The sequence below is a fragment of the Symsagittifera roscoffensis genome, unplaced genomic scaffold (assembly GCF_963678635.1).
Source record: "Symsagittifera roscoffensis unplaced genomic scaffold, txSymRosc1.1 SCAFFOLD_139, whole genome shotgun sequence".
NCBI classification, from domain to species: domain Eukaryota; kingdom Metazoa; phylum Xenacoelomorpha; order Acoela; family Convolutidae; genus Symsagittifera; species Symsagittifera roscoffensis.
In genome coordinates this window covers 8,232-80,320 of record NW_026971327.1, presented here as the reverse complement: position 1 = coordinate 80,320, position 72,089 = coordinate 8,232, and the positions used below count along the sequence as shown (strand labels likewise).

At 32.6% G+C, this 72,089-nt stretch overlaps 2 protein-coding genes across 2 annotated transcripts; both read right to left on the bottom strand.

Moving 5' to 3' along the window:
- Positions 1-25,734: 25,734 nt before the first annotated feature.
- LOC134856315 (uncharacterized) lies at positions 25,735-42,198 on the bottom strand. The gene is made up of 9 exons (XM_063872676.1): positions 41,613-42,198; positions 39,771-40,549; positions 38,640-38,780; positions 36,967-37,116; positions 33,655-33,818; positions 33,267-33,402; positions 31,043-31,129; positions 28,949-29,125; positions 25,735-26,957 (listed from the first exon to the last, which is right to left on the bottom strand). The coding sequence occupies exons 1-9, from the start codon at positions 41,728-41,730 to the stop codon at positions 25,890-25,892; spliced, it is 2,820 nt and encodes a 939-aa protein (XP_063728746.1). The 5' UTR covers positions 41,731-42,198; the 3' UTR covers positions 25,735-25,889.
- Positions 42,199-51,739: 9,541 nt separating this feature from the next.
- On the bottom strand, positions 51,740-57,317 carry LOC134856316 (uncharacterized). The gene is made up of 3 exons (XM_063872677.1): positions 57,197-57,317; positions 56,594-56,800; positions 51,740-52,040 (listed from the first exon to the last, which is right to left on the bottom strand). The coding sequence occupies exons 1-3, from the start codon at positions 57,232-57,234 to the stop codon at positions 51,761-51,763; spliced, it is 525 nt and encodes a 174-aa protein (XP_063728747.1). The 5' UTR covers positions 57,235-57,317; the 3' UTR covers positions 51,740-51,760.
- Between the last annotated feature and the right edge of the window lie 14,772 nt (positions 57,318-72,089).

Sequence of the window (72,089 nt, the reverse complement as noted above, 5' to 3'; positions counted from 1 at the left end):
AATGTAGGGTGGCTTGCTCACGTTGTACTTCTTGATTGTGACACACACCCTCCTCATGTTGTACGTTGCTATTTCATATACTCTATTACAGATGTCGAGCTCCTGATCCATAGTTGATTCTCTGCCAGATTTGGCTTCATATTTGGTACGAGTCCAAGATTTTCAGCATCGTGAATAACAGTATTCCGTATTGCGGATATTGCTTCGCCTTCTTTTTCACTAAGATAGACTTGTTGAGACTTTTCAAATTGTCCCAAATCATTTATTTTTAATAGTTGAAAGCACGGTTCCAAACATATTTTTCCCTTGTTGGATTTTTGGAACCAAACAAATCTCCCAATTCTCTTTTGATTTTTTGAAAATTCAATATAGTTGGAACTATCAACTTTTTTTGAGTACATTTTGAAGAACAAACTGATCAGATGAGGAGAAATGAGAGAAATGACTTTGAGATTAAATGAAAATGGAAGTAAGCAGTATGAGTCATCGCCATTTCCATATATGGAAGTAGTACCAAATATGGAAGGATTTCCCTTTATGGAGGCTGCGTAGGCGTTACTACTACTATATAACTCCACCATTTTCTGCAAAAATCATTTTTCCCAATTGCAGCTGCTATGTGTCAAGCTCTTCCCAGCTTTTATTCAGATTATAATAGTAAATCATTGTTTATTTCTGTTTCCAACGATTTTTACGAAAAATACATAGTAACCCAAGGTTATTGCGTCTCTACTCATGATTCTTTCTGTTCTTTGGTAAATTGCAAATTTCATATAATTTTAATTGGAACTTCCCTTAGCCAAATTCTTCAGAGATTAGACAAATATCAATATATATATCAAGAAGTTGATTGTCTTTACACTTTGTACCAGCACAGATTCTTTTCGAGTATTTTCACATCAAGTGGGGAAGTCTTCAAACACCTTAATTGTGGAGTGCAGCATAATTTACGATGGAAAGGGGCTGAAAAAACACCAATCATATCAAGGAAACGACTTGTTCGCAAAAAGTTCAAAAAACATTCTCTTAGTTCTAATCAAAAACTTGCATCTACGCAAACTCTTGGCTCAGCATTTTTAGACAGAATTCGTAAAGAACAAAACTCAAAATATGAACATGATTTGTTAAAATTAATTGACTGTTTTATTGATGGTTATGGATTTGTAAATAGTGATCATGTCAATTTTTCATTAAAAAACTTCTGATATTCCATCTATTTTCTCTCATATGTTTACAAAGTTACCATTAATTACCGAAAAACAAATCACCGTTGTCAAAAACATTTGCAAAAAAATTTTCAAACATGTAAGAAAGATGTAATATTTGTTTTGATTTTCAAAAAGTTGCGAAAACATTTCAATTTTTTTAACAAGTTGTAAAAAGTGTTTTACTTTTTTTAACAAGATGCAAAAAGTGTTTCACTTTTTCACTACAAATGCGAAAAATGTTTTATTTTTTTCGATAAAAAGCGAAAAGTGTTTCAATTTTTTCGACAAAATGCGAAAAGTGTTTTACTTTTTTCGATAAAATGCGAAAAGTGTTTCAATTTTTTCAACAAAATGCGAAAAGTGTTGTACTTTTTTGACAAAAGGCGAAAAGTGTTTTACTTTTTTCGACAAAATGCGAAAAGTGTTTCAATTTTTTCTACAAAAGGCTAAAAGTGTGTACAAGGGGCAATATCGATTAGTTAACTTTTTACTTGTGTACAGTTTTTCTAGTGTTTTTCCGAATTTTTGTGTAAAGTTAATCAGATTTTTTAACATGTGTGCGAGTTCGGATTTTTAAACTAAGTTCTAATTGTTTTTCAATGGTTTACCTTGAACCTCTCATCTATTCTCATAATTAAAATGAAATTGAAGAAATTATTAACAGAAAACGAAGTCAAAACCAAACAACCTTTAATTACAAAAACATTTAATCAAAAAGCTGTCGAGCAGCAGAAGAGTTCTAGAGGTTCTCTATAGAACGCAGAGCTGGACGAGGTTCCATTGCTGGTGGTTGTTGTGGAGCTGGAGGCGTCATTGTTTCTGAGAATCCCTCATCTTCATCTATTGTGATGGGGTTTTCGACTGATCCTTCCTCCTCCCAAGGAAAGAGGAAGTCGTCGACTGGTTGAGCCACAAATCTTGAGTCCGGAATCTCGGGATAGTTCATTCCCACATGATCAGAAACTTCCCCCATCATTTGCATTGTTCCAAGTTGGTTCTCTGTGATGGGAACTTGCATCATATGATGTTCGTTGAAATCCCTTCGCATCACTTCCACCATGTGCCAGACTTGGATTGGGATGTCCATTTGTGCCAGAAAAACTCCAGAGACTGTTTCTCGCACTTGAATTTGTACTAGATTAGGCGAAAATTCTACAGAGTACATGAGGTTGCTGTTTTGCACTGAGAAGGTCATTTTGAGCAATAAGATGACTAAAAGAGCAAAAACAAGAAAGAACTGAGAGGAGCGGGAACCTTACAAAAAATAAGTTGAAATTAGGATGTTTAGAGCTGAGAGAGGAGGTAGTGGACGGCGGTTTAGTTGAAAATAAAATGATTTTTAGATAGGAGTTAGGGTTACCTTCAACTCGACTGTGTGGGTTTGACCAATTAGAATTGATTTTTTTTATTTGGATTGTAGTCGTGTCCAATCAGATTTCAGCTTCCTTTTATTGCGTTCTTGGATAAAAGTCGTGTCCAATCGGAAACAAAGCTCCATTTTGAGTATTGTCCTTTTCAATCACAAAAATGTTCACTTCTGTTCTAGTTATCGTATCCAATCAGAGAAATTTTTAAGGACTTAAATCTTCCAAATAAGTAAAAATATATATACAAAAGCAATCGCAAAAATATGTAACCAAAAGTTGTTTGCTGTAAAAATAAGAAATATTGCCGATATAAGTAACAAAAGAAGGAAAATTAATAAAAGTAGCATCTTTGCAATTTTTTCATTTCTGATCAGGAACTTGCGTCCACTCAGACTCTTGAATCAGCTTTTTTGGAAAGGATTCGAAAAGTTCAAAACTCAAAGTATGAGACTGATTTGTTGCAAATTGTTGATTGTTTCATTGATGGTTATGGTACTGTAAATAGTAGCGTATCAATTTTTCTATTAATAGTTGAACATTTGTTTATAAAAATCTTGTCAAAATTGTTTTTATTTAAATCAAAAGTTTTTTCAACAAACAAGTTTGCAATTTTCAAAACGTGTGCAAAAATTAACTCAGAGTTTTTTCGCAAGATGCAAATTTTGGTTTGATTTTTTCAACATGTTTGCAAAAATTTAATTAAACTTTTTTACAGGATGCAAAAACTGTTTTGGTTTTTTCAACAAGTGTGCAAAAATTTTCAACAAATTTTTGTGTTAGATGCAAGTTTTTTTGTGGTTTTTTTGAAAACAAATGCAAAAATCTAACTTATTTTTTCTTATTCATTTGCAAAAATGGCAAATTTTTATTGTAAAAATTTGTTAAATTAATGCTAAAAATTTTTCATAATTGCTGACTTTGAGTACTTTTCCCTATCTTAATACATTGTTTTTCCAATATTTTTGATCAAAATACATGCAAAAAAGAGATTTTTTTTTTATGATCAAAATTAAAACAAAAATTTTCATTTTATTTAATTATCAACAGTGCAAGAAAATACTTTTTCAGTTTTCTTTAAAATGCGAAAATATTTAATGAAATTTTTCTTAATTTGCGAGATTTTCTTTAATTTTTTTAACAAGTAGGCAAAAATTTATGAAAAATTTTGCATGGTGCAAAAATTAATGTAAAGTTTTTAACATGCTTGCAAAAATTGGTTTAATATTTTTTGCCATCTTTCTAACAAAATTTTATAGAACAGTTTACCAGATGCTCAATTAGTTTCATTCTTAACAAAATTTTACCTTTGAAATTTCCCAATAAACTTTTCTATGATCTCTTTGCTCCTATCTCTTGAAAATAAAATTTCTAGATACAAAGAATTTAAATTACAAGGCACAAGATAGTAACCAATTTATTTACAAATCAAAGAGCTGTCGAGCAGCTGAGTTCTCAAAACTTTGCAAGTTCTCAATGGAGCGCAAAGCTGGTCTTGCCTCCATCACTGGTGGTTCGCTGACTGGAGTTCTTGGCTCAGAGAACCCCTCATCCTCTTCGATTGTAATTGGGTTGTCCACAGATCCCTCTTCCCAAGGAAAGAGGAAATCGTCGAATGGTTGAGCCACATATCTAGAGTCAGGAATTTCGGGGTAGTTCATTCCCACATGCTCGGACACTTCCTCCATCATTTGCATTTCTCCAAGTTGATTCTCTGTAGGGGGTACTTGTGTGATATGATGTTCGTTGAAATCCCTTCGCATCACTTCCACCATATGCCAGACTTGGATTGGGATGTCCATTCGTGCCAGAAAAACTCCACAGACTATTTCTCGCACTTGGATTTGTACTAAATCAGCCGAAAATTCCACCGAGAACATAAGGTTGTTGTTTTGTACTGAGAAGATCATTTTGAGCAATAAGTTGAGTTAATGAGTAAAAACAAGATTTACAGTTGAGGGTGAAAGTTCACTGTGGTTAAGTTGAAATTATTGTATTTAGAGCTGAGAGAGGAGGTAGTTGACGGTAGTTAAGTTGAAAATAAAATGATTTTTAGTTAGGAGTTAGGGGTACCTTCAACTGGAATGTGTGGTTTTAACCAATCAGAATGGATTTTCCTTATTTGGATTGTAGTCGTGCCCAATCAGATTTCGGCTTCCTTTTATGGGATTCTTGGATAAAAGTCGTGTCCAATCGGAAACAAAGCTCCATTTTGGGTATTGTCGTTTCCAATCACAAAAAATTCATTTTTGTTCTAGTTGTCGTATCCAATCAGAAAACCCTTTTAAGGACGTAAATCTTCCAAATAAGTAAAAATATACACAAAAGCAATTGCAAAAATAAATGAACAAAAGTTCTTTGAAGGAAAAATATAAAATTTTGCTGACATAAGTAACAAAAGAAAGAAAATTAAAAAAAGTAACATCTCTGCAACTTTTTTCATCAAGTTAATTGAATTTTTTGTATGTAATCAATGAGAAATTGCTGATTTTTGAGTAGATAGTCAAGTTCTTCGATTTTGATGTAAATTTGGGAAGATAACTCAAATTTGACGAATTTTTCAAAGCAGACTTCTGGAAATCTGATTCCAAACCGAATCAAGCAGGATTTTGAACTTTGAAAATCTTTAAAGAAATGAAGGAATAAAGAACTTTGCTGAGGTGTTTTTACAATTTTGGGATTTGGATAGGGGATAAAAAGAGTTTTTGATATATTATCGTACAATTTTTTGATCAATTTCAAATTCTCGAGAATAAACAAAATTTCTTTCCTTGTGAGGTGTAATTCAGCCGTAATTTTAAAACTTTGATACGCAATATGTGAATCAAAAGTAAACTCTTTGATTGAGTAAGTTTCTCTGAAGAGACCTTTACTTAGTCGGATAACTCTATTTTGTACAATAAAGACGTCCAAAAAATTATCAAAAAAGTACACGGAATATTTTCTTTTCTTCCTGTAGAGTAATTCAAGGAAGTTCAAATGCTTTTTAATTGACATTCTTCAAAAATGAATATTTTGGATCCAAAGTTATGTCTAGAAACTGCTTAGTTCTGATTGGTTGAAATTTTTTCTGAAAAATTCTAGAAATTTTGAAGGAATGACGTCATTACCACGAAAAAATTTTGATCGAAATTTCAAAGTTTGAATTGAATATCGAAAAAACAATATAAACTGGACAAGAAATCTCATTTATCCCACTAGGGTATCAAATTTCAAATCTTAGTTATGTTGGAAAAATTCAATAAAATTTATTGATTAAGAAGTTTCATAAACATAGTCTGGTTCTGATCTACAAAGTTTTTTAAAATCTGTGATTACTTCATTCTGATTGGTTATTAACACAAATAATGTCTGTGAAAGTATCCTCAAAATCTACAAATTTTAAAAAAATTGTTGAAAATTCATGAGAAGAAGAGATCAACTCTGATTGGTTGACATTAAACTTCTTGAAATTTTCATGACTTTTGAAGCTCAATTCTGATAGGTTGACGTTGAATTTGTTGAAAATTACATGACTATTGAAGCTCAATTCTGATTGGTTGATATCAGAAAAGATAAAAGTTTCCTTGTAATTAATGCTCGATTCTGATTGGTTGATACTTTTAAAAATTCCATGGTTAGATTGGATCATTTTTATTTCAGCTAGGCTAAATAGCATATCCAACTCTGATTTTCTTTTCGTTGAAAACAATTGGTTAATAAGTTTGCTGTTTTTATTTACTTTTATTCATTTTTTGAGGCTATTCAACTCACCTTGTCTAAAAATTTGGTACATTTTAAATCTCCCATTTAATTTTTCATTACTATTGAGATGTCTTCACTCAATAGAAACGAAAGAGTTGCATGTCTTGAATGTGGCAGGGAATACACTCACAAAGATGCATCAAGACATCGTAGAACATGTGGTGTTTTGAAGTGTTCTAACTGTAACTTTTATACTTATAGCAGCGAGAAACTCGCTAATCATTTCATGAAGAACCATTCTCAGCATAATATTGAATTATGTGCTCAGCAGACTGCAAACACACTTCAGGAGAAGGTAAAATTTTTAAGTTTTTTTTTTTGAAAAACTTAGAAATTACTATGATTATTAGTTTTTACCGAATCTGAAAAGTCTCAGCAATTGTAACAAATCTAGTCAGTAATTATACAGTGTTTTCATTACATTACCTGAACTGTCATTTATTTTTTTATTCAAAGGTTTTGATTGATGTTAAAGACAGCAAAAATCGAGTTCAAATTGTCGTGAAGCTTTGCATGGAACTCGATCCGAAAACTTTTAATCAACAGTAAAAACTCCCTTGGTTGAAAGCTTGCGGAGACTTTGTTGTGATAAATTTGCGTCTCTACTCATGATTCTTTCTGTTCTTTGGGAAATTGCAAATTTCATATAATTTTAATAGGAACTTCCCTTAGCCAAATTCTTCAGAGATTAGACAAATATCAATATATATATCAAGAAATTGATTGTCTTTACACTTTGTACCAGCACAGATTCTTTTCGAGTTTTGTCACATCAAGTGGGGAAGTCTTCAATCACCTTAGTTGTGGAGTGCAGCATAATTCACAATGGAAAGGGGCAGAAAAAACACCAAGCATATCCAGGAAACGACTTGTTCGCAAAAAGTTCAGAAAACATTATCTAAGTTCTAATCAAAAACTTGCATCTACGCAAACTCTTGGCTCAGCATTTTTAGACAGAATTCGTAAAGTAAAACTCTAAATATGAACATGATTTGTTAAAAATAATTGACTGTTTTATTGATGGTTATGGATTTGTAAATAGTGATCATGTCAATTTTTCATTAAAAAAATTCTGATATTCCATCTATTTTCTCTCATATGTTTACAAAGTTAACATTAATTACCGAAAAAAAATCACCGTTGTCAAAAATATTTGCAAAAAAATTTTCAAACATGTAAGAAAGATGTAATATTTGTTTTGATTTTCAAAAAGTTGCGAAAACATTTCAATTTTTTTAACAAGTTGTAAAAAGTGTTTCAATTTTTTTGACATAATGCGAAAAGTGTTTCAACTTTTTTGAGAAGATGCAAAAAGTGTTTTACTTTTTTTAACAAGATGCAAAAAGTGTTTCACTTTTTCACTACAAATGCGAAAAATGTTTTATTTTTTTTCGATAAAATGCGAGGTTCCATTGCTGGTGGTTGTTGTGGAGCTGGAGGCGTCATTGTTTCTGAGAATCCCTCATCTTCATCTATTGTGATGGGGTTTTCGACTGATCCTTCCTCCTCCCAAGGAAAGAGGAAGTCGTCGACTGGTTGAGCCACAAATCTTGAGTCCGGAATCTCGGGATAGTTCATTCCCACATGATCAGAAACTTCCCCCATCATTTGCATTGTTCCAAGTTGGTTCTCTGTGATGGGAACTTGCATCATATGATGTTCGTTGAAATCCCTTCGCATCACTTCCACCATGTGCCAGACTTGGATTGGGATGTCCATTTGTGCCAGAAAAACTCCAGAGACTGTTTCTCGCACTTGAATTTGTACTAGATTAGGCGAAAATTCTACAGAGTACATGAGGTTGCTGTTTTGCACTGAGAAGGTCATTTTGAGCAATAGGATGACTAAAAGAGCAAAAACAAGAAAGAACTGAGAGGAGCGGGAACCTTACAAAAAATAAGTTGAAATTAGGATGTTTAGAGCTGAGAGAGGAGGTAGTGGACGGCGGTTTAGTTGAAAATAAAATGATTTTTAGATAGGAGTTAGGGTTACCTTCAACTCGACTGTGTGGGTTTGACCAATCAGAATTGATTTTTTTTATTTGGGTTGTAGTCGTGTCCAATCAGATTTCAGCTTCCTTTTTTTGCGTTCTTGGATAAAAGTCGTGTCCAATCGGAAACAAAGCTCCATTTTGATTATTGTCCTTTTCAATCACAAAAATGTTCACTTCTGTTCTAGTTATCCAATCAGAGAAATTTTTAAGGACTTAAATCTTCCAAATAAGTAAAATAATACACAAAAGCAATCGCAAAACTAAGTAACCAAAAGTTGTTTGCTGTAAAAATAAGAAATATTGCCGATATAAATAACAAAAGAAGGAAAATTAATAAAAGTAGCATCTCTGCAATTTTTTCATTTCTGATCAGGAACTTGCCTCCACTCAGACTCTTGAATCAGCTTTTTTGGAAAGGATTCGAAAAGTTCAAAACTCAAAGTATGAGACTGATTTGTTGCAAATTGTTGATTGTTTCATTGATGGTTATGGTACTGTAAATAGTAGCGTATCAATTTTTCTATTAATAGTTGAATATTTGTTTATAAAAATCTTGTCAAACTTGTTTTTATTTAAATCAAAAGTTTTTTCAACAAACAAGTTTGCAATTTTCAAAACGTGTGCAAAAATTAACTCAGAGTTTTTTCGCAAGATGCAAATTTTGGTTTGATTTTTTCAACATGTTTGCAAAAATTTAATTAAACTTTTTCACAGGATGCAAAAACTGTTTTGGTTTTTTCAACAAGTGTGCTAAAATTTTCAACAAATTTTTGTGTTAGATGCAAGTTTTTTTGTGGTTTTTTTTTGAAAACAAATTCAAAAATCTAACTTAATTTTTCTTATTCATTTGCAAAAAGGGCAAATTTTTATTGTAAAAACTTGTTAAATTAATGCTAAAAATTTTTCATAATTGCTGACTTTGAGTACTATTCCCTATCTTAATACATTGTTTTTCCAATATTTTTGATCAAAATACATGCAAAAAAGAGATTTTTTTTTTTATGATCAAAATTAAAACAAAGATTTTCATTTTATTTAATTATTAACAGTGCAAGAAAATACTTTTTCAGTTTTCTTTAAAATGCGAAAAAATTTAATGAAATTTTTCTTAATTTGCGAGATTTTCTTCAATTTTTTTAACAAGTAGGCAAAAATTTATGAAAAATTTTGCATGGTGCAAAAATTAATGTAAAGTTTTTAACATTCTTGCAAAAATTGGTTTAATATTTTTTGCCATCTTTCTAACAAAATTTTAAAGAACAGTTTACCAGATGCTCAATTAGTTTCATTCTTAACAAAATTTTACCTTTGAAATTTCCCAATAAACTTTTCTATGATCTCTTTGCTCCTATCTTTTGAAAATAAAATTTCTAGATACAAAGAAATTAAATTACAAGGCACAAGATAGTAACCAATTTATTTACAAATCAAAGAGCTGTCGAGCAGCTGAGTTCTCAAAACTTTGCAAGTTCTCAATGGAGCGCAAAGCTGGTCTTGCCTCCATCACTGGTGGTTCGCTGACTGGAGTTCTTGGCTCAGAGAACCCCTCATCCTCTTCGATTGTAATTGGGTTGTCCACAGATCCCTCTTCCCAAGGAAAGAGGAAATCGTCGAATGGTTGAGCCACATATCTAGAGTCAGGAATTTCGGGGTAGTTCATTCCCACATGCTCGGACACTTCCTCCATCATTTGCATTTCTCCAAGTTGATTCTCTGTAAGGGGTACTTGTGTGATATGATGTTCGTTGAAATCCCTTCGCATCACTTCCACCATATGCCAGACTTGGATTGGGATGTCCATTCGTGCCAGAAAAACTCCACAGACTATTTCTCGCACTTGGATTTGTACTAAATCAGCCGAAAATTCCACCGAGAACATAAGGTTGTTGTTTTGTACTGAGTAGATCATTTTGAGCAATAAGTTGAGTTAATGAGTAAAAACAAGATTTACAGTTGAGGGTGAAAGTTCACTGTGGTTAAGTTGAAATTATTGTATTTAGAGCTGAGAGAGGAGGTAGTTGACGGTAGTTAAGTTGAAAATAAAATGATTTTTAGTTAGGAATTAGGGGTACCTTCAACTGGAATGTGTGGTTTTAACCAATCAGAATGGATTTTCCTTATTTGGATTGTAGTCGTGTCCAATCAGATTTCGGCTTCCTTTTATGGGATTCTTGGATAAAAGTCGTGTCCAATCGGAAACAAAGCTCCATTTTGGGTATTGTCGTTTCCAATCACAAAAAATTCATTTTTGTTCTAGTTGTCGTATCCAATCAGAAGACCCTTTTAAGGACGTAAATCTTCCAAATAAGTAAAAATATACACAAAAGCAATTGCAAAAATAAATGAACAAAAGTTGTTTGAAGGAAAAATATAAAATTTTGCTGACATAAGTAACAACAGAAAGAAAATTAATAAAAGTAACATCTCTGCAACTTTTTTCATCAAATTAATTGAATTTTTTGTATGTAATCAAAGAAAAATTGCTGATTTTTGAGTAGATAGTCAAGTTCTTTGATTTTGATGTAAATTTGGGAAGATAACTCAAAGTTGACGAATTTTTCAAAGCAGACTTCTGGAAATCTGATTCCAAACCGAATCAAGCAGGATTTTGAACTTTGAAAATCTTTAAAGAAATGAAGGAATAAAGAACTTTGCTGAGGTATTTTTACATTTTTGGGATTTGGATAGGGGATAAAAAGAGTTTTTGATATATTATCGTAAAATTTTTTGATCAATTTCAAATTCTCGAGAATAAACAAAATTTCTTTCCTTGTGAGGTGTAATTCAGCCGTAAGTTTAAAACTTTGATACGCAATATGTGAATCAAAAGTAAACTCTTTGATTGAGTAAGTTTCTCTGAAGAGACCTTTACTTAGTCGGATAACTCTATTTTGTACAATAAAGACGTCCAAAAAATTATCAAAAAAGTACACGGAATATTTTCTTTTCTTCCTGTAGAGTAATTCAAGGAAGTTCAAATGCTTTTTAATTGACATTCTTCAAAAATGAATATTTTGGATCCAAAATTATGTCTACAAACTGCTTAGTTCTGATTGGTTGAAATTTTTTCTGGAAAATTCTAGAAATTTTGAAGGAATGACGTCATTACCACGAAAAAATTTTGATCGAAATTTCAAAGTTTGAATTGAATATCGAAAAAACAATATAAACTAGACAAGAAATCTCATTTATCCCACTAGGGTATCAAATTTCAAACCTTAGTTATGTTGGAAAAATTCAATAAAATTTATTGATTAAGAAGTTTCATAAACATAGTCTGGTTCTGATCTACAAAGTTTTTTAAAATCTGTGATTACTTCATTCTGATTGGTTATTAACACAAATAATGTCTGTGAAAGTATCCTCAAAATCTACAAATTTTAAAAAAATTGTTGAAAATTCATGAGAAGAAGAGATCAACTCTGATTGGTTGACATTAAACTTTTTGAAATTTTCATGACTTTTGAAGCTCAATTCTGATAGGTTGACTTGAATTTGTTGAAAATTACATGACTATTGAAGCTCAATTCTGATTGGTTGATATCAGAAAAGATAAAAGTTTCCTTGTAATTAATGCTCGATTCTGATTGGTTGATACTTTTAAAAACTCCATGGTTAGATTGGATGATTTTTATTTCAGCTAGGCTAAATAGCATATCCACTCTGATTTTCTTTTCGTTGAAAACAATTGGTTAATAAGTTTGCTGTTTTTATTTACTTTTATTCATTTTTTGAGGCTATTCAACTCACCTTGTCTAAAAATTTGGTACATTTTAAATCTCCCATTTAATTTTTCATTACTATTGAGATGTCTTCACTCAAAAGTAACGAAAGAGTTGCATGTCTTGAATGTGGCAGGGAATACACTCACAAAGATGCATCAAGACATCGTAGAACATGTGGTGTTTTGAAGTGTTCTAACTGTAATTTTTATACTTATAGCAGCGAGGAACTCGCTAATCATTTCATGAAGAACCATTCTCAGCCTAATATTGAATTATGTGCTCAGCAGACTGCAAACACACTTCAGGAGAAGGTAAAATTTTTAAGTTTTTTTTTTTTTGAAAAACTTAGAAATTACTATGATTATTAGTTTTTACCGAATCTGAAAAGTCTCAGCAATTGTAACAAATCTAGTCAGTAATTATACAGTGTTTTCATTACATTACCTGAACTGTCATTTATTTTTTTATTCAAAGGTTTTGATTGATGTTAAAGACAGCAAAAATCGAGTTCAAATCGTCGTGAAGCTTTCCATGGAACTCGATCCGAAAACTTTTAATCAACAGTAAAAAATCCCGTGGTTGCAAGCTTGCGGAGACTTTGTTGTGATAAATTTGTAGTAAAGTGCATAACATATGCTAATGAGTATTTAAGTATTCGCCTAAAAATTGTAAAACTTGGATATTTGGAAAACATCAACTAATTGAAAGGTTTTTTGTAGTTACTATTTTAAAGTTTTCCTTGTTTAGTGCTTGTAAAAGTGTTCATAGAGCAGAGCTTTTTAAGCAGATAATGTGGTTTGACTTATTAAGAATTATGTTAGTCTATTAATTTTTTGATGATTTCAGAAAAGAAATTGATAAATGACCTGGAAAAAATGTATATTTGGCTAAACTTTGAAAGTTTCAAGATAATGATATACATCATTCCAACTAAAAATTTAGTCTAAAAGAGAAATTCAGATTTAAAACAGCATTATACAGTTATGAGGTTGAGAAAACTCTTTAAAGCTTTTTAGTAAAGGATTTATGGTATTAATTCAGCTTTGGATTATTGAACGTTCGTTGAAACGATACATTTTTCCATCTAAAATTCATTTTTCAAGTAAAAATTTGCTTTAATTGGATTCATTTGGTAGATAGTAGATGAAGCAGAAACTGAGAAAATGCTAAAATGAGATAGAAACTCAATTTATTCCTTAGGAGATTTGAGATAATTTTACTATCTCAAGTTTACTAGGAGATTTGAGATAATTTGAGATAGTTGAGCCAATTTACTAAATTTACTAGGAGACTTGAGATAATTTGAGATAGTTGAGCCACAAATCTTGAGTCCGGAATCTCGGGATAGTTCATTCCCACATGATCAGAAACTTCCCCCATCATTTGCATTGTTCCAAGTTGGTTCTCTGTGATGGGAACTTGCATCATATGATGTTCGTTGAAATCCCTTCGCATCACTTCCACCATGTGCCAGACTTGGATTGGGATGTCCATTCGTGCCAGAAAAACTCCAGAGACTGTTTCTCGCACTTGAATTTGTACTAGATTAGGCGAAAATTCTACAGAGTATATGAGGTTGCTGTTTTGCACTGAGAAGGTCATTTTGAGCAATAACATGACTAAAAGAGCAAAAACAAGAAAGAACTGAGAGGAGCGGGAACCTTACAAAAAATAAGTTGAAATTAGGATGTTTAGAGCTGAGAGAGGAGGTAGTGGACGGCGGTTTAGTTGAAAATAAAATGATTTTTAGATAGGAGTTAGGGTTACCTTCAACTCGACTGTGTGGGTTTGACCAATCAGAATTGATTTTTTTTATTTGGATTCTAGTCGTGTCCAATCAGATTTCAGCTTCCTTTTATTGCGTTCATGGATAAAAGTCGTGTCCAATCGGAAACAAAGCTCCATTTTGATTATTGTCCTTTTCAATCACAAAAATGTTCACTTCTGTTCTAGTTATCGTATCCAATCAGAGAAATTTTTAAGGACTTAAATCTTCCAAATAAGTAAAATAATACACAAAAGCAATCGCAAAAATAGGTAACCAAAATTTGTTTGCTGTAAAAATAAGAAATATTGCCGATATAAGTAACAAAAGAAGGAAAATTAATAAAAGTAGCATCTCTGCAATTTTTTCATTTCTGATCAGGAACTTGCCTCCACTCAGACTCTTGAATCAGCTTTTTTGGAAAGGATTCGAAAAGTTCAAAACTCAAAGTATGAGACTGATTTGTTGCAAATTGTTGATTGTTTCATTGATGGTTATGGTACTGTAAATAGTAGCGTATCAATTTTTCTATTAATAGTTGAATATTTGTTTATAAAAATCTTGTCAAACTTGTTTTTATTTATATCAAAAGTTTTTTCAACAAACAAGTTTGCAATTTTCAAAACGTGTTCAAAAAATAACTCAGAGTTTTTTCGCAAGATGCAAATTTTGGTTTGATTTTTTCAACATGTTTGCAAAAATTTAATTAAACTTTTTTACAGGATGCAAAAACTGTTTTGGTTTTTTCAACAAGTGTGCAAAAATTTTCAACAATTTTTTGTGTTAGATGCAAGTTTTTTTGTGGTTTTTTTGAAAACAAACGCAAAAATCTAACTTATTTTTTCATATTCATTTGCAAAAATGGCAAATTTTTATTGTAATACCTTGTTAAATTAATGCTAAAAATGTTTCATAATTGCTGACTTTGAGTACTATTCCCTATCTTAATACATTGTTTTGCCAATTTTTTTGATCAAAATACATGCAAAAAAGAGATTTTTTTTTTATGATCAAAATTAAAACAAAGATTTTCATTTTATTTAATTATTGACAGTGCAAGAAAATACTTTTTCAGTTTTCTTTAAAATGCGAAAATATTTAATGAAATTTTTCTTAATTTGCGAGATTTTCTTTAATTTTTTTAACAAGTAGGCAAAAATTTATGAAAAATTTTGCATGGTGAAAAAATTAAAGTAAAGTTTTTAACATGCTTGCAAAAATTGGTTTAATATTTTTTGCCATCTTTCTAACAAAATTTTATAGAACAGTTTACCAGACGCTCAATTAGTTTCATTCTTAACAAAATTTTACCTTTGAAATTTCCCAATAAACTTTTCTATGATCTCTTTGCTCCTATCTCTTGAAAATAAAATTTCTAGATACAAAGAATTTAAATTACAAGGCACAAGAGAGTAACCAATTTATTTACAAATCAAAGAGCTGTCGAGCAGCTGAGTTCTCAAAACTTTGCAAGTTCTCAATGGAGCGCAAAGCTGGTCTTGCCTCCATCACTGGTGGTTCGCTGACTGGAGTTCTTGGCTCAGAGAACCCATCATCCTCTTCGATTGTAATTGGGTTGTCCACAGATACCTCTTCCCAAGGAAAGAGGAAATCGTCGAATGGTTGAGCCACATATCTAGAGTCAGGAATTTCGGGGTAGTTCATTCCCACATGCTCGGACACTTCCTCCATCATTTGCATTTCTCCAAGTTGATTCTCTGTAGGGGGTACTTGTGTGATATGATGTTCGTTGAAATCCCTTCGCATCACTTCCACCATATGCCAGACTTGGATTGGGATGTCCATTCGTGCCAGAAAAACTCCACAGACTATTTCTCGCACTTGGATTTGTACTAAATCAGCCGAAAATTCCACCGAGAACATAAGGTTGTTGTTTTGTACTGAGAAGATCATTTTGAGCAATAAGTTGAGTTAATGAGTAAAAACAAGATTTACAGTTGAGGGTGAAAGTTCACTGTGGTTAAGTTGAAATTATTGTATTTAGAGCTGAGAGAGGAGGTAGTTGACGGCAGTTAAGTTGAAAATAAAATGATTTTTAGTAAGGAGTTAGGGGTACCTTCAACTGGAATGTGTGGTTTTAACCAATCAGAATGGATTTTCCTTATTTGGATTGTAGTCGTGCCCAATCAGATTTCGGCTTCCTTTTATGGGATTCTTGGATAAAAGTCGTGTCCAATCGGAAACAAAGCTCCATTTTGGGTATTGTCGTTTCCAATCACAAAAAATTCATTTTTGTTCTAGTTGTCGTATCCAATCAGAAGACCCTTTTAAGGACGTAAATCTTCCAAATAATTAAAAATATACACAAAAGCAATTGCAAAAATAAATGAACAAAAGTTGTTTGAAGGAAAAATATAAAAATTTGCTGACATAAGTAACAACAGAAAGAAAATTAATTAAAGTAACATCTCTGCAACTTTTTTCATCAAGTTAATTGAATTTTTTGTATGTAATCAATGAGAAATTGCTGATTTTTGAGTAGATAGTAAAGTTCTTCGATTTTGATGTGAATTTGGGAAGATAACTCAAAGTTGACGAATTTTTCAAAGCAGACTTCTGGAAATCTGATTCCAAACCGAATCAAGCAGGATTTTGAACTTTGAAAATCTTTAAAGAAATGAAGGAATAAAGAAATTTGCTGAGGTGTTTTTACAATTTTGGGATTTGGATAGGGGATAAAAAGAGTTTTTGATATATTATCGTACAATTTTTTGATCAATTTCAAATTCTCGAGAATAAACAAAATTTCTTTCCTTGTGAGGTGTAATTCAGCCGTAAGTTTAAAACTTTGATACGCAATATGTGAATCAAAAGTAAACTCTTTGATTGAGTAAGTTTCTCTGAAGAGACCTTTACTTAGTCGGATAACTCTATTTTGTACAATAAAGACGTCCAAAAAATTATCAAAAAAGTACACGGAATATTTTCTTTTCTTCCTGTAGAGTAATTCAAGGAAGTTCAAATGCTTTTTAATTGACATTCTTCAAAAATGAATATTTTGGATCCAAAGTTATGTCTAGAAACTGCTTAGTTCTGATTGGTTGAAATTTTTCTGGAAAATTCTAGAAATTTTGAAGAAATGACGTCATTACCACGAAAAAATTTTGATCGAAATTTCAAAGTTTGAATTGAATATCGAAAAAACAATATAAACTAGACAAGAAATCTCATTTATCCCACTAGGGTATCAAATTTCAAATCTTAGTTATGTTGGAAAAATTCAATAAAATTTATTGATTAAGAAGTTTCATAAACATAGTCTGGTTCTGATCTACAAAGTTTTTTAAAATCTGTGATTACTTCATTCTGATTGGTTATTAACACAAATAATGTCTGTGAAAGTATCCTCAAAATCTACAAGTTTTGAAAAAAAATTGTTGAAAATTCATGAGAAGAAGAGATCAACTCTGATTGGTTGACATTAAACTTCTTGAAATTTTCATGACTTTTGAAGCTCAATTCTGATAGGTTGACATTGAATTTGTTGAAAATTACATGACTATTGAAGCTCAATTCTGATTGGTTGATATCAGAAAAGATAAAAGTTTCCTTGTAATTAATGCTCGATTCTGATTAGTTGATACTTTTAAAAATTCCATGGTTAGATTGGATGATTTTTATTTCTGCTAGGCTAAATAGCATATCCACTCTGATTTTCTTTTCGTTGAAAACAATTGGTTAATAAGTTTGCTGTTTTTATTTACTTTTATTCATTTTTTGAGGCTATTCAACTCACCTTGTCTAAAAATTTGGTACATTTTAAATCTCCCATTTAATTTTTCATTACTATTGAGATGTCTTCACTCAAAAGTAACGAAAGAGTTGCATGTCTTGAATGTGGCAGGGAATACACTCACAAAGATGCATCAAGACATCGTAGAACATGTGGTGTTTTGAAGTGTTCTAACTGTAATTTTTATACTTATAGCAGCGAGGAACTCGCTAATCATTTCATGAAGAACCATTCTCAGCATAATATTGAATTATGTGCTCAGCAGACTGCAAACACACTTCAGGAGAAGGTAAAATTTTTAAGTTTTTTTTTTTTTTGAAAAACTTAGAAATTACTATGATTATTAGTTTTTACCGAATCTGAAAAGTCTCAGCAATTGTAACAAATCTAGTCAGTAATTATACAGTGTTTTCATTACATTACCTGAACTGTCATTTATTTTTTTATTCAAAGGTTTTGATTGATGTTAAAGACAGCAAAAATCGAGTTCAAATTGTCGTGAAGCTTTCCATGGAACTCGATCCGAAAACTTTTAATCAACAGTAAAAACTCCCTTGGTTGCAAGCTTGCGGAGACTTTGTTGTGATAAATTTGTAGTAAAGTGCATAATATATGCTAATGAGTATTTAAGTATTCGCCTAAAAATTGTAAAACTTGGATATTTGGAAAACATCAACTAATTGAAAGGTTTTTTGTAGTTACTATTTTAAAGTTTTCCTTGTTTAGTGCCTGTAAAAGTGTTCATAGAGCAGAGCTTTTTAAGCAGATAATGTGATTTGACTTATTAAGAACTATGTTAGTCTATTAATTTTTTGATGATTTCAGAAAAGAAATTGATAAATGACCTGGAAAAAATGTATATTTGGCTAAACTTTGAAAGTTTCAAGATAATGATATACATCATTCCAACTAAAAATTTAGTCTAAAAGAGAAATTCAGATTTAAAACAGCATTATACAGTTATGAGGTTGAGAAAATTCTTTAAAGCTTTTTAGTAAAGGATTTATGGTATTAATTCAGCTTTGGATTATAGAACGTTCGTTGAAACGATACATTTTTCCATCTAAAATTCATTTTTCAATTAAAAATTTGCTTTAATTGGATTCATTTGGTAGATAGTAGATGAAGCAAAAACTGAGAAAATGCTAAAATGAGATAGAAATTCAATTTATTCCTTAGGAGATTTGAGATAATTTTACTAAAATTTAGCTTATAAAGTATATCTTGAGAAAAAATCCGACATAAAAATTCTCAAAGTCTTATTTATGCGTAATTCATTGGAAAAAATTGTTATCATTTGATATATTAGGTACTTTATATGAAAGATCAAATGTTTTGAGGATAATTTTTGAGATGCAAACCCAATTCGACATCTTTTGGAAGAAGATACATAAAGCAATAATCGAAAACTTGTTTTCAAGATCTACTTTTCCTTGCTACATACATACACAATACTACATAGAATATACAACACTTTATATAATACATTACTACATTTTTACTACATAGAGTTTTTTTCTTAATAGAAATCGGAAAATTACACAATTGTTCCAGTTTGCACCTTGATTTGCTTTGCTAGATCAATTTTTTGAGACTCGCTTTTTCAGAAGTTTTTATATTGTATATGTTAGGAACTAGTTTCTCTTGCGTATTTCCGGAGATTTTCAGATTATAACTAATAGAGCTGCTCCTAATTTGTTCTTAGATTGTAAAAATACACCTTTATATTCTCATTTTGTACATATATTTTTGAATGCTTTAACTAGCACAAATTCTTCCTCACTTGGATATTTTTGAGAAAATTTCTGTCAAAATTTAAGAAAAAAAGCGAGTTAATAACTATTTTGCAAGAAAAGTGATAGTTAATGATTCCAAAATGTGTATTTTTGCTTAAATAGTTTAAGATAGCAACTGAACAGGGGAACTTTGATGAAGATATTAACATTTTTTATTGTAATAATCATACGGTATCAGTTCTAATTTCATCTCTGCCAGCAAATTGTTCGTTCAATTGACACTATTTTCCTCCTAAATACTCCAGTTTTGACTAAATTTTCTAGTAGGGTGTGTTCAATAGCGAAAACCTGTATTAAACAGAAAGCAAGAATAACTTTAAAACATGGAAAAACTCTACGGAAAATCTTGAAAGTTATGTTGCAGAAGCAACAGAGAGATAATCATCAGTTATGAAGAAGTTTTTGTTGAATTTGACCCAATATCGAATAAATTTTTAAGAAACATTTATCCCATTTTAAACAATTTTAGCAACAAACTGTTCATTTTTTATCAATAATCTGAAATTTCTAAATTTTAACATAAAAAACTTCTCACAAGTTTTAATTTTTGAACAAATTTGGGTAATTCAATGAGAAAAAAGTGAGGAGGAGTTGAATCATGGAGTTTGGTTTAGAAATTTTATAGAATATTGCGCTTAATGTTAATTTGAATTGAGATTCCTAAAAATCATCCCTGAACTGGACAAAAACAATTAGTTAAAAACCAAAATAAAAAGTTCGAAATGGAAAATTTCATGTAAATTTGATTAATTTTCATTTTAACTTTTCAAAAATTACGACTAATTTCACTGTTTTCCGAAAGTTTCAATATTGATTCTGCTACTATGAACCTTCTTTTCAGTGTTTAGAGCATTGTATAGCCAAGTATTTAGCTCAAATTAGGGTAAACTATATTGTATTTCAATATATTGAGCAAAAATTGTGGAAAAAGTCATTTTTTAATTCAAAATTTTGTATCAGTGTCTCAACATAATGCCAATTAAAATACAATCTTAGCTTATTTTTAAAACCAATACGTAAAAGTATGTTTAAAATTAGATCAAAAACAACAATACATTAACCAAAATTATGAGTTTTCTGCAATTTTTTCCAAAAATTTGCAGTTTGTTCCAAATACTTGAAATTTTTGCAATTTTTTCCAAATACTTGAAATTTTTGCAATTTTTTCCAAAAACTTGAAATTTTTTTTAAAGTTTCAGTAGGTTTCAGCATAGTTTAAGCTAGATTGAGTACAGTTTCTAAAAAAGGATCATCTAATAAAATCTTTTATTGTTTATAGAACCAATAAACATATTCTTTTCATTGCACATTCTACATGTAACACTCAAGAATTACATAACGCATGCCGAGATTTTTGCGAAAAACTAGACATTTCCACACAAAATCCAAAAAATACCGTTTTTCTTACTATTTTCTTACCATCACACTGAAACCTTACCATTCCCTATCTTCATACATTGGGAAATCTATTCCCTATGTTAATACAAAGAATTTCTAATCCTTATACATAGGGATATCTATACACTATCTTAATACATAGGAAATCTAAACACTATCTTAAAACATGGTAAGATCGGGCGCCAAAAATTTTTCTGAAACTTACCATCTGAAACCTACCATCTTAATACATGGTAAACCTATTCCCTATCTTAATACATAGGAAATCTATTCCCTATCTTAATACATAGCCTGGTGACCGGATACTCTATAGCCTATCTTAATACATGGGGGTCATCAGGCACCCCCCCCACTCTTGCTCACTCTTCTACTACTCAAACTAATAAAAAAAATTGAACAAAACTTGTCTAATTTTTTGAATTTTTAGACGCAAGGTTCGCTAAAAACAAAGCGCGATCTGGATAAAAAATACTTCCTTTCAATCCAAATCTTTTTCAATCCTATATATTAAATGAATAACAGAAAAAAAATTTTTTAGCTGACGTCAGTTGCAATCGTTAAGGGGCTACCGAGTGCTAAGTTTAAGAATCAATAAGAGCAAGATGAACTGAATTCAACTTTAAGGCTAGACAGTACCTAGACAGATTAGTCCGAAATTTTGCGGTTACAGATTCATTTAAGTCCGAAACGAATCAACTTAAAACAGCAACCTCCAAGCTTGAGAAATGAGCAAACCGATTCGAACTGTGGAATTAATTGAAATATTTTGAAGTTTCATATCTGGAATAGCTTGCTTAGAAAGACTTAAGCTTTTCGCAAACCAAATCGGTCAATAAATTTTTGTACAAACTTGAAATACTTCAAAGTTTTTTAGCCTAAATGGCTTGCGTACGAAAACTTAATTATTCTACGAAAAATCAGTCTACGGAAAGAAATATTTCAAAGTTTCAAGGGTTAAATAGATTGCTTGAATAAATTTAAAGTTTTCGCGAATCAATTCGTTTATGAAACGACTTAAAACTTAAACAATTTCATATTTTCATAGCTTGCAAAGCTTGCTTAGAAAAACTGGTTTTTCGTCAACCGAATCAGTCAATTACTTCAAAGATATAAATCTTGAATAGTCTGCTCAAAAAAATTTTAATTTAGTTTCTCAGCTTGAATAGGTTGCTTGGAAAAATTTAAACTTTTCACGAACCGATTTGGTCCCCTCGAAATGTTTTATAGGCTCATAGCTTGCGTAATAAAAACTCAAACTTTTCTCGAACCGATTCTTCTTTAAAAATTTCAAATTTTGTAGCTTGAATAGCTTGCTTAAGGAAAAATGTTTGTGAACCGATTCGCTTTGTGAAATGACTTGAAATACTTCGATTTTTCATTGATTAATAAATTGCTCAAATAAAACTTGTTGAACTTTTCGCGAACTGATTCACTCTAAAAAAAATTGAAATGTTCAAGTTTCTTCAGTTGAAAAATTTCAAAATGAAAACTTAAATTTTTTTTCTTTCAGATTGTCTTCATGAATCAACTTGAAATATTTTACAGCTGAAATTGCAGGCTTAGACAAGCTTTTTTACCGCGAACTGATTTAGTCTGAATTAACTTAAAAGGTTTCGAAGTTTCATAGGTTACAGAATTTGATTAAGAATAACTTCATTTTGCGCTGACCGATACAGCCTATGAATTAAGTTGACATGTTTCAAAGTTTTTCTCTTAATAGCAAACTTAGGAAAACTTGATTTTTTTTCTGAATTAGGTCGATTTTTGAAACAGCTTGAAACATTTCAAAGTTTCATTGCTTGAATGGCTTCATTAATTAAACTTTGACTTTTAGTTATCCAATTAACTTCATTAAATACCTCAAAACACATCAAATTTTTATCACTTGAATTGCTTCAACACAAAAACTCAAAAGTTTCGCTATCCGAGTCGCTCTATTAAAAAGAATAACTTTCATTTTTCTCCTTCTTGATTCGCTCTATGAAAAAACTAAGAAAAAAAAAGTTTCCTGGTTTGCATAGCTTGCTTTTGGTATACTTGAACTTGCGCTGACTGATTCGCTCTATGAATTAAATTGAACTTATTAAAACTTTTTGCTCAACAGCTTGCATGGAAAAACTTGATTTTTTGCGAAACAGTTCGATCTATGAAGTAACCTGAAAGATTTGAAAAATTTATAGCTTGAATAGCTTGGTTAAAAAATCTAGATTTTTTTTCATCTGATTCGGTCTAAAAATCAACTTGCACAATTTTGAAATTTCATTGCTTAACTTTTTTCAATAAACAAACTTAGAAATATTGCCATACGATTTGCTTCATGATATAACTTGATGTATTTTAGGCTTCGGTAACATGAATAGCTTGCTTAGAAAAAGTTTTTCGCAAAACGATTTGATCCGAAAAAACATTAAAAATTTAAAATTTTCATAACTTGAATAGCTGTCATAAGAAATGTTTGATTTTTTGCAGACCGATTTGCTCTAATAAATAACTCAATTAGCTCAATCAAATTTTTAAAAGATTCTTTGCTTGAAAGGCTTCAACCGAAAAACTTAACATTTTCGCCATCCTTCATGAAATAACTAGTTTGTTTTTAAAATGAAACAAATTAATCAAAATCGTAGTGAAAACAAAAAGACTCTGCATCAACTAAAATTATCTATTCAAAAAGTCTAGGGCCTAAAATATTTTGAATTTTTTGGCTGGAATTAGTATACTGATTTTGTGGACCTTTACAAATATCAGTACAATATTGAAAAGCAAACATTTACAATCAGTTACAAGGACAGCCGGTTACTGTGCAAGTAGCGCAGGATGTTCCGACCATAGTTTTAAAAAAAGACAACAAAGTTTTTTCAAATTAATGTCGTTTTTTTCAATCTTGTGGATTAGATATATTAGGTATAAAAAACTGTGGTACAAAAAACTGGAGATTAAGTATATTTGACAGCCATACTATAATAAGCAAAGTGAAAAACAGTTTTTGTAGAAAAATTACTAGAAAAATTGAAAAAAGAATAAAAAAAAATATTCGAAATATTTGTGATTCCAAAAAAGCATTAAAATACTTTAAGTAAACTAACGTTACCCACGTAAATTTTATACGTTTTAATTTAAGCTATTATAAACTTTTAAGCCGTAATAAGTCTGCTCGCTCGCTTTATTCGCTCGAAATAAACGAAAAATTAAAAATTTCGTACCGGTTTTTCTCTACACTGGGAAAGCTTTTTCAAAATATTTTTATTGTGGTTTGAATTACTGTAAGGGCTCCAATATGAAATATCACTCAACCCAATCTGATGATTATTTGTGGTTCCTGATTTTCAATGGTCGGGACAAAAATCTACGTCATTGATACAATAATCTACAATCACTTGTGGACAGTTTTTTTACCGTTAATAATTAATTTCAGGAGAATCTTTCCATGTTTTTGCGATTAACGGGTTAAATTGCTGCTGAAATATGCAAGACAGAAAAATTTCAATTTATTATTTGAATATAAATAATTTTAAGCTCTTTAGAGCAGCTTTATCCAGCGAATTACTTGCATTGGAAACTCATTGGAAATAAGCATTGGAAACTCAATTGGGATAAATTTGTTTGCTAGTTACTTTGTTACTCTTGCAGATTTTTTCAGGCCAAAAATCAACTTTTAGAATCAATTAACAAACTTGAATTTTAAACTTGTTTCCGCTTCCGATTAACTCATTTTATGTGATAGTCGAACAAGTCAAGAAAATTTGTGGGTACTCTCTATACAATTATAGTTTGAAAAGAATGGATAAAAATTGATGGATAAAAACTAAATAAATTCAATTGTTTTCAAACGAGTTTTCAAACATGCAATAAAGTTACTTTTTGAAATTCTTAAATCATTTACTTAGATTTATTTTGAGATTTATTCAAAAACATTTTCGCCGACTTATTTATAAATCAGTTTCAATTGATTTCAAATCATTTTGATTACGATTCTTATTTAAACGGATACAAAATAATCTACGACAGAGCAGGAAGTTTCTCAAGTTTCTTTTTTGCGAAGATTATAACAAAAGAAAACTAGCCTGGTTTGAAACACATACAGTTGCAGTAGCTGATTTAGCCCCCACCCACCCCCCTCCCCCCTTACCACCGCCCAGGAGTTCGACCACCTGACTACCCAAAGGTTTCCCTTTTGATACTAATTTAAAACCTCTATATTCGAGTGGCTTACCCTTAAGTTTTTCTTGAATACTAATTTGGAGGGGGAGCGCGCGCCGAAAAAAATCGCGCGCCGAATTTTTCAATCAAAACTGTCCAAAAAGAGCCTAAAAACATCTTTTTATACTTTTTTTGCAAACATTTGCCTGCAGCGCCAAAACAGTGTCTTTCAGTGCTAAGAGAGAGTTCGGAAAATCAATTTAGTCTCCCTAAAAAAACAAAGGTCGACAAAAATGTCGAACTAATTGAAAATCCCTCCTCGAGAAAACCCTAGATTGATCAGTGGAATGATAACATCTGTAAAAGAAATCAACGGAATATTTTTGAACTGATTTGCTTTTTTCTATTTTTTTTTTTGGAATTATTACTGAAAAAAAACTATTCTCTCCTACATCGTAGCAATTGACTTCTCCTGTTTAGTCATCATACTTGCTTCGGACTATTAAACTTGGACATTTCAAAAACAATCAAGCTGAAACAGTAATTTATTGTTGAAACCGAGCAAATGTTTTAGTTGCTGCCTTTTTTAATTCTAGTTATAAAATTTCAGGTTGAATTCTGTTTCAGGTGAGCTTGAAAGCAGACTTTAACTCGATTTTTTAGAAGAGCAGAAAACTTTTAGGCTTTATGTTTGAATAACCCCAACCTGCAAAAAGACCTAGGTCAGTCGCTGAGCACATTCAATGAAGGTACGAGGAATGTCCTACACTTTCTTCGGTTTTAAACTTCTTGCTTTGTTCTGTTTCTCATTAAGGAAGGTTCTTGCGTTTATGGAAAGAAAATTTTTTCATTGGATAAAAACTAAAATTTAAACTTTTGATAAATTTTTGAAGCAAGCTAAAAGCTAAAACATCCATTCATTGCACCAACATTTACGGTTTTTTTTTATTCTCTAAAGAAAAAATTTAACCAGTTTTAGGAGTTTTATCATATTTACAAAGTCTGTTAGAGGGTGGTAACAGATACAAGAGGGTTCGAAGATACCCCGTGAGTCATCAGTTCGGTTACTGTGGCGAACCCGTCAATCATTCTGGCTTTAAGTCTGGATTGTTGTTTCTTGGAAAGAGTCAAAACTTTGTCCTCCAAAACCGATTCAAGGGGCGGGCTCACTGTTTTCTTGACCCTCCTCTTAGCACGAGACTGGTCGTAACTTGGTTCGTTCGCACCTTTCTTTTTGTCGTGTCTCGAAGAATGTTTCTGAGCGTTCTGATTGGCTGGAATGTCTTCGTCAGTCGTGATGTCATCGATTTGAGCATAAATATTTTGAGATCCAGTGGATCGCGATCGGTTACTCGGCTTGCTTTTGGGTCGCTCGGTTCGGTTCGCTCGACTTTTTGGCAGCAACAACTCCATTTCCGAGTCGTAATCGTCGTTCGCGTCTCGGGTTCGCAGCGACTCATAGACATCGGCTGAATCTCGTCGCTTCTTCAGATGCTTTCCGCTGAGAGTCATGCTATGTGAGTTTTTCATTTCGAAAGTTTTTTCATTCGCAGGTCGCGACATTTCATAGCCGCATCTCGAGTTTGAATGTTTCATTGTATATGATTTAGCATGATATTGTGCTTGTTTTGTGCCGCTAGAGGGCTTAGTTTGTGCTGTGTTTTGATACACATTTTGAGCCTCATTTTCTCGCTTTAGAGAGCTGAATCGCTTCAAGTCAGATCCATTGTATTGTCCATCGTCACTTTTTATTCTGATTTTTCTCGTCACTTTTTCTTTTTGACCATTTTCGGAAACATTAGAGCGTCTCAAAACTTCATCACGTTTTGCAGCAAGTACCTTCACGTGGTTTGAATAAGTTTGATTTGAGGCAAAAACTTCGTTGTCAATATGATGTTCCGAGTCAGTCGATTGCTTCGGAGATTCCGAGTCGTTTACTTTTCCACAGTCGCTTTTTGGCTCGTTGCTATCATTCGTCAAAGCTGATTTCTGGCCCGAAACTTCATCAACGTCACAAGTCAATGTCGTCAAAGTTGATGAATTTTTCTCCTGGGTTTTCCTCTTGCTGAACTCCTAAAAAAAGAAAATTTCAACTACATTGTAGAACAAATACTTCTAACATCAATACCTCGCTAGCAATCATATATCCGTCGGTCAAATTTAAAATTGAATTAAATTTCGTCCGCATAAGCTACGATGTTAAAGATAGAGCTGTTGCTCATTTTTCTGCCTGAAGTTGGCAATTGGAGCAAATTTAGAATTAAGAGTTGCTCTTCAGAATTAAGGACTGGGTGTATTAAGCTCAAAAACATGTTGAAATATTTCTGAAGGGCCACTTTTCTGTGGGTAGGCGGACTTTATTTTAGAACAAGTTCAGATATAAAAATCAAATTAGTATACTTCATTTTGTTTCGACTTCAATTTCTGGCTGAACAGCTTTTTCGATTGGAATTGAAAAGGTGAGAAAGCACTTAATTAAGAAGTGATTAGATTTTTTTCAGGCTAAATTGATGTTTATTGCCTCCAAAAGGTCAATTTGCGAATGTCCTACTTCAAAGCAAATTGAATATTGCACTTCAAGGAATCGGATGGCCGTTTTCAACTTCAGCTACTGATTTAAACGTCCATATATGGCAATGATCTCATCATAAAAAGAATTTTTCCACTTTTTAATATACCTTTGGAGCTAAAATGACTTGAGGGGAGGGATTGATTCTATTATTATGTCGTTTATTTGTATGCGATTCTAAATGGGATTTAGGGATAATACTGAAAAAAGAGGGTAGGAATTTGGGAAAAGATGACAATATGCTAATGGATGGGTGCGTTATTGTGGCTAAAAGGGAATAATTCAGGAGCTAAGGGGCAGATTAAATGATTATCCCTCTTAATTCAAACCTAAATTCCCTAATTGGATGAAAAGTTACTAAGTACTCTGCCTCTATAAGATATCATTAACCCCATTTGGCTACAATAACATCATTTTCAGCCTCCTTTATGCCGAGATGTTCCCGAAATGTATCCATACAAACGCTCGCAGATCCCTTTTTCGCATGGGTAAAAAAAAGAATCCTTGGAAAAAAAGCAAATTTAACAGAACATGAAAATAATCTTTTTATTTTTCCTTGACAATGTTTCCCCTGAAAAATAATTAGCAACTAGATCTAATTTGATTAAATTTTCATCTCTCATCAAGGCTAATCTTCCTAGCTCAGTTATCTCTTTATGTTTCCGCCTTTCTAGTTTTGTGTTCAATCGGCCTTTCAATCAAAAATAGGAAACTAGATGATGAAAAAATTAGTTATTTGAAAGGAAGTTAACAGAATGCCGTTTTCTTCACGAATTAATTGCGCTTTTGTTTTTACTCTGAGTCGGAATTCCAAGTTTTTGGGCATCTTATAAAACAAAACAAAGGAATTCTTAGTTGTTCAATTTTAAACGAGATGAAATTCCGCCTAACAGTAAGGTTAACATTGAAACTAGATAACCTGCTAAGTGAAATGTATACTTTTGTAGCCCTTCAACTGAAGTAAATCAATATTTGAGCAGCTTAAATTAGGAAAACAAAAACCTTGTGAACTTTTAATTGTTCAAATTTCTAATTTGAACAAACTGTAGCTATAGTCAATTCAAGAAACGACACTTCCCCCTACGGGGGAAGAGCCCAAGAAACTGATCTAATTGAGCTGTTTTTGTTTCTTCAAAACATTTGTTTTTTTCTCTCGTAGAAAAGTGAAGTTTAAACCAAGAGTATCCAGGGGGCGACTCTATACTTGTCTTAAATTCTCACATGGGCAACTGCTTATTTCAAAACGCTTATGCTTCATTTTTGAAGATGTTTGTTGACTTTTCAAGCCTGTCTTTAAAATTTAAGCAAAATTTAAACAATCGATTTTGGTTTTACGAGTTTTCATAGTCCAATGGCTGAAGATTAGTTGCAAAAGCTTTATTCTTAGATGCTCTAGAGCTTCCGTCTTGAATTTTTGGTGTATCGATGCAGGAAGTTCAACTCAAATTGAAGATCAACAAAATGAAGTGTAAAATGACACGTTCAATGTGCTTACAGATTTGATGTTTCTGTGGACCAGAATCGACAGTCTGGAGCTGTTGCATCTACTCATCAAATAGTGGAAATGTTGAGTGTTTTCCACGTGTTTTCCATTCACTTTGATCACGTGATCACCCGCGTGAAGCAACTCGTCATTCATGTCTCTGCTCGACATTTTCTCAGAAGGTCTAATCTGAAGCACAATACAAAACAAAGATATTATCACAAGCCTATTTCGGTTATTGAAGCTATCTTTGATAGTGTAAAATGGCCTATAAGCATCTGATTATCGTCAAAACACAAACATGTTTGCAGAGGTTGTAAAAAGATTGTTAAGGTACGGCTAAGTCCTAATTGAATCAACACTTCAAGTGTAGATCGTCTCGAGATAAAAGGTCTGAATACAGATTGACACCGTTTTCATGTCATACCATTTGAAAAGCAACTTCTTTGATTCTCCTCACATGAAAACGATACCGCATTTAACAAAACAATACGCATTCAAAGTCAAAACATAGGCTATCTTTGTTGTCAGGCCAAAATAATCACAGCCATAATAGTATCACACGTTTAAATATCCATTCCCTTCTTATTGTTAATCTCCAAAAGGACAGAATATCAAAACCCGGTTGATTCTCTACATCGGGTCTCAAAGAAATGGGATCAAAACTACAAAAAAAAGAACAAATCCTCAGTAAACGGTCATTGACTCTTAAACTCTCGACCTGATAAAAACAATTAACTGAATTTACCTTGTTCAAATTCGGACAATAGGATGATCTTACAAGTTTTGTTCGATTCTGATTTTCAAAGGATTTTAAACAAATGCGTGTTGTAATCCAAGTGTTGTTCATTTTCTTTGCATCTTAATGTCGAGTGAAAATGTCTTTTGACAAGCTGCATTAGAAATAATTTCCAAATTTTCCATAACAGGTTAAAAACTTAAGTACTGATTTCTCAAATGGAATACGCGACATACATCAAAGTGCCTTTTGCTCTACCGGCGCCAGGATTTTTGGCGCTAATTTTTTTCATTTTTTAAAAAGAAAAATCAGAAGTTAAGGGTTTTTACGCTGTTATCACTTGAGATGATTTGCTTTAATTTGATTAAATTTAACCCTACGATAACTACCCGCACATGAAAAGCACAGAGGAAAACACTCGAAGATATTTGTGTCGGCATTTCAAAAGCTCTAAGTCGACATCAGAAAGAAAACATTGGGATTGAAGGCTGAGGGGGAAATTGAATTTTCGCCATGAAGCGCTAGCAGCAAAAATACAATAGCTTAACTGACACTAGTAAAAAAAAAACTTGAGGCAAAATTAAAGAAATCAGCTGAAAAAAATACCGAAAGAATTTAGCTCATCCATGTTTGGTAAACTCTTTTAAGTAACATTAGCACTTTCTCTCAAGTAACTCTTTCATCTTTTCTTCTTTTTTTTAATTCAACTAAGCTAAAATCAATCGGGATTTGAAAGGGAAACAGTCATTGTTCAATCCTTGCATCCAACAATTCCTGATTTTTCAGATCAGGGTTCTTTGCTGGGGGATATTGGGACTTGAAAGGGGTGCCAGTAATAGCAAGTATTATTGTTCAAAAATTTGATTAAGTTAAAACGGGTTCACATCAAACCTGCTGAAAAGTGGTCGGCTATTTAGAAGCAGGTATCTCGACCCGGCGTCTCTTTGATGAGCGAATTGGCAAATGTTCTTTGACTTGCTTTTTTCTATAATTGCGAGTTATTGTTACTCAAAGGAACAAATTTACTAAATCAAATCAAATTTGAAATGCGTTCAACTCAGAAAAAAGGTTAAATAAAATCAAAGTAAAATCAATTAAAATGAAAATTAAAGACGTGATTTTTCGTGAGCCAAACTTGAAGCCTTTGACGGCGCCAATTGAAAACACTCATGTCTTCATGTATGTGAAAATTTGTTCTTAAGAAGAATTAATAACTCTTTCACATTTTCTTACAGAACTTCAATAAATTTAGAAAAAGAGCTCGACCAGAAAAAAAGTTCACGCTGAGTGGAAATGAATTCACATTTAAAGCAAAAAACGCGATTTGATCATTATTTCAGTTCATTTTTTTCCTGCACTGGACGTACCTCTTTTATGATTGCGCTTCCGTCTTTCCCATCTTCCGCAATAATTCCCAAATCTTCATCAGGTGACTTCTTGAAAAGCACAACCTCCTGAAACAAAATTATCCACATAAAACGAGTATTTTCTATCGTCGGAAAGCGGAAAAAATACATAACCCTTTCGAGTCATCGCAATGCGACGAGATATTGACAGGAAATCATAATAATTGTTGTTTCGTTTTATGATTGTTTCTTGGTTTTCATCTCTATCACCATTTTTACAAGGTTTACACCATTTGTTTTTACAACTTAGTCGTTAACGTTTAACGATTAAACATCGTTCTACCACTTTTAACACGGTCAAAAGGCGGTTCGGTATATTTTATTGCCCTAGTTTTCCCCGACATGGTCCTTATTCAAACCTAGTTTTTTGAAATCCAAATAAAAGTTTTCTTGGTTTTCAATCTGTTGTTTGGCACAGTAACATCGTATTCAATTTTTGCAGCTTTGAAATCAGAACACTTGGTGAAAATGCGCTATTGTATTGAAGTATGTCAATTAAGAAAAATCGTTTTAAAAAATAATATTTTTGATGGATGGATTAGGGAAAAAAAACGAAGAACAAAAAGCCTTTCATTTCGAATCAGATGAACTGATTTCCAAAGGATTTAGTCAATTTTCCAAAGCTTGTTTCATATTCGAACTCGACCTGTAATAGTTCATGGCGATGCTTAAAATGGTTGCTAAACTTCGTTTGAAGCTCCTAAAAAATTCCGAGGAGTCTTATATCCTGCTAAGCGTAAATTTATGTGAGAAGTTAATTCTTCAGTGAACTCTTTTAAGTTACGCAGCAATACTCTTTTTGTCACTTAATTGTTCACATCATCTGGAAAAACTCCCTTTCCCGCCCCTGTGCCTTGAAAAGTGGGAGAAATCCAAAATGCATCTAATTGATTTATTTAAAAGCTGTGAAGGCTTATCAAGTGATCAATTCTTGTGGAAATAATTTTTTCACTCTAAGTTTATAAAATCTGTATAATAGCAGATGGGTGCTTTCGCGATACTTTTAGGGAAGTGTAGTAAATATAAGATGTCTTTTGGGAAATTAATTTTGACAATCTCTCCTACTTTCTGTCACCTGTTAAGTAACAAAAAGCAACTGTCACAACTATCTGTTGCTTCATTTCTCTTTTTCGCTTTTGTTTAAAAATTAAGTATTTTAAAAAACAGGAAAGTCAAAAATTGCGCGTGCCAGTTTTACCCATTGTGAGTTTGACAAAATGAAATGTTCAAATTAGCCCCTTTTCGCGACCAATTAGCATAGGCTGACAGGTACCTGTCAATTTGGCTATTTTTCACTTTCTTTCTGAATTGAATGCCGCCATCGCTTCAATGCACAACGGGGGAATCAATTGTTCATTATGCTTGAAACGTCAATTTTAAAAGCACAATTTAAAGGGAAGTCTCAAAATGAGCTTTGGGAAAAGTGACAGAGACAAATATGTTCGTTTATTGATGATTGAAATGTATAAAACGCTTCCACGTTGAACTGATGGGTTTTAGAGCGGTTTAAACTGACATTTACAACATGTGGCAGACATTTTAAATTGGTAAGGGGGGTTGGATTTATCAGAACAACTGAACGTGTCAGTTGCAATAATGGACTTGTAAATTGATGAAACTTTTATTTCATAGCATCCGTATTGCAAATAATAAAAATGACTATTTATTGAATGTAGATAAAAAACGTTTCTGTGTTACATTTAAAATATTAGATGCATGTTTTAGTAAGATCAGGGGCGGATCTAAGATTTTCTCGAGGAGGGTGCGGATTTCCAAAAAAAATCGAAAAAATTGTCGATTTTTTATAGGGCAGTCAAATCGATTTTTTGAGCTCTCCGAAATCACAATAACGACCCTATTTTATCCAAATTTTTGGCGCCGCAGAAAATTTTTTTGAAAAACACCAAAAAAACGAGTTTTTGGGCACTTTTTGGAAATTTCGACAAAAATTATTGCGTTTTTTCCGCGCGTGCTTCCCCCCTCAAATTAGTACATATTGGCGCCGAAGGCGGTCTTAGACAAAATTTTAGGTTCGGTTAGTCAACAATGGATATCAAATAGTACAAAGTCTAAATCCGCTAGTGAGTAAGATCCTTTAGGCCAAAATAAAAACAATATAAATATCTGCAGTTTCGGTTATTCGAACATATCGGTTAATTGCATTTTAAAAAGAGAGTTAGCCAACCTGAATGTGTTGTTGAGTTTTTTGGCAGTGGGACAGGATGTAGTCAACTGCGTCGTGGTCCACTGAGCCTAACCCCACACTCTCCAGGTCAGTGACCGAAGAGGAGAGAGAGATCAGGTCACATCTGTTCACTTGACTGAAGAAGAGAGATAAAGAAAGTTAGTTGATTCTTTTTGTATCACAAAAATGCATTTTTGTCAGAAAATTTTTCAATTTTTGGTGTTTTTGTACAAAAAAAAACATGACGAAATGATTTTTGAAAAATGACCTAAAACTAAATTATGTTTTATATTTTGGAAATGATTGTTTTTCAAAATTTCGACAAAGTTCTTTCTTAAGACTGCAACCAATAAATATTGGCTGAAAAATCATAATTCTTTTTTCTCACCCGACGCCGCTGAATAGAGTGTCCGAAGCCAGTGTTTGAGTTCCGGAAGAGACCATGTTGGGTTCCAGAGGTCGCTCCACCTCAACCATTAAGGGACTCTTGGTCCTCTTGATCACATCTATGCACTCGTTGTGAGACAACTTCTCCAAGCTTGTTCCGTTCACCTGAAGAGAACAATAGTGTTCCTAATTGATCTAGAATGTTACAAATTTTTGAAAACTAAGATTTTTCCATTTGAAAGATGAATGTTGTCATAACTCAATCTTCAATGCTGCCATATGTCGCGATGTAAGTGGTCATTTAAAATAGATTTATCATCTTAGTAACATTTCGTTGGCAAAATATTGTATCATTTTGTTCACAAGTTGGACTCCCGCAGTCTGAAGTGGCATATGGCCCTCTTCAGAAACAGTTTGAAGCTGTAAAAGCTCACTTTACAATAAACTGATTTCACAGAGTCCAGCCTCCTATTTTGTTCACAAAAATGAAGGACTTTTTTTATGAATGCAAACAAAAATTGTTACAAATTAAATTTTAAGTCTTTTTATTTGTGAGAGATCATGTGTCATCAAGCTTTTTTAATATGTAGGTTTTTGAGCACAAAAACATCCGGAATGGCCCATAACAAAAAATACTTAAAATTACGTATTGTGTCAAAGAAAACTTTTCTGTGGTTATTGTTTGTTTGGAAACAATTTGTTATTTTGGCAGCTTCTTAGGAAACAGATGTCTAAGCAGTCTTATCGAATCCTTTCATCTTATTAGAAATCAGAGTTTCATTTGAAAAAAAAACTATTTAAAATAAAACAAACGATGTCGCCGTTTCTGACAATTTTTATTGGCTTCGACTGGTTTGATTTTCAGTATGAACAAAAAATGACCCCTTATGTTACCTCAACATATGTCTTGCTTTAAATTGACAGCCTAGAAGTTCATTATGGGAGATTTGTTTCCACATTAAAGGAAGCAACCTCAGGGCATTTCTACCGCGAATATTAAATCCAAACCCTCCCCAATTTATCTTATCGCACAATGAGCATCCTTTCAAAAAATGGTCGAAATTTGACTTTGTTGGGCTTGAAATGGAAAAAAAATACAGGAAAAGAAAATATGGAAATTTAATTTGCATCAATTATGCCAGGAGAGAATGGAGGGAAAGTTATTGATTGGAAAAGGGACTCTTGTTTTGTTGGGAAAGAAAGGGTAAGCAATATCATCCGGCCTCGGGGTATATTTCCCCTCCTTTTCGTATTTTGTTTCTACCTATTTTGTACCTCAATTTCAATAGAGCATGGGCAGAATGTTTCAACAAACGTCGCAGTGGCTTGCAAACTAACTTAAGTCAATCTAATATTAGGTTACACAGCTCGAACGAAGAAACCATATCAAGTTTGATTTATTTAGTCGAATAGGGTATTCAGAATTGTCGAAAGCAATTGACTGTTTATTGCGACTTGTTTGCTAGGAAATAAACGCATGACTGGTTGTAATAATATGTATATAACCCCATGTAAACAAACCGCGGGATGGCATGAATGACTGTATACAGTGGGGCTATTTGACAGTCTAACCCGGTGCCTCAACCCAACTATCGGTACCTGTCAATCAAATTGTCAAACACTTCTTTCTCAATACCTGTGTATTAACATTGTAAACACTTTCCCCATGTCCGATGTGTTTACCATGAGACGCCAGAGGCTGATCAAATAATCTAATCATGCGCGAGAGGAGAAGTGACGGAAAAATGGGAATATATTTGGGAAAAATGGGAATGAATTAGGGAAAAATGGGAAGGCAAATCGAAATTTTACGCAAGACTGTTCTCAGTATGTTCACACAATTTGGTGATTGTCACACGTGATTAAACTAGAAGCCCGTCCTTTTTCCGGTACCAACTAAAATTTTTCCACTCAAATATGTTCCAAATTTCCCTCCCTTCAATTGACGCGTTTTTCCTACTTTTCCCAATTTTCTCACAAATCTAATCAACGCACTAGCCTTTCCAAGTGGCAGACTAATTAATTCGGCCCAGCCTTGAAATCACCTGAGTATAAATTATCAAAAGTTGATTACTGAGACGACAAATCTGAACAATTTGATGGCCACTTTGTACATATTAGGGGGAGGGTATATTATTATAAGCCCAGATTAGCCCAGGTATTTAACTTGATTGCTTATCGTGATGATAATACAGGGCTGCATGTGGCGCGGATTTCCGTGGGATAATTTAATGGCTACTTTGCAATGGCCCAAGTCCATTACCATTGACAGCTTATAAGTTATAACCCGATCGGAGATTAGTGGGAATGGTAATTTTGGGATCGGAGATAAACCCACTCTCTATACTGTCACTCGACGCAGCAAGTGATAATCATAAAGAGATTACATAATCTCTCCGCCTATGAATGAATTATTCAACCCATCTTAGAAAATCTAATTTCTCGACAAAAAATGGGAGACACCTCCTGTGCTAAATTTAAACTATATCCCTCCCAACCTTTGTTTAATTTGGTACAAATTCAGTCAAAAGTCGGAAAAAAACAGTAATATAATCAAGCGAGCACAATGCGCAGAAACAAATAGTGGGATGGGTTTGGCTCTATTCATAAACTTATCGATTGAAAGTAAAATTGGAATTTAACGACTTTTCCATAAAGTTTAATTAACAATTCAGGGAGTTGTTGATTTAGCATAAGTTATAACGCATTAGAGGTATTCATTTTTAATGAGCATCCCGCTAAGTTGCGAGAAGGTCTGCTGAAAAGGGGATGAAATATCCCCGTGGTGCCTAATAGCCCAAACAAACACCCAATTTGTGAAGTTCGCCCACTCTATTGTGTAGAATGTCAAGATTGGGCTGATTAGAAAAAATGGGAACTAGTCATCATAAAAAAATCATTTACGGTAAAAGAAAAGCTCTAATGAAATTTTCGCCTTCAACGATGAGTAACGAGCATTTTTGTTCAAAACATTTTGTGAAATAATTAAAAATAATTTGTTCATAAAAGACAGAATTCAACGATAGAAAGGCTTCAAAAATTCAAGAAAATTACCTTCGGTTGTATTTTTTACAGTTGAACAACCAATAATTGGTGCTCTCCACTATTTTAACAAGGAGTAAATTCTCAAAATTACAAGGTGATTATAATACCAACGCTCTAATGAGCAAAAAAAACGTTTTTGGCATTTAATTTTCAAAAACTGACGGGAAAAATAAGAAATCCTAGCATGTCTTCTAGATATTTTTTTGAAATTTTTTTCAATTCACTAACAGGTAATTTTCAACTGAAATGAAAGCTAGGAAGAACTTACCGAAACAATCAAGTCTCCGGCTTGTATGTCGGCACGACTCGCGATGCTGTCAGGACTCACTCGGGTGACGAGGAGACCCCTCGGAATCTGGAACTGACTCTCTGACGACGATGAGTCATTCTCTTCATTCGAATCCTGGCGCGACTTGTTCTGAAACGACGAAATAACTTTCAAGAAACGAAAGTAAAAAAAAACAGCAAATGAAAAACTTGAGAAACAAGCAAAGATTAAATTAAATACAACCTGAGATTTTTTTATTCCGACTATTTGAAAAATGGCGAGGAACTTCTTGTATTCGGGTAAATTTCAGTTTTTTTCTACAAAAACTGTTTTCCAATTGTCCTAAGAATCTCGAAAAAAAACACTAATTTGATAAAAACTTTTTGGCATTTATTCCAAGATTATGGTCGGAAATCGGATTCTGGGCTACTTGCACAGTAATTGGCTTTCCTTGTTACTTTACGTTCAATTTTGCCTCTTTTTGAAACGTTTCCGCCAATTAACCTGTTGCGATAATCAATAAAATTGATTTAATTCGAACTGCCTGTCACATCATCTGAGTTCAAAAGTGATGTTTACTTTGAGGTGTTCAAAGACAGTTTAAAAAATGATGTCACTCATTTTGTTTGATCACAAAACTGATTGCAGGAAAAGGGGATATACGTCAGCAATACAGGTAGCGGCCGGATCCATATAACAGTGTTAACTATTTCATTACTTTGGGTCAAACTTGAACCAAAGCAAATTTGTTAATCGATGTTTTGATTGAACTTAAATACAGTCGGGTATTTCAGGTTGGATTAGCAGAGAACTTCTTTCATGTTTGTCCTTTGTTCCTGTTCATCGCTTTAAACTGATTTACTATGTAGTTCCTTTGTTCAAATCACCACTAAGGTTAAACGCAGCAAACAAAGGATGGTTTGATAAAAGGCGAAATTTGTAAGGGACTTTATAGATTTAGTATCAACCCTCACTACCTCAATAGATCATAAAAGGTTTCACATCTTAAGCCTTAAGTGTTTATATATTGGGAAGCGCCTGTACCTTTGCTAAATTAATCATCAAAAATGATCAAACGTCTCTGAAAGCGTGAAAAATATCGCAATAACGCGCTTTGAGGCCTATAATCAAGTGACACAGCTACTTATTTATTGAAAGATTCTTTAAAAACCCCTTTTTGATCGCGCGTTCAACTTGAAATGAAATGAATGATTAATTTTGCTGCAATTGAATCTGAGATGCTGAATTGTTGAAAGAAATTAAAAAGAATTGATAGGAAATGGCACAAACATTTCCGCATCCTAGATTCAAAGCAAATTTTACTCTGCTTCTAGACTGTTTAAATTTGAGTTATAAACGATCAGACAAAATAGAAATGTTGAAAGAAACTAAATAGCACTTTAATGTACGGTAAAATTGGCAACATTTCAAAAAACGGGAAGCTTTTTAAGGTCTTTTAGCTTCCTGTAATAAAAAGCTCTCACGGTCGAGCGAAAAATCGGCGGGATTCGATACAACTTCAGTCAAAATTAGGACTCGCAGGAAATTAATTGAACAAACGGAAACATTTTGGCGGACCAGCGTGATAAATCTGATATTTCAATAGATCAAAAGTCAATTAGGGGTGAAAAAGTAGGGAAAACAGACTAATTAGGAATGAACATGAGACTAACCACGCCTCCGGCAACGTTGAATCCTAGACTCCCCCCGTTGGGATCTCGATGTAGCACAACTTGGAACCGACTCGAGTTTCCAGATCTCCCAGCGCCGTCGGGGAACCGCACCTTCTGGGCAGACTTTTGTTGTTGCGACACCTACAGAACAAACTTCTTATGATCATAGCTATAGTTCCAAATAAAGCGAAACATAAAATAGTCATATAACCATAAACCAACTAAATAACGGGATTTAGGATCATTATATTTGCATTATACAATAAATTTCATCTATAATTCATTTTTTCGTGTTGCAACATATGGGGTATTTGCTCCAGAATTACTAGAGGAGAATTGTAATTAGCTGTGTCTTAGCAGCAGATATTTTTCAATTATCTGTACGGGCTTTGGACCTGCCCTTTTGCTTTGATGTTCGGCGGTAACGGTGCACGCCCCTTTGAGTACCGCCCCTATAGACCAAGTCCGATTTCGATTTCCCTGATTTCCACCCTTTTTCCCCATTTTCATCTGAGTGGCTCCTTAAATTTACCCATGAAGGAGGCGCCTCAGATAACACAGATTAAGTGCCAACTACCAATATGGCAAGGCGAGAATAAAAAACACGAAATTGAATCACTTCGAAATTGCCGATTTTAACAACTCTCCTTTGTTTTGCACCTTTTGGGCTTAATTGCCATCAATTAAATGTGTAGTAATTTTTATTGCCTTTTAAGCCAGAGTAACAAAAAATGCTAGTAATTTTTACAGTTTGAAGGGCTTCAAAGGGTCTTAAATGAACTTAAACGGTCGTGGACAGAAAAAATATTGGACGCATTCAAATCTGCCGCGCTTATCAAAACAACAGCAACTTTAAAAAAAAAAACATCCAATTGTTTTTCAATCAACAAATATCAAATTATTGTTTTCTTCTAAGTAAGAACTTGGCAAATACTAAGTAGGGCTAAAACGAATACGAAAAAAGTTAAAATAAATCAGATTCATTTCAGCCAAAAAAAAATTAAAATTACTGTTTTTTTTTCACAAGTAAAAGAAGCTAATGAAAACTAAATAGAAAAGTTAGACTTGTTAATAGGAAAAAAAGGTTAGCCGACAAACGCTAAAATTTAGATTAGAAAAACGGTCATCTACCTTTTCCAGAAGTGTGCTGTTTTGTTTCTCTAGCTTTTCAATGGCCACTTTGTGTTTGTGATTTTGCACCAGAAGGTCAGCCTGTAGACCGACCATGTAGTTGATCAAATTGTTCTCCCGATGGAGAAACGCCTTCAGTTGCTCTTTCGACCTCTGCTTGAAACTCTCCAAAGTTTTTTGAGCACTTGCGAGATTCTCCTTCAGAGCTTCAACGCAATTGTGCGATGTCAAAAAGTTATCAGCGCTTGTTTGGAAAAACAACTCGCAGTTTTTGCAAAAATTTCCGTTTTTCAGAGCGTCGTGAACTGTGAAGTTTCCAACCGGGGAATCCATTAGGAAATCGGAGCAACTCTTTGGACGTTTGAACTTGGAATCAGTCCCGGAACCCGGCGATGTTGATGCAGATGAAGTTCCCGAAGACCTCCCGGATGTCAGATCAAACGTCAAGCAGTCCAGGGTCAAAGAGTGGTGTTTCGGCGCGGAAGTCTGCCTCGTTGAGGGTTCTTCATTAGATGGTTTGGGACCAACAGGAGACTTGTTGGCTGGGTCGGCGGCGTTTTTGATGTTGCGCAGATCAAACGTGATGTCTCTCAACAATTTGCGACGATAGTGGGATGAAATATAGATTCGCAAACATGAATTGCAGAAAACTCGATTTTCGAATTCGATAACTGCGGTTTTACTGTTGTTTTTATCGTCAGCAGAAGAGCAAGTTTGATAGCAATTCGAGCAAGAGTTTGAGCTAGCACTCATGTCACAGTTATCTTGGTCAGTTTCAGCTGAGGTTTGAGAGAAGTTATTCAAACTCGCTACATGATCGTTTTTGGGTTTCAGTTTCTGTACCCCCATTTGTATATCAATTAATTATTTTACTAACTTGCAAGCAGGGGATCAGGTAGTTAACTGATTATAGGAAATTCGTCGATTTTGAAGAGCGATAGAAGTCTAGAAAGGAAAAAGAATAAAAGGCAACCTGATTAAAGGTAAATTTATCTAGCTGCTAAAACAAGGGAATCAAAACGGACTAAAATCTTCTTTTCTTGCGTCTGATCTGATTTTCTGGATTTTCAAAATGATGATAAAAGACCACATAAAAAAATGACTTCACTGCAATTTAAAGTGCATTAAATTAAAGTCTTTTTTTTTCAACAGCCGACGGAGCTTTTATCTTTTTCCTTTTCTCTTATGCGAAAATAAGAATTAGGAATAAATTTTTATTTCAGCCAATCACAACGCGAGAAAATATTCACGCCGAGTGATAAATTTTCACTGAGAAAGATCAAATGGACAAATCTGGAATCGATGTCAAAAATTCTTTCAAATTGTCCAACTTTCGGAAATTGCTATTTGACAATAAATTCGATAAAATCTCAACATGCTCCCTCAATAGGAGGTGTAAATGTTTAGAATCCGGCGTTAATTATGTCTATGGTTAGTAATTAATGACCAACTTGCAAGATAGGATTCCTGGTTGGATCTTAAACCACAACTTATTGGCTAGCCTTCTTTAGTTTGGACTCGATCCAATAACCTTAATTGGATAATCCCTGCTTTGAATTGGGCTTAGTTTGTTCAAAACAAAGCCATTACAATATAAATATCTGTCTTTTGATCGTTTTAACAGACAAATGGTTCAGTAAATTAATTAAGAAAGCTCGAAAACCAAATTTATTTATACAGTGATGGTTTCAAAAAACGAAAAAGCGGGCTGGACAAATAGCTACAAATGGACCATACCCTATTGATTGGAATAACATCAAAGTCTAATTTGAGACGAAAGATATTTTGTAATAATTGATACAGAAACTTATTTCTTTGATCAAACGTCGAGGTTTAAATAACTTCGCTTCGCGCCTGAAGGAATTGAAGTCAAGTTGGACCAAATGTAAGCATTATTCGAGATGTATACATGACAGTCGCACGTGAACAAGCAAGTACACGCACGTGAACGAAAAGGCATTGAGACCTCTTGAGTTACAAGCGAAGTTCTTGATTGGAGGCTCCCCGCGGTTTTCACTAATCACCCGTGATGGTAATTTAGATGGTAAGAATACGAAATCATTTGGAGATCAATTAAACGCTGGCTTAAAACCGGCAAACCAGCGGAACTGTTCAATTAGTCAAGCAAAAACACCGAGAACTGGTTAGAAACTTAAACGAAAAAAATATACAAATACTAATAATTGTAACTAAAGAGAGGTTGGATTTGAATCCAAATGTTAGTACAGATTTGTTCAATTAGCTTTTCAAAACATACAGAATGATTTCATTATTTGTAACGAAGGTATGTCTGCTATACTTGGAAATATGGATACCTTTCCTGAACGTTTGTGCTGTACCATACTAACAGCCACCAGTAATAAATTTAAAATGTTTTGAAAACAAGAGACAAACCGCAAAGTTTTCACTAAAAATCAAAGAAAACTGAACATTGTATAAATTTGCCTATAATGGTAAGACTCAGCGTGACCACGGATTGTAACTTTAAGTAGATAAAAGGACTATTGTTTTATGAAAATTAATGCTCTGTTCAAAACAATTACATTCAACGGTCAGCCTCAACTCATCGACATCAAAAGCTCAGAATCAATAACTTTTTAATAGAAGTCGTAACTATCGTCACTCATTATCATGAGAGTTACTCGTAACAAAGAAAAGTTGAAAAGTGATTTTATTAATGATTAGATCAATAAAAGTTATGAAATAGAACAATGCTCGAAAAATTTGAGATATACTCTAAGTTGCATACCGATATTAAATAAAAGAAATACTCGAAATGTTTTCAGATTTTATAAATAGCAAATATAGTCAATTATGTTCTTGGAGTCGCAAAGAAAGTTCAGTCCAGAGCACAAAAAAAAACATTTAAAAATTGTTTTCAAAATAGTTTTTTTTTCATCTCGGTATTTATTTTTCACACTGCGAAAGCGTGAATATGTTGGACAAGGCTTAAACGTGTTGAAAAACTAGTTCTGTTTACACTAGCTGATTTGGGGGAGGGGTGCAGACGCCCCCTCTTTTCAAGAATTTGGTCCCTCCTGACTACTCTCTTTGGTACTATTTTAGGACATCCATTTTTTTGCTGACCGACCCAAAAATTTTTAAACCTGATTTGGGCGCCAATGTATGCCAATTTGAAAGGGGGGGGGGGGAGTTCCCGAAAATACGCTGTTTGTTGGTCAACTTTTTCAAAAAGAGTCCAAAAGCGTCCTTTGTACCGTTTTTTTTAAATTTTGCCTGTTCTTCAAGGTCCCCCCTGGCTGCCGATCTTCGAACACCCGGTGGATCAAGTCAACATCAAGATAGACCAAGTGAAGATATCCCAATCTGCAATCACAGCGTTTAATTTTTTTATTAAAACAGCTGAGTCCTGCGAGTAAAATGCTCGGTTCTCATTTATGAAAACTCCATTTTCATCGCATAAAGCAAATACTTGGATCAGGGGCGGATCTAGGATTTTCTCGAGAGCCGAGGTCTCCCAAAAAAAATACACACACACTGTTTTGTGTTTTAGCCAAAAATATATATCTGTAGGGTCTTTCACCAAAAATAGATACTCAAAATAGTTTAAAGGGGGGACCCTTTGGGTCGGCAAGGGGTTGAATCTCTCAGGAGGGGGGACACCCCCCTAAAACCGCCCCTGACTTTGATTTGAATGACTGACCTGAACCAGAAAATAAAAAAATATGGCCCAGGTCAGAGTATTTCTTCCACAATTTAGGTATCCAAAAGTTTTCTAGGCAAACAGTAATTACAAACTCCAAATATTTGGTTAGGTTTTGAAATAAAAAATCAAAAAATATATTTTATCTGAAAAAAACTTACTTTCTCTATTTTTTCCCATTTAAAATTGTAAAAATATGCGTTCTAACTTTTTGTACAAATTGCTCAGGACTGTGCTTTTGCATACAATTTTTTGGCGCGGCAGGACAACCCTATTTCAAACTACCCTATACCACTCTACCCTATGCCATTATACCCTACATACCAATCTACCCTATACTAATCTGCCCAATATACCAATCTATCCTGTGTAGATTTTTCGCATAATTAATGTAATCTTTCAGTGTGCTGATTAGAATAGGAAAGATAACAGCACGTGTTAATTCATTTAAATCCAAGTTTTTAGACTCAATCACAGCAATAACCCAAGATAACGATCTTAATTCTTGCAGAAATGAACATACTCACTAAGTATTTTCTGGTCAGTCAGATACAAAGCTTCTCGTGCAGAAAAAGAAACAGGACTCTAAAACTCAGCAAGTACCAGTAAAAAGTATCTTTACAGCAAGCTGCCTGCAGTCTGTATCCGAATAAAAAGCCGTTCAATTAGCTGTTGCTTGCCGGTCGGCAATTAATCGGGCACTCAATCGACAAAAGGTAAATGAGAGACCCACAGTGCTTTTATCAATTTTCACATATTGCGTAAAATGTCATGGCATCCAATTTTCTAATCAATTAAAATCGTTCTATTTTTTATTTCAATTTCTTTAGGACCTGAGAAGAGGTTATTACTTCTTCTTTTAATTTCAGGTAGCTCTTTGTAAGCGCGTTTGTAAATCATCAAGCGCTATTTCAGCTAAAACTTTGATTTGACCAAAAAATTATTTCAGAAAGTCAACTCAATGAGCCATTAATGCCTGAACTTCGAAAATTTACTGAATATTTTTTAATTATTTGCAACTTAAAATTTTTTCAAACGTAAACCGTAAACAGATATTTTGACAATAGTTTTTGCAAAGATGGATTGCTTAGAATATTTAGGTTTTTTGCAAAGCAAAGAACGAAAAAACGTTTTTCAAATAAAGGCCGTCTTTTCTGTCTGGTGCGATGAATAGATCTGAAGGAACAAGTCTAATTTAAGCATTTTTGACAGTTTTGGAGGTAAATTGGAAAAAATTTTGAAAAAAAATACTGTAAAACGAAAAAAAAATTGTAAAAAAAATAGAAAAAAAATTCCAAAAAAAAGTTTTGTTTTTTTTTGAAATTTTTCAAACTTTTGAAGTTTTGTTTCTTATTTTTTCAAGGCTTAAATTAAGCATTAATAAGCTAATGTGAGCCTACTCACTCACTCGAAGTAAGATGAAAAATATAAAATGTCAAACCGGTTTTCTCAGCACTGGGGAATTGTTTTTGGAAGGTTCTGTTGTCGTTCAAAGTACAACTTTGAATTGATGTATCACTTGTTTCATTCAGATGATCATTTGTGGAACTTGATTTTGCGTGAAAAACAAAAAGTTGAAAAAAACGAAAAAAAAATAAAAAAACCCGAATACAAACTTTCGGTAACTTCCCAAATGGCATAAAAATGGAAACTTTTCCCAAATGGCATAAATTTCAAGTTTTGATTGTAATTTAAACGTTTTCTAACAATTTTTAGTTCTATCATTTTGTCAGGAACAAAAGCATGTGAACAAGATTTGGAATTAATTGATTCCAAACAAATTTAAGCAACAGATTTGTCGAAAAAAAATGACCACAAGAAGCTTATTATTAATCGCAAGCTTATGCTTCTTGCTTTTGATAAAAAGTTCTACAAATTTTTCACGATAAAATGTCAATCAACATTTGAATTGACAATTTGAATTTGACTAATTTTCTCTTATTGTTCACGAAAAAATTGTTCTCGATTTTTCCAAAGCAACTGTTGCATGAAATTTATGCCATTTGAGAGACTTTTCGTTTTTATGCCATTTGGGAATTATGCTCTTTGAGACTTAATCCAAACTTTCTACTCATTTTCAATAGTCTGAACAAAAGTTACCATCATATATCACCAACTTTTTTAATGGCAATGAATCTCTTAAGTTATAAAAAATTAAGATACTTAAAACTCAGTTCTGTTCAAAAATTGAAAATGCTTTATCAAAAACATTGACTAGCCTATGGAAACTTTAATAAAAATGATAGTGTTTTGTTCCGCCTTGCGACGAAAGTGCCGGAACAACTATGCTTTCCGTAGTTATTTTTGATTCAGATAATTTATTTACTTTTAATTGATTGTTTTTACCGGAGTTTTTTATGCCACGTAGCATCGATGCCTTGAGCTGAAAAGATATTTTGCCTGTAACAATTTTTGTTAAGCTTTGGGGGTTCTAAATTGCCAATTTGGTTTCATCAAATATATTTGGTTCTAGTGAAGCGAGAGCGGCTGGTTTAATCAATCCAAAATAGGTTGAGGCAATCGCTTTTTTCAATTTTCACCTAACCAGGCGCAAAATAAATTACTTAGTTTACGTAGCTTTTAGGGATAGCTGATGGGGACAGAGATGAAATAAAGAAAATAAGTAAAAAAGTCAAATTTGTACATTTAATTAAAATTTTTGCTTTTTTAAACTCAATCTACTACTTCGTCGACTTAAAGTATTTGGGTTTTTGTTTCTGTAAGCAAGCTTTCGCTTGTTTTATTTTTGGTTTTTATAAAACGATACTTTCAAATGTGTTTTTATTAGAAAGATTGACCGTTGATCAGCCAGGGAAATGGTACAGATTAAGGGCGGTAAAACGAAGAAATTAAGTAGAAAGCTAAAAAAAATTCTCCATGGTTACAAAAAAGCTGTAATTCATGCCAGTAGTACAAATTAAATATATATTTAGAAAAAAGTATAGAGATGATATAGTTATAGATTTTGGGTGAACTTAGAGATCAGTTGAATTGCCTTTTAAAAAAGACTAATTTTTTTAAAGTTTCGTTAAAATAGAAAGTAGGAAGATACAATTTTACAATTTATAAAATAAAGTTTTTTAAAAAAATCACATGTGAATCTAAGAAACGCAATGAGTAAAAAACCTACCGTTATTTGTCTTCCTATTATCTTTTTTTTTGCGCTTTTGTCAAGAAGTTTTAGTATTGCAGCAATCTCAAGTACTCACTGGTACAAATTAAATGTGATAAAAAACAATTTGAACCATAAAAGTATTCCATTTCGAATGATGTTATACAGTAATTTGGCTGAAAAAACAGTGCAACAATCAGCTGCCCAAATGTTTTCCATTTAAGCTACCGAAAACTTTGGACTGATATTTTTTTTTATCGTGGAATCAGACAAACATCCCGACCTGTGAGTCTACCAATTTCATTGAAGAAGCAAAATGTCCGTTTTTACAATTGATAGTTTTATTAAATTATATAAGATGGGTACCAGAGATCAAGCTGACAGTACCTCCGGCTTAATCGCAAAATCGGGATTCCAAGCCAAAAAAAAGCTATATTTGTTAACATTTAAACACGTGTTACAAACATAAAAGCTAATAATAGTTCAACTTATTTCTTTAAATTTTGATATTTTTTCCATGAAGAAATTAATGCGTACCTTGGAGTGTTTGAATATTAAAAACTTTCGGTGCGTTTTCAATTTAAAGCATATGCTGTTCGAAAACCAATTGAAAAATATATTGTCATATTGGAGACATTCTCATCCATTCAAGAAGTTAAACTCTTGTTCGGCTTGAAATGGCATTCGCCTGTTGTCCTACCTTTGTAATCGAAATATAAAACCAATAAATCCGATGATTTAAATAGTGATTTGAAATAAAAATTATAATTGTCCTTTTTCCAAACTTTTTAAACTGATTTCAAATCTCTAAACAAAACAGATAAAAACAAAAACCACAAAAAAAAGGTAACACAAAATTGAAAGGAGGATCGAATGAGAAAAATTTTATGAAATGAGTGTCTATTGTGGTTTGGGACATTATTCGTGAACTGATTTTGAACATGAAAAAAAATTCAAATGGAAATCTATGCCACTGGGAAATTTTGTTTCGTATGTGAGATTACATTTGTATTTTTTTCCTCTTCTTTGATTTTTCGATTAGGTTTCTTTAAGGTTTCTCTTAGGTTTTGAGTTAATGGGATTTAAATCAAAGGATGAAAAGACTGATAAAATACTATCAATTTTACAAATGCCGAGACAAACAACACAGGATTTTTTGTTTTTTTATCAAAATGAGTTGTATTGAGATAATAATTACGACTTTTAAAAAAGCTAAACAAAATATGTTGAAGATATTCAGTTAAAGCAATAAATAAGTTGAAGAACACTACTTTTTGTTCAAACTACGAGCAAAAAGTAATAGGTTACTTTTCTGATTTTTTGCATAAAATTTTTGTGTTTTTATGTTCAATTTTGTAGCAACTAATAGTTTTCATTTCTGTTTGCATTTGTTAATTATTCGTGCAAGGATGCCTGAATATTACGATGGCAGTCATAATATTCAGAGCTCCGTTGCCCGAACAAATGCTAGTTGCAAACAGGAGTGAAAACAATATCTTAAGTAATTTTGGGGAAAACTGATAAAATTGAATAAAAACATGGAAGTTACTTTTCTAATCTGTTTTTTTTGCATACTGCTTGCTATTTTTTGTTTTTCGTTTTTTTTTCGTTTTTTTTTGCTTTTTTTTCCAAAACAGGGATAGTCATTTTTGTATTAATTCTACAATAAAGAAATTCACACTTCAATTTTTTTGGTAACATTTGGCATTAAAATTGTGGCAGCTGGTTTTTGTTGCGAGTTTTTCCAGTCAAACAAATTCAATAAAATTATTCGGAAAGATTGAAATTAAACTTTTTTGCTAATTCATAATTTTTGACCAACAAGCACTTGAAATTTCTAAAACCTGAAATTTTTTTCGAATTTTTTGCACTTGAAACAGATTGATATTTTGACGCGAGTTTGAAGAAAGTTAACCAAAAAACATTGATGTCCTGTATTCCCAAACTTAACAAAACTGAGTTTCGGGGCTAATTAAGAACTTGTGCTTCAAGTTGTTCAATTTTTCACGCTATCAATAATCATTTTCAATAGGTTTTTGTAAATCAGTTTTTGGAAAAAGTTGTAAGAGTGGGCAAAAAAGCCTAACATTTGACTTTGTAGGTCACTATGATGCCCTGTAATTTTTTTAAATACAGTTATGGTAGTTTGAGAGTTATGAACTTCTCAGATATTAACTGAGTTTTTTTTGCTCGGTGCAATTCCTTAAGTAATTACTCTTTAGGATTGAAATTGAAAAATAAGATTGAACAAGTGATAGTTTTTTTTCAGTAAACATTACTTCACACCTCTCAAAGAGAAATGGAAACATTTAGTGCTTTGCGCAGATACCAGCGTTATTTTATCATCGATATCTAAAAAATGCTTAAAAAAACTGTTCCAAGGTCCATTGGATTATGTGAGGCTTTGAAGTAAGTAATCTTGATGTTTATAACTGAAAGAAAAATTTGATTCAAAAAACTACTACTGCTGGGAATAATTAACTTTGTAAGTAGCTATTTAATAATACTACCTTCAATAGTGTCAAAATGAAGCTTTTTTAATCAAAAACTTGTAAAAATTGCCTGAATTTAGTTTCTTTTATTCATAATTAACCAAAAAATCTGTTCAACAACAACCCGGTTTGAACAAAATTGCTTATAATTCAACTCCATACTATGGAAAAAATGCTTAACATACAATTCCATACAAATCCAGATAATTAAAAATTGTTTGAAAATTTTAGAGTAAGCATTTTTTCCATACAGTTGAATTGTATGATAATTATTTTTTCATACTATGGAGCTGTATGGCAAGCTTTTTCCATTTAATATTTTGTGTCTCGCTTTATATTTGTGTTTCGCCCTAAGCACAAAAAGCCAAAATTTTCTCAAATGAGAAAACCAGCAAGTCAAAAAGCATTGAATTTGCAGAAAAAGAAACTATTTATTGCCAAATGCCTAGTCAGATGCTAATTAAATTCTACTCAAAATTAAAACAAAAAAGTGTAAAAATTTTTATATGGCTACGCGGCTTCTGTTTCTAAAAATTCAGAGAATGAAAATCATGGCTTCACTTGGAAAAAATTTTGCATTGTAAAAAAATTTCAAAAACAGGTTTAGCGACCAAAAAGAGAGCAAACTATTTTTTCAGTTATGGTTTTTTTAATGGAAAGAACAAACTTATCAGACAATTTTCATGAATGGAAATTGCATGATGAGCACTTTTTTAACAAAAAAGATAAAATTTTGACAATCAATAAGTTTTTATTCAATTGACACCCAACGTAAGCTCAATTAAACTTACCCAAAAAGTCTTTTGAAAAAATATCTGAAAAAAATGGTGGAAAAAAAGTTTATCAGACCTTTTTGATAAAAGTGATTTGTTTGAAAACCATTTTTGTATAAAAAACATTCAGGGAGTTATTTTGTAAACATTTTTTGAATGTAGTTGTTTGATGGCAATTTTTGTTCTATGGCGGTCAACCTGGGAATGAATGCAAGTTCTTTCAGTCAATGTTAACTCCAAATGTTTCGCTGGTAAATTCAATTTTTTTTTTAAAAAACTATCTCTAATTGTTTGTTTGTTGTTGCGACTTTTTGAAAAATTCGGTAGAGTTTTGTATTCTGCTCTGTTTTAGTTTTTCGTAAAATCAGGTACCGCACAATATAATTGGAGTGGGTAGAGTTATATATCATATTAAAACTCTTTTAGTCATGATTCCACTCTCTTTAAACACATTCTTAAAACCAAAAAAGTTTACCAGTGTCGCGGAAAACCCGTTTGGATTGAAGTTTTTGACTTTTCATCTAATTTCGAGCAATTATACCGAGAGAGCAGGCTTATTTATGCTTTATTTAAGCCGTTTACATTAACTTATTTATGATTAATTTTAGTTATACTTGGGTACAGTTAGGTTTTGGAGCTTTTAAACACCATTTTGGGAATTAAAAAAATCAAAAAAAAGTTTGCAAAAAAATTTGAAAAAAGGAAACTATTTTAGATTGATTTTCCAGTCATTTTTCTGCAAAAAATGCCAAATATGCCTCATTTTTCGTTTGGACTTTTCATCGCACCACACAGAAAAAAAAACAACATTAGTTTCAAAAAATTTTATTTTTGTATTTTCTAATACATTCTGTGCTACCTTGTTTAATTTTATTTTTACATGGAATACACTGATTTGATAATGAGGCTCCTATGATAGAATGGGTTGCTGGATTTTTTAAGGCATCTTAGAGTAACCTTCAACTTCTTATTCCGTAAAATCAAGCCCTCATTTATGATCAATTGTTCTCATTAAACACTGATTTTGAATTCCGTCTATTTGCTTCAGGACGAAAGTCCTTTAATTCTTTTATCAAAGACTTAAATTCCGACTTAACCTCAGGCATTTTGACTTAAATCTGCATAAAAATTGTTAATTTAGCTGCTTATGTGAGTAATTAAGTTAAATAGCACTCCCCAACTGAGTGTGACGTTGCCCTACAGCAGGTAAAAACACTCCAAGTTAAATTTGATAAAATTTGAAGCCGACTTCAAAGAAGAGAAATTTGTTTTGAATAAAAACAAGCAGGCGAGATGTTGACTTGGGTTATGAAATAAACTATCGCGCCGGGGTACCTGTTGTTTATTTTGATCTTAAATGTAGTTTGCATGAAGGGGTAAGGATACTTGTGAGTTAGGAAGGCGAGGGTTGTTGCCCGTAAAAATATACAGCTGAATGGTTTCAAACATAATTGACGCCAAGCAATAATTCGTGACGTTTATGACCCGGAGGTGGGGTTTATTTCGAATTGTTGTTGAATAATAAGTTCATGCGTGCGTTTTATCTCAAGACCAGGGGCGGACGCCCCCTCCCCCTCAGGGATTCGACCCCTGCCGACCCAAACTATTTTGAGATATTCATTTTTGGCTCACTGACCCTAAAACTTTTCTAAATTATTCATTGGGCGCCAATATATACCAAATTTAAGTGGGGAGCGCGCGCCGAAAAAACGCAATTTTTTGGTTAAAAATTTTCAAAAAGTGCCTAAAAACGCCTTTTTGGCCTGTTTTTTTTTCAAAAATTTTGCCTGCGGGGCAGAAATTTTGGCCAAAACAGGGACTTTTTGTAAGAGCTTGGAAAATCAGTTTGCTCAACCTAAAAAAAGGTGGACACAATTTTTTGAAAATCCGCCCCCCCCCCCTCGAGAAAATCCTAGATCCGCCCCTGCTCAAGACGCTGATCGAACGCTTCACATTTTGAGGGCTCTTTTATCACCATCTGAGTTTAGTTTTTTATTTTCCAGCGTATTTTTCATAATGGTCGCCATAGCAGCCAGAATGGAACTTGAAATGACAAATGACAGCAACATTAGCATGGACACTGGTCTTGAGTGCCCTATGGCCTCTTCATGGGCCGATCTGTCCATATAAAGAGCCAGGTCCTCGAGTAAGTTTTGTATGGCTGTCAAGGGGTCGAACAAGTCCAAGTTAAAGTTGAAGTTGCGAGACATCAGTCGTTTTTCGTATGAACTAAAAACAATCAAAATACCTTGAAGGGTCATTTATTGGAATGTCGATACAGATTTTATCTAAATATGAGGTTAAGATTACATTAAAAATCCAGTTTTTAGGGGCGGATATAGGATTTTTTTGAGGGGAACGGTTAGATTTCAAAATCGTAAGTATCTAAAAAATCGAAAACTTTCTTTTTTTGCCGATTAGGTACTTAACTGATTTTTCGAGCTCTCAAAAAATATCTACAAAATCTGTTTTCCTGCAATTTTCGATACATCAGGCCATTTCAAAATCTCATTTTCGGGCGCGCGCTCAAAATTACTTCCAAAATTTTTTCGATGGCTAGGGGTCCAATCCCTCAGAGAACGGGAAGTGTCCCTTAAATTCGCCCTACCAGTAGCACCTCAGAGCCACTGTTTGTTTATTAAGCAACTGAAGGTCCTCAACAGGATTATTGGAACATATTCAAAAAACTAATTTTTTCAAATTTGTGTCAATTTTTTTTTACATAGTGGGACAAAAATAACTCAACAAGGGTCCAGAACGTAAATAAATTAGCCATCATCGACTGCAGTTGTCTTTGAAAATAGATTTTTTTTTTCATTTTTGAATTTTGAAACTATTTTTTTGCCAAGGAACCGCTCAACGAAGCTTCAAAAACTAGTTCTCTTGAAAAAAAAAAACAATCAAGTTTTGAACAAGTTGAAAAAATGTTAGTTCTATAATACACCAGAACAAAAAAATACTCGCTTTAATTGCTCGAAATTAGACCAGAAATTAAAAAAATTCTATCGGACTTTCTTGACCTCAAGTATTTTTTTTTGAAAACTGTCAACATAATTGGAATCACAAGTGAGAAGGTTATACAATTCTGATGAATATTTTGGTAGCTTTTTTTGCATGAAAAAAATGACAACAAAATACTTGAAAGTATATTGTGAAAATTTCAAACTGGTTTTCTCAACACAAAAAAAAAACTTTTTCAAAAATCGGTTTCAGGTTGTTCGGATCAATTTTCAGATACTTTTAATATGGTATACCACTTGACCCACCCTGATGATTATTTAAAAAATTAACTTTGATGAAAAAAGTCAAATTAGACTGAAAGTTAGGTCAAGTAAGAAATCAAGCTCAAAAAACAATTTCTACACGAACTCATTGGTCAGAACAAAAACAAAAAAGACAGCTCGCATAGTTCAGACAGTCATTCAATACAACAAACAAATTAAAAATTGGTTTGCTTATAAATGGTGCACAATGAGATTACCTTGTTATTTCTGAGGTTCATCTCATTTTTTTGTTCATAACATTCAGTATACCACCATGAAGCATCTTTTCCGCTATTCTTTTTGTTTTATGCGTTCTATGTTTCAGTTAATTTTTGCATTTTGTCGAAATTGTACAATAAAGTGCAATCAGAACAAAAACTTGCTTGTAATTTTCACAAAAAATATTATAATCTAAATATCTCCAAATACATGTCAGGCAAAGAAAACAAAGAGCAGTTTTATGAAAACAAATATTATTTTGTCTTAAGCCGAAAAAACAGCACATTTTAAAATCTTTTTAGTTTCAGCGGTTGCACTCACAAATTTCATGTAAAAGATATAATTTCAACAAAAAATTAGCCACAATTTCTTAAAAAATTTCATTTTTTTTTCTTTTTCATAGATTGACTTTTAAAAACGATCTGCACTGTACAAGACGCATTGTATTTAAAATTTTTATAATCTTTTTTTTTCTTTAGCTAAATAAAACTGAATTTAAAAAAAACGCAAATTGTTTTTGTTCCGTGGAATTTTTCTCTAACAGTAGGAAAATAATTTTTTTTTTGCTTTTCAAAAAATTTAAAATGTTTTTCAGGAAACCAGAAAATTTTTTTAAGAAAAAATTTGATGTTGCTATCAAAAATTAATTTAAATTGCTTGAAAGGTAAATAAAAAATTCAAATTTTTCTTCAGTTTCAAAACGATATATAAACACCAATACTTTTCCCAAATGTTCGAGAATACAACAATCAAAGAATTTTAATGTGGTTTTTTGAAATCCCAAAAATTTTGATTACAAAACCTCTTTCCACATAATTTTGAATGGAATCGACTTCGTAGCATTTGCTGTTCACAAAGATCAACCAGCGAAACCGAAACTACAGTAATTATGTATTCTGACGTCATTACGGTTGTTGAAGCTCATGACTCTGAGTATCTCTAAATTTTCTGCTCCAAAAATGAATTATTATCAATTATGTGTCATTTGCTTTACATACATGCGCATAGAACATTGATAAAGGACATGACATTTGGAGAACTTCTTGCAGAATTTACTTTTTATACCATGGGAGCACTAAGATTTGCAAAACTCAAAAAGATTCCCTTCATCACAATAATTTGCGGTAAAAATAAAAAAGTAAATGACTCTTGCTATCTGTAGTTCCAATGGAGATTTTTTGGTCAAAAAAATTGGTCAAGTTTCAAAACAAATAATTTAGTAATAAAACAAATAACAACAAAGTCAATTTTGTTGAGGTTTTGATGAACTTTCTTGCTTTGCGAAAACCCATGTAAATCGATTTAATTCGATTTTTAGGCAATATTATCTGTAGAAAAATTGATTTAAATCAATATCAATACCAAATTGGTCAGTAGGGATTCCCTGTGAGATCGTCAGATCATACATTTGACCCCTGTTGACCCTAAAAAGCTTTGGGAAGGTGGGAGGATATTAACTTGGTCCACCGAACGAACGACGCACTGGAAAAATCCATAAAGGGGCAGTTTAAAAATATCCGCAATGTAACAATAATGGCACTTCGCTGTTTACAGAAGAGCTCGGCCGTAGAATTAACGTGACTGACTCACTTGCTGAAATTTTTTGAAAACGTTTTTTGAGTCAAATTTCATTTAACTGTCTTTTAATTGTTTAAGGAGTTCTGGAAATTGCATCCTTATCAATGTCAGGTGTAGTATTGAAGTTTCAATCAACCTGAGCAGCTTGCAGACCTTATCTTGTTTACTTCGCAGATGGATTCACCGCTGAACAGAGCGGCTCTTAATTATATTTGCAAAATAATCATCAGAATTCCATATTTTTTAGACAAGCCATTAATCTGAACAAGGTCTGAAAAATAAATGAACAAGAACTGATCAAGTGCGTTAATAGGATGCAGTCGGCACTTCTCAATATTTGAAAACACTTCGCTTTTTATTTCCATTATTTATTTATCAAAATACATCAGAGTAGTATCCTTAATTAACGGTTCCATTATTTATCAAGATTAAATCGGCAGCTTTTGCTGAGCCCAGTTAGGAAAAATGTCGCCAAGATGAAATTACAATGCCTCATTTTAAGCACTGTCAGACCGCTGTTCCGTGGAATTCAAATAGTGAGCATTGAACGCCTATTCTACACCGATCATTTGGAAAATTAGATATAATAATGAAGTCAAATAGTTTTTAAAAATTCATTGTTCAAAAAATCTTCAGAGGATTGAAAAACACCGACAACGGTTTATTGACGCCTCTTTATTGTAAAGAAAGATAAATAAGTAAATGAGGGAGTCTTTAATTCATGCCGCCAAAAATAACTATCGGAAACGTTATCAAGACAGCAAAAACACAACAAAAACACGAAAAATATGAAAAAACATACCTCAAACAGTTAAAAGGAAACGAACAACACTTTCAGTCAGAAGCCGCAACCTTTTTTCTTGTTTACTTGCAATATATCAATTGTTGATGTTCAAACAATGAATAAAGAAACTTTTTGTTTTGAAGAAATAATTAATTATATATTTCAACTCTCATCACGATAAAAATTTCGGGAAGTTTTCAGTAAATATTTGCGCAGGAGAAAAAATAATGCAAAAAGACTACCGAATTGTTGAATAATTTATTGCATTGGAGTCAAAATATCGTGGTAAAATTACAAATCGTCCCCTTTCACAAATCTGAATCAAAATTGAGTAGTCTAAATATTTGATCAGAAAATGCTTGCTTGCTTGCAAAAGATATCCCACAAGGTATGACCGCAATGCTTCAAATACAGCTTCTTAAAAGAAATCGAGTACAAAATAATTATGCTCATTTAGTTTAGATTACAAATACAATATTTAGATTGCAATATTTTTGAGCTCAATGAGATTTTTTCGCCAAAAAAAATGTATGTCTGTCATAATTCTTACTAGTTCCAGTCAGGGGCAAATTTAGGCGTGGGTGCGCACCATTCCCCCTCCTCTCAGGGGTTCGACTCTCTCACTGCCCAAAGCGTCCCCCTTTGGTACTATTTTAAAACCTCCATTTTTGGCTGGTTGACTCTTAAAATTTTCTAAGGGCGCCTTTGGCGCCAATATATACTAAATTCGAAGGGGCTGAAGTATTTTTAGTGCTTTGAGAGAGATCGAAAAATTAATTTAGTTGGCCTATTAAAAAATCGACAAAAAGTTTTTGATAGTTTTTTGAAAATCCGCTGACCACATTACCCCAAGAATGATATCTACTCTTACCCAAAAGTTCAATAGACTTTTTCCTCTCAAGGACGATATTTGATCTTAAACTCTTGAAAGTGTATACCTGAGGTATCTTGTAGGTTTCTGCTGTGTGAAAATATAAACACTAATGAAATCGTCCTCCTCGCAAAAGTAGTCGCAGTCCAGGTAGCTCTGCTCTAGAGTGATGAGAATGTAGACTGCGTTTTTACACAGGGTGAGGTTGTGTTTCCAGGAGCGGATCAATTCTGACTTGAAGGAGCTGTATTCCGACTCAGATGCAGGGTTCTCACTGCAGCAAACAAAAAATATAGGTTCACATTAACAATTCATAATTGTTCGTGTTTTGTTAAGATGGATTTGTTCTGCAATTACACTGTGGGGGAAAAATTGTAAATAGAATCCATTAAACATAAATTTGTCAAAAAAAGTAAATCTTTCAATCATGGGTGCAAGTTGCAACTATCAGAAAACAATAGAAATCTTATTTTAAACTAAGTATGTTTGAGATTTCTTGAATAACCGTTGTATGTAAGGTTTTATTGTTCGAAAATTATCATATTTTAACAATTATTAAATAACCAATATTTTTAATGATTTCTTCTGTATAATATGTATGTCGGTTGATGTTTTGGAAGTCAAAGGCTGAAAAAGCCTTCAGAATGGCAGAAAAGATCGCATAGCATACTTGCTGATTCTGTCGGTGATGAACAACAGAGTGTTCATGCCTATCTGGCGAAAATGACAAAGACGTGTCTTCTTGCAGATACATGAAGTACTGTTGTAGAAATATTCTGATTGTTGTTCCAGTATCGCCACTGCCTCTGAAAAAATCATTCTCAGCGTAATTCGTGAGAAAATGATATTTTCAGTCAATCTATGATTACATTAAGAGACTACCATGCAAAAACATAGAAGCAAAACTCGCTAGCCCCAAAAATCCAGAGAAGGTGGCGTCAATTTTGATTAACACTTTTTGAAACGTAAGAAATAAAAAGTTGACTTTTTTGTGTCACATTTTCTCTTTATAATCATAATAATAGATAAATTCGTTTACGAATCAGGCGCATTACAAACTTTTTATTTCACTGCACAATTTTGGTAGCGCCGATTCGAATAGTCACCGTAAGGCTGCAAGCCTGTTTGCAGTTGCCATTTGAAAGCAACTTGCAGAATCAAAATCCATATTCTTTCATCCGATTGCTACCTAAAGTTTTGCATAAACCGTTTTTGTTGATGTAGATCTAAACCATAAAGACCAAGAATTTTTTCTATGATTTCTTAAAATGAAACAAACAAGTAACTCTTTAAAAAAAAAGATTTTCCACCCAGTTTTTACCAAAAACCTTTCACAGAAATCAGTGTCAAATAGATATAGGTCTCTGACTTTATTAACAAAACAGTCTAATTTAGCTGCTGGGCATTGCATTATCTTTAACAAATACATATAAACTAGTTTGACAATCATATTGACAAGAAGTATGCCTCGCTCACTTTTTTAAATAATTTTGTTCCTTACAGATCGGGTTTGTAATGTTCTATTCCGTGCGTCACTTAAAATATGACCACTTACATCTTTGGATGTTATGAAGTTATTCACATCTTTACTTAATCTTTTTTTCATAACTTTTGCTCTTAAGACCTTGTTTCTATGTAGCTCATAGATTGAGTAAACTTTGTATTGTATCTAGATTTGTTTTTGAGGTGCAGCCATAAATCAGTATTCCACATTGATAGATGGGTTGTCTGTAGCTTTTTTAGACTTTCATGAGTTGTTTTTCAGTTTGGTAGAGAAACTAAAAGAACTTTGTCCATCTATTTTTTCTTTCATTTCAGATATGTTCAGTGAAACTCAAGTTGCGATCAATTTGACCTCCTAAACATCCAACATCATTTTCTGTTTCAAACATCATTTTTCTAAAAATCTAACATCATTTTTTTCAATATACAGCGCTGATTGAATCAAGCGGAAAATGTTTTTCTCAAACTGGGTAGACATTAGACTAAAAATACAAATTGTGCTTGTAGACAGAATTTAAAAAATTTGCTCACAAATTACCCCAAAAATTGGCTATAATTGCCTCAATTTATTAATTGAAATTTACGTTGAAGCGAGTGTCCATTGTTGAAACAAACTAAAAAAAAAGAGCCTGTTATATTTTCCAACAAGCTTTAAGATAATTATAATCTTCTCAGTTCTTGATACGCAAAACATTATTATGACCAAAAGTGACAAATTTATAGCTGAAAATGACCTTTTTATAATACGAAATATTAATTTTTAATTCAAAAAATAGTTTGGACGCTTTGCGCAAAAGTTTGACGGTTGAAGTTTTGTAAAACCTAGTGGGCAACATAAAACGATTAAATTTTGATTAATTTTAGGTATAGTGTTGGGCCTGATTTTCGCAAAAATGAATTGCACCATATTCTTTTAAGGAAATTTCTAAGCATTTTTATATCTGATCAATTTTGTCTGATGTGAAGTCTGGAAAAACGCTTTTAAAATTTCCAATTTTGTTCGTTTTTCCTGATAATTTCAATTTTCTCCCTCTTTCCCAGATACCGTATTAAGAACAAGGTGATAGATTTGACTTATTTTAACGAAAAAATTAGGACAAATTGCCTGCCTCCATTCATTTGGAACAATTTCTGAGCCAGAAATTTAATTTGGAACAATTTCTGAGCCCGATTTTTTTAAACAATTTCCGCGTTATAAAATGGAAATATATCGATAGTTAATTGTCCCAAAAAATCCAGACTAGCTTTTTTAAAATACCCATAACTTCACCCCACCCACCCCCCTTATATCTCCTCCTCTGACTCATGAAGAATTGATGTGTAATTTTGGCGACTGAAATATAGTTTTACAATATCGAAATTGTTCAACTGAAAAAATGTCTTTTATCTATGATAAAATGCTTACAGTTCCAAAGATACTCTGTATTGGAACCTGATCTAAACTACATTTTATGATTGGATAAATTAAATGTTTTACCAATGTAAAGTATTTAATATTAACCAATCATGATCCATCTAACTAACAACCCACTTATTTGTAAGTGCTGAAGTTACTTGTAATTTCAGCACCAGAGAGATTTGAATTTAACTTAGAAATTAGTTGGACTCTCCCGAGCACTTCAGCAGCCGCAATAAACCAGTATACCCTAGATCTATTGAGCCTAGCAGAGACTAGTTAAACAACCTGAGACTAGATAGTATAAGAGTAAGATTAGGATCGGTATTAGACTAAGAAGTTGCACGAATCTATCCGGCCGAAAATAAGATAGCGTGACGAGCAGACGGTGTACCCTATCCGAAATTACTCTATGAGTTACACTTCGGTCCTAACTCATCTGGTGCGACCATAAGTCTCGAACAAGACCTTACTAGATTAGAATTAACCAAAATTAGATTAGAAATTAGACAAAAACATTTACAAAATGTTATACGACAATAATTTAATTGAAATGTCTCTCCGACTCAATAGATCAGAGCCAATATTCCGAACCATAATAGAACTACCCGGAATTGGAAGAAGACATCGAACCAAAGACGACATACGACAAAGTAGAAACTTGCCGTATAGTTATATGATAGTTCGGCAAAAGCCAGAACAAACTTTTATATTTCGAATACTACTTGCAATGAATTTAGATTTCCATTTGCAAACATAAAACCTTGAAGTTAATCTTCAAAATCATTTCAGGCGCTAAACAAAATTAATATTATACAATAACGATTGATAAAAAGATCTAAGATCGTTTTCCTAAAACTCTGCAGTATTATACAAAACATGTTTGAAAAATATTTATTGGAAAATAAAAATAAAAATTAGTAGCATGACAATAAATGGTTAGAAATCATAAATCATCTTGTTGTTCCAGCTTCATCACCTAAAACATAACAGCAATCATCAACTCACTAATATCATCAAAACACTAAATCTTTCCTTTACACACATCTAAAATTTTATTAAAACTTAAAGTCACTTAATTTTAAAACCAGATCATCAAGGCTTATCCTTGGATCTTAAATCATTTTCTACTTAATTAAATTTCAAATTTGATCATCAAGGCTTATCCTTGGATCAAACAGAACAACTTTGTTCTCCCCCACCCACTTAATTAGTGTCTAACGACCTCAAACGTCGATTCACTACCCAACCCTTTCTAAAGACCCAAGACTAATAGAAATTTTTAAACAAAACTAATCATTCAAATTAGGATAAACAGTGAAGAACTTCGGTTAATCATCCTTCACTTGACCCCCCCTCTTACCAGACCCAGGATAAATCTTAGACTTAGTAAGTTTAAAATAGTATCTAACGAACTACTCGCGTTCTAATTATACCTGAACCTTGTGGATCGATTTACTATTCTCCAACCCTTGAACACAATCACTACCCCTAAGTAAGATTAAGTAAGTTAACACCTTAGCTTATACTAGTCACGAGAAAGTAAAAAATCATTCTTCGGAATCGATATACTTTTCTCTCCAACCCTGAACAAATAGACCCAGGTTAAGCTAACCAAAAAATCGTAAGAACTAACAGTTAGGAAAATAGAAATCATTTAACAACCTTTTGCATCCGTCATCCTAAACCTTATGTCATTTAAAAACCTAGGAAATAAACAAACAATCATTTTACACAATTGTGAAATAGATAACAAAAAATACGACCTTGTAATCACACCTCATACACAAACAGTTGGATACATTCGAACAAAACGACAAACACTAAAGAGAAAAATAATAACTAAACAAAGACAAATAACACGAAGAAGATTTTCAAAAAATCGAAACGCATTTTCAGAATCAGAAACCAACAGTTTAGACGAACTTTACAAACTAAAAGAATCAATAGATAAAAATTACCCACTTCACGATCAATTATATTTTTCTGACTCAGAAACAACTTCAAATTCATCACAAAGAGGAAAAAGAAGAATAAAAAAACAGTACAAACACAAACCAGTACATTTATACAATTGGAATCAACCAATTCGACACATTAATAATTACATATTAACAGTCATCGAACGGAAAAATGAGTTCAACGCACACCCCAGGTGACGAAACTCCAGATGATGATGAAATCTTTCCTTTTATAGTAGACGCAGATACTGATAGAGGACAACACATATTTTGTCAAAATTTACTCGTAAATTTATTTGAACCCGGAATCAGTCCATGTAAAACAGAGTTCCCCGATGTAAAAATCAAAAGACAAATCATAGATCACTATCTAAAAGATATATGCAACATAACACAGCAGTATGGAATCTACTCTATAGAATTCACTTCCCCAAACCATAATAATAGAACATATACTATTCAAACAGACGATCTTGATTTAGAATTTTCAAAAGTTTTTTCAGAATATATAAAAAGCATCCAATACCATAACTCACAAAGAGCAAACTCCATATTCACCAATGAAGTTTTCGCAATAATATATAGTTATATTTCGATATTAGAAAATGAACTCCCACTAACAAATGTCTCACCGACAGAAACATCCAAACATTTGAAAGTACGACATGAAATTACACTACTCTCTAGTTATTTAAACATCATTAAAGAAAATTTCACGAAAGACGACGTTTCACAACATACCAAACACGATTTACAAAAAATTTTGGCATGGTTCATAATAGATTATTTCACACACAATATTGATTTAATTGCACAAGCAAGAAAAAATTTTAGACCCCAAAATTCGAACGATGATACCGCTATCACAGAACAATCAGATTATGTTTGGGACCCCGAATGGTCTCATCCCGCATTTATAAGCTTTCCACAATCAATCTCAAGTCAAGCAATAGGTACAATATCTTACATAAGAGATTACGTAAGAGTAATACCATTAACAATTGATGCAACACCATTAAACTATAATACATTTTTACCCGATACACAAAATAATAGTTTAAACTCTACAGTCATACACAACGAAAACCTCAATGGAACTAGGAATCTTACTCAACAAGATATCCAGACACCATCACACTTCATAAATGAAGAAATTGTACACACAACAACTACACAACAAAGTATTTCACCAATACGCCCAAATTTAACAACACCAAGAAATACAAATCCTTCACAAACACAGGTAACCTTACAATCAACCGTTAAACCTTCGGTTGCTCCTAAACATTCACATATGGATTACCAAACATACAGACCCATGACAATACCATCAAAAACACGTAAAACATTCACTAGAAACAACTTTGCAGACCATAATTATAATTATACACATCCATCAAAAACAAATTATCAACCACAAAGGAATTTTAATCAATATGCAAAACCTCGAAACTGGGATAACCCAACGGCCCAATATAATTCCAAAAATTTTCAACCAAATCCTCCACAGGATCGCAGTGAAAATTACCCATTTTTTCAACAAAATAAAAATAAAAAACAAACATCTTATCAAATGGATTATTTATCCTCAGATGATGAGTTCTTACAACCAGATATATTTGCACAAAATACTCAAGAATATCGCAGACAAGGAATACAGAAAACACGTACAAATCATAGAAATTTTTCTCCACAACCGATAGATGCACAACATCAACAACCAATTCAACAACAAAATCCAATTAATACACAATCTTTTCAACCAATTCAACAACAAAATCCAATGACTGCACACTCGTATCAACCATCACAAATGCAAAATGAAATACCACTCCCATATTATCTTCAACAACATGAAATAACAAGAAACCAACTTTCAAATTTTTCTCAAATGCCAAATGCAGCAGAATCATTACAAATGACAATGAATCCATACCTTATGGGTGGATCATCGATAACATCAAATAAACCTTTAATGGTCTTCACAGGAACAGACCCTGAATACTCTGTAGAAGATTACTTAAATGCAGTAACAGCAAATTTGATTTTAAACATAGGACCTGAACCAATTAACACGCCACTACATCAAAATTGGATACATCGACGCACAGCGTTGATACAAACAACCTTAGATGGCGCAGCCCAAAAATGGTTTTCAGTACTACCTCTAGAAATAAAATCAAACTGGAAAAGATTTACACAAGAATTTTCAAAAATGTTTGACTCCGAAAGAAACAAACAACAACAAAGAGTTTTATGTAATGAAATTCGTAGATTACCAAACGAAACCATCAAGCAAATAGCAGTACGAATCGAAACACTAGTTCGAAAAGCATATTCACTAAATACACATGACTATAAAAACACAAAGATGACAGAAATCTTAATGATGACCTTAACACCACAATTACGGAAAATAGCAATAAAAAAGAGAGCATCCCATCCTTCTTCAATTCGAGAACCCGATTTAGATTTTCGAAAACTAGTAGACAAATTAGAACAAGCAGAAATCACGATGAAACTAGAAGAAACGGAAAATCTGAAATTACAATACGTTAACAGAATTGAAACGACTCCCACTAATATTAATAATATACAGGAATCAGAAACAGACCTCGTCGAAAAAATCACTGAAATACTCAATATTTACGAAAAGAACCCGAACTTTAAAGGCAAACCATCTTTTAAAAAATGGTGTAATTATTGCCGCCGATACGGACATAGTATTTCCGAATGTAGACAAAAACAGCAAGATAGTCAAAATAAACCTCAAAAATACAAAGAACCAAATAAATCATTCTATCAATACATGAAAAAAGATCAAAATCTACCGAACAAAACAGTTCACAGCAACAACAGTTCAGGAAAACCACTCCCGAACAATACAAATTATACAAGAAATCAATCACCATATAACTCAAGTTATAGAGGAAGATCACCAGAACGAAGAAACACGTATAATCCATCACAAAATCACTACAATAGACCAAATAGTAGAAATAACTACTCCAGATCAAATTCAAATACACAACGATTTGTTTCTAGATCTAATTCCCAATCAAGAAATAACTACTATCCAAACAACCAATCACGAAATTCATCATACAATAGGAATAGAAACTACTCCTATAATCGAAATAGAAGTTATTCAAACAACCGAAACCAGAATTACCCGAACAATCGATCAAGGAATAACTCATATAATAGATCGAACTATAACAGACCAAACAATAATTACCAAAACAGATCGCGAAATAATTCACAAAATCGACACCCAAGTTATAATAATCGTTATAGAAATTATTCCCAATCACCACATAGGAATAATAATAACTATAATAATTCTAATAATCGTCACAGAAGCAGTACACCTAAACATCAAAGACAAATCAATCAAGTACAAGCTAACCCAGAAACAACATCAGACCCTCCAGGTATTGATGACACAGTAACTGATACGTTACAACTCAATCAAATAAACTGTACATCATCAGATTCAGAAAGTGATACTGAAAACACTCTTGCTATCAATATGATAAAAGTCGAAAATGACTATGAATCTGTCATATATGAACAACCCTTTCCATCACATATATATGAAAATCAATCAGAATTTCTTCAAAATAATTACACTACACCCATAAATTCCACACCAACGACGCAAGAAACAAATGAGATAAACACTACAAATCAAACCAATAAAAATACCAAAACAAAATGCTTGAATACAAACCACATTTATCAAAATATACAAAAAGAACAACCCAAAGAAAAAATTTGGACAATACCATTTCTCTTAGAAAGCCCAAGAAATAAAGAATTTCAACCACCAGACCTTGAAATAGATTTTTTAATTGATTCAGGAGCAGAATCAAACATAATAAACATTCCCACATGGAATGAAATAAAAACTTTACATCCGAAGCTAACACCTCTCGAAACCTCCAGTAAGTTAGCAACAGCACAAGGATCAACATTGATAAACTACGGAAAAATCCAATTATTTCTCCTCCCTACCAGAACAATGGAGCAAAGCAAAATTTTAAATAAGCCATTTAAACAAATATTTCATATCACTGATATTAAATATAATATCATTGGAATACCATTTATTTCGAAGTATATACCAACAATTAACATACTAAATAGTAAAATATTAATCAAAGATAAATATACAAAAACAAAAGAAACATCCTTAACATTTTTTCAAAGATTAAATAAACAACCACCATTCTTTTCAAAATTTTATCCGATATTTAACCAACAAAGAAAACACCTGAAACCACTATCAGGAAACATCTATAATTTTTCAATCAAACAAGTTCACCAATATGATAAAGAACAAAACAAACAAAAATTTTATATGTCAGATTTTGAATTCAAACCTATTCATAAATTTTTCAAAATCACAATCTCTTCAATAAAATATTTGAAAAATTCGAATTCAGATATTATTTCCTTACATGTTTATAACAATACACCTTACCAAGTAACATTACCTTTAGGACTTTTAGGATATTGTGAAACCAACGCTACAATATCACCAATACACGAAAAAGCCTATCGCGTAAATAATATACTCCAATTACTAGATATTTGCCAATCTACAATTCTTAATGAAGAATTATCTATAAATAATATAATAAGTAACGAAAACAGAAATACGGATTATTTCACAAAAACTCCATATTTCAAACCTACATTCAACATAAGTAACTACACAGCAGACCAACAGAAATTTTTAACAATGTTTAATTTCCAACATTCACAAATAACACAAGACGAATTCGAAAAATTAGCCAAACAGCTAATTAAATATTCATCAGTCTATGCAACATCAAAATTCGATGTTGGAAAAATCAGTTCATCACTACATCTCCCGTTAAAACCAGACGCAGTTTTCAAAAAACAGAGAGCAAGTAAAGTACCAATTCACTTACATGATAAAGTAAACAGATTACTCGATATTTTAGAACAATACAATATTATATCACCAGTTAATAAAGAAGAACAACCAAAAGGCAACACATTCATCAACCCCGTTATCATTCTAGCTAAAGGAGAATCATTAAAAATCGTTCTCGACGCTAGATATCTCAATTCACTCATAGATGAATCAAAATGTAATTGGCCCATTGAACCAATACAAGTTATTTTAACAAAAATAAATGGCAAATACTTTACAACCGCCGATATGAATAGTGCATACAATCAAATGCCACTAGATGAACAATCACGACGTTTAACACAATTTGTTATCGGAAACCAACAATATGAATTCAACCGCTTATTCTATGGAATATCCATAGGACCAGCAGCATTTTCAGCTTTTATGAGCAAAATTTTTAGACCACTAATACTCAAGAAAAATGCAATCACCTATCTAGACGATGTTTTTATGCAATCACAAACAAAAGACGAAATGTTCAACGTTTTAGAAAAATATCACCAAATACTTCAGAACGAAAATCTGAAGGCCGCCCCCGATAAATCACACTTCTTTTTAACAAGAGTTAAATTCTTAGGACATAACATAGAAAGAAAAACAATCACTCCACTGAAATCACGCATTGACGCTATTCAAAAACTTCAACCACCAACAAATAAAAAGAAAATCCAAGAATTCCTTGGAATGTTAAACTTTTTAAGTAAATATGTTTATAAAATGCAATTATATCTACGACCATTTTATAACATCCTTAGACAACAAAATAATTTTGAATGGAACACAGAACATCAAACACGATTTGAAGAAATAAAGAAACTTTTAACTGAACAAATTTCAAACACAATTCCAGACTCAAATCAACCATTTTATGCAATGTGCGATGCTTCGAACTTTGGCATCGGCGCAGCATTATTACAATCACATAATGGTACAAACAAAATGAACCTTATATCAGCAAACTCCCGATTATTCACTCAAGCAGAGCTACGACTCTCAACCCTAATGAGAGAATGTACAGCCATAATATATACACTGACAGAATATGAATTTCTGATACTTGGATCAAAACATCCCACAGTTTTATTTACAGACCACAAACCAATCATTTTTCTTTTCACACAAAAATCTAACCCAAACCACCGAGTTTACAGATTTCAATTAATTCTAATGAAGTTTCCAAACTTACATATAGTTTGGACTGCAGGAAAAAATCTTGCATTACCAGACACCTTAAGTCGAAATACACCACCTGAATTACTTACATGAAAAACAACAGTTGAAATACCCAAAAACATAAAATTCTACCTTGCAGAAAACGAAACATCACCTCGATTAGAATGCAAATATGCAGTTAAAACTGATATTGAACAATCACAAATAAATAATTTACAACATTTCCCACTTTATTTAGATTGTCAAAATAATCATTATGAAGTTGATTTACTTGGAACATCAACCTTCAAACCAATCCCATATTCTCAATGGATAAAAAGTAACACCCAACAAAAACGAACAAAACAACACCTACCTAAGAAAGACCATTTTCCACTAATCGAAAAAGAAGATTTAACTGATAAAATAAATTTATCAGGACCACAAACAAATGATTCAAAATACACAATAAATCAAGTTTTTGACCTCCATGACCCACTTGATACAATACCCTTATCTAAATTAGAAATCGAAAACATTTTCCTCCCCCCAACAGAAACAATTACAATTTCAACACTGAAACAATATCAAAATCTTGACCCAATAATTCGACAACTGAAATCATGGCACAAATATAAAACTAAACCTATCAAAGCAGATTCAACCATTCTAGGAAACAAAACACTCCTCCGATACTTTCGCAAATTTAACAACACAACAATTAACGAAAAAACAGACCTTTTAGAGTATAACCTAAATGAATCTACAGTTCCCTGTCTCCCTATAAGTATGATTCTTATAGCTTTTAATATTTCACATACACAAAATATTAAAGGACACTCTGGATCAGAAAAAACATATTCAAATTTTATACAAAATTTTTACTTCCCAAATGCACCGATTTGGATAAAAGTACTATGCAATGATTGTATAGTATGTCAACTGAATAAACCTTACCCAAATCAAAAACAAATAGCACAAAAACAAGATTTTAAAGGACAAAGTTTGTACTTTAACCATCGTATCTCATTTGATACTAAAGGACCAATTTCACCCTCATCAGAAGGAAACTCCTACATTATGGTAATTGTTGACGCATTTACACATTATGTAGCACTTAACCCAGTACCACATTGTAACGCTTATTACGCTTACACAACACTCTATGAACACTGGATAGCAAAATTCGGACTACCAGAAATTTTAGTTACAGACAACGGTACAGAATTCATAAATAATGAAATAATAACACTATGTCATTTATACAACATTAAACACAAACCACGTACATCTCATGCACCTTGGACAAACGGTTTAGTCGAAGGTATGAACCGTTCACTACAAGAATATCTTAGATGTATCATCAACGGAAATGATACAAAATATACCGAATGGTCAGCAGATGTAAAATTATTTCCCTTAGCATATAATTCACAAATCACAACAACTTTAGGAATGTCACCATATGAAATGGTTTTCAACCAAAAGCCACGCAAACCAATAATGTTTACAGCAAATTCCCATAAAAACGCACAAGGTTATTGTCAACCAACTAAAGACTCAATTTGTTATAACCTACCTTTACATACACACGACGAAGATCATTTTCATCACCCACAAATTCTTAAATTAGCCTCCGGTACACACACCGAATGGATTTTAAATAGAGATAAGAAACACAATGAAATTTACCAAAAAATAACGAAAAAGTTATTACAAAGACAGAACATAAATGAACAAATCAATTCACGTTTTACACCAGCTTCCGATTTAAAAATTGGAACATTTGTTTTAATACCTAATTTTAATACTCAAAAAGGAATTTCTAAAAAATTACAACCCCTCCGAAAAGGACCCTACCAAATAATTGCAAAACCCACTGATGTCACATATAAAATTACCGACTCAAACAAAAAAGAAATCGTTCAACATCGAAACAACCTATTACCTTATTACCCAAAAGAATACGCACTCCGCGAATTAACCCAATTATATTCTTTCACAGGATTAAAAATCATTCAAAATGAACCACATCTGAAAAACACAGAACAAAATGATAACCCCACCGAAAATCAAAACACAAAACCAACCGCCACCAAAAACAATACACAAAACCATAAAGAATCTCCAAAACAAAGAAAAAATAGAAAAATGACCGAACAAATAATACCCCAAGAAGAAATAGACAAATCAGAACATAGAAAAACAACAAGACTCCGAAATCAACCACGTAAAAACTACAAAATGTTCATCCCTCAATCTAAAATATTAAAGAAAGTAGAATTTAAAAAGTAATTTTAAGATTTTATACTTCACAATCTTGAAACCTCCGTAACAATTTTCATTTCATTTTTTCAAAATAACATGCTCACAAGTACGCAATAATTCTAGTTCAAAATAGACCAATAGGATTCATCCAATCCGCCACTTTCTCTAACTCAAACTAAGACCAATTAGACGAATAATCTAGAACTCCAGGCACATCTCTAACTATAACTTTACAACCTCCAGGTCAAAAATAAGCAAACCACTCCAACTTGACAGCTAAAATAAACATCACCATAATACCGTACCCCTCCCTTATCTAATAACCCAAAGATCAACAATATTTCCCCAACTCAGACCACGAATACCCCCAAAACAAATTTGATAACTTAGCCTAAAGTAACAAAATGAAGATTTTAATTAGCCTAAAGTATAAAAATCTCACCATACCCCGGATCATTTGACAAACAAAAATAAAGAAAAAGACGACCTCCCAGTCACCATGAAAATTGCCCCCAACAATTTTTTACAAAACTCAACCCACTTGTCAAAAAACTAATAAATAATTCGACCACACTAGAAAATCGCCTCAAACAGCAAAAAATATTCGACCAAGAGATCATTTCTTAAATGCTTTTCTCTCAAACAGTCGCTCAAATACTTATAAATTTTAAACATTTTTTTTCAATACTTGAAGCTTTTATAATATTTCTTTTTGATCTACTTGAATCTTTTCTAATAATCTTAATCATTTTTTGTAACATTTTTTTAATTTTCTACACAATACTCGAACTATTCCTCCAACTTTCCAAAACCCTTGAATATATCCACAGGTACGATTTTAACAACTTGTCTAAATGATACGAACAATTTTCAGTAGAACTGATATTTTTTTATTGTTTGTAATTTTCATAACATTTCTATCATTCCTCATTTTGACAATATGTAAATGTATAAAGAAAGCAATCATCACATTTGCCCTAGCAACAATTTTTCTAATTATTTTTTTGGAAGAATATTATAATAAACATAAACCTTCCCACTAAAGAAACAATTCAAAAATCCATCAAAAATTGCTACCCAACAGTCACAGAATCAGTCTTCACCGACATCATCCCAAGATAACCAAACACCACCTTCAACTACTCAAAATCCTCCAACATCTACACGAATTTCTTTTCAAGACAATCCATACACTTTTGAAGAACGGCACGCTCGTTTATCTGAACCACTAGAACCAGTTCAACGACAAGCATCCCTAAGTGAACCAACATATAATCTTTACCCAACACTACCACAAGAACTAAGTAGAATACGAAACCTTAGTCAAAACCAAAACACAACAGAAATAGATAGACAAATTATACATCCTCGACGAAACAGAAATTTTCAAACTCCCCGAGTTCATTTTGATATACCTCAATCCCCATCACAAACCACTCCAGAAAACACCACTGGTATCACACCAGAAACTCCTACACTTTTTTCACAACGAAGCACTTCAAGTCTCCCCTCAGACTACTTAGGTTCAACACCAACATCTGAACAAATACGTGAAAATCCTTTTAATCCCCCAAACCAAACATCACGATTTCCATATTGGACTACACATTCATTTACACAAGGTGAACCAAATTTAGTCAATGACCCCATAGATATTTCTACGGATACAACAACATCCTCATCACTACCAGAAACATTATCACTACCATCAACACCATCAATAAGCCAATTTTCACCACTACCCTTTAACTTAAATTTTCCAAATAATCTCGACGCCAGATATCGAGAACAATCATCAATAAATATTCCTTTAAGATTAGATTGGAATACATTCACAGCACCTCCACCATTATTTGGACAACATCAAGAAAGTAACCGCCTTCATAACTGGGCACTTAATAGGTTACAATATCGCCAAGATATTCACAACGATATCCGTGATCACAATATTCAAATACTCCAACAAAACAGTTTACAATTAAAATTTGAAATCACAGTTAAGTTAAATAACATTACCCAACATCCCTACCCATTAAATCCACCTAACATAACAGCTCAATCACTACCACCACCGTTTATAACTACTGAAGTAATATATAAATACGACAGATACACCAAAAACACAATTGGTTACATTACATTTTATAACCCATACTCAGGATTATCATACACATGTATATTCTAAAATTATTAATTTTTCTCCAACTCCTTTTTCTAGTAACCTCAAATCAAAACATAAACCCTTCCCCTCGTACAGGACCACAAGATTTATTAGTAACACATTACGATTGCGAAGAAAATGAACAAAAAACACTACACAAATATGCAATAAATC

Coding starts and splice junctions, on each gene's coding strand:
- LOC134856316 (XM_063872677.1), bottom strand. CDS start 57,234: ATGAACACTCTGTTGTTCATCACCGACAGAATCAGCAA. Junction 56,801..57,196: donor ATCACCGACAGAATCAGCAA/GTATGCTATGCG, acceptor TGTTTGCTGCAG/TGAGAACCCTGCATCTGAGT. Junction 52,041..56,593: donor AAACCTACAAGATACCTCAG/GTATACACTTTC, acceptor GATTGTTTTTAG/TTCATACGAAAAACGACTGA.
- LOC134856315 (XM_063872676.1), bottom strand. CDS start 41,730: ATGCCTTTTCGTTCACGTGCGTGTACTTGCTTGTTCACGTGCGACTGT. Junction 29,126..31,042: donor GAAGCGCAATCATAAAAGAG/GTACGTCCAGTG, acceptor ATTGTGCTTCAG/ATTAGACCTTCTGAGAAAAT. Junction 26,958..28,948: donor TCCACAGAAACATCAAATCT/GTAAGCACATTG, acceptor TTCTTTTTTTAG/GAGTTCAGCAAGAGGAAAAC.